Source organism: Columba livia, chromosome 8 (assembly GCF_036013475.1).
Source record: "Columba livia isolate bColLiv1 breed racing homer chromosome 8, bColLiv1.pat.W.v2, whole genome shotgun sequence".
Classification (NCBI taxonomy): Eukaryota; Metazoa; Chordata; class Aves; order Columbiformes; family Columbidae; genus Columba; species Columba livia.
Genome location: NC_088609.1, coordinates 25,531,881 through 25,602,250, shown reverse-complemented (window position 1 = coordinate 25,602,250; position 70,370 = coordinate 25,531,881). Strand labels below are relative to the sequence as shown.

The 70,370-nt window shown below is 46.7% G+C and overlaps 1 protein-coding gene and 3 long non-coding RNA genes across 7 annotated transcripts; 3 read left to right on the top strand and 1 right to left on the bottom strand.

The window, feature by feature from the left end:
- Positions 1-4,213: 4,213 nt before the first annotated feature.
- Positions 4,214-8,212, bottom strand: LOC135580044 (uncharacterized). Its single transcript, XR_010474106.1, has 2 exons — positions 6,980-8,212; positions 4,214-6,102 (listed from the first exon to the last, which is right to left on the bottom strand). It is a non-coding gene; the product is annotated as an uncharacterized LOC135580044 (long non-coding RNA).
- Positions 8,213-8,245: 33 nt separating this feature from the next.
- On the top strand, positions 8,246-31,466 carry LRRC8C (leucine rich repeat containing 8 VRAC subunit C). Of its 4 annotated transcripts, XM_065071179.1 has the most exons (5): positions 8,246-8,380; positions 11,606-11,956; positions 21,766-21,997; positions 22,985-23,126; positions 25,307-31,466. In XM_065071179.1, the coding sequence occupies exons 4-5, from the start codon at positions 22,989-22,991 to the stop codon at positions 27,575-27,577; spliced, it is 2,409 nt and encodes an 802-aa protein (XP_064927251.1). In that variant the 5' UTR covers positions 8,246-8,380; positions 11,606-11,956; positions 21,766-21,997; positions 22,985-22,988; the 3' UTR covers positions 27,578-31,466. The 4 variants fall into 4 exon arrangements, with proteins under 4 accessions (XP_064927251.1, XP_064927250.1, XP_064927252.1 ...); XM_065071178.1 differs by having other exon boundaries at positions 11,606-21,997; XM_065071181.1 differs by lacking the exon at positions 11,606-11,956 and having other exon boundaries at positions 8,271-8,380.
- A 3,851-nt stretch (positions 31,467-35,317) lies between these two features.
- Positions 35,318-41,837, top strand: LOC110361229 (uncharacterized). Its single transcript, XR_002417690.2, has 3 exons — positions 35,318-35,778; positions 39,639-39,723; positions 41,522-41,837. It is a non-coding gene; the product is annotated as an uncharacterized LOC110361229 (long non-coding RNA).
- A 2,790-nt stretch (positions 41,838-44,627) lies between these two features.
- On the top strand, positions 44,628-64,575 carry LOC110361241 (uncharacterized). The gene is made up of 7 exons (XR_010474101.1): positions 44,628-45,664; positions 50,615-50,732; positions 52,625-52,695; positions 52,985-56,073; positions 60,951-61,010; positions 62,554-62,743; positions 63,481-64,575. It is a non-coding gene; the product is annotated as an uncharacterized LOC110361241 (long non-coding RNA).
- Positions 64,576-70,370: the final 5,795 nt, after the last annotated feature.

Here is a 70,370-nt window from a genome sequence, read left to right as displayed (position 1 = left end):
GGAGAGGAAGGGAAGATGTACCTATCCAAAGGCACAGAATAAGATTGCCTGAGTGATCCTGGGTGTAATTATCAAGGCTTTAACTAGTCAGGATTTTAATTGTTGCTTCTGGTTTTTTTTCATTAAAACATACTGTTCATGCCAAATTTGTAGACTTGAGACAGTAACATGTTTTTATTTGTTAGACTGAAAGAAAAAAGAAAGAAATAACACACACAGTAATGGTACTTTACAACTTCCCCCCCTCCTGTAGTTGTTGTCTTCTCACTTGCTGTCCAGAGACTTGCCAGGAGAGGGGTTGCAAGCTGCCCTCTGTTCTGGCTGGGCTGCTGTGCATTGCTGTCTCCTTTCTAGCTAATGCAGCTCTCCCAGCTCACCTGGACTAGCTCAGGATCTCTGCACAGTGGTGCCTTGTGTGGGGAGTCATACCAGGAGACAAAAGGTCACCTCTCTCAGATGCTGCAGAGGTAATGGCAAAATACGGAATCATTTTGGTTGGAAAAGACCTTTAAGACTGAGTCCAACCATTATAGGTGCAGGGTGAAAAAGTTCTGTTCCCATTTTTTGTGCAGAGCTGGTTTATCACCTTTGGTGGGCTGACACCACTGTGTGTTTGCCCAGCATAAGTCTGGAGGAGGGCTGTCTATCTGGCATACAGCTGAAATTCCATGAACAGTGTGAGCTGGCACAAACCAATGGTACTGCTGAGGGAGATGGCTCTGCTGCCCTCTCCTCCCTCCTTCCCTCCCTCTGTGTGCAAGTATCTCTGCAGACGATGTCGGCATGGGTAAGCTGAGCAGCCCTGGGGCAGAGACCCAAGCACGAGCATGCTCCCTATTCATACTGCAAATGGTGGTACAGGCTGCGGGCCAGCCAGCACCCTTCCCAGCAGTGCTCTGGGTGGCACAGGCCAGCCGCTGTTCCCAGCTGGCAGTTTGAATGTAGCCCTTTTGGTTGCTATAAGGGACTTTAGCTTTATGGACACAGGCTGTTCTTTGCAATAAGTAGATGTGAAAAGTAACTACAGTATCCTGTTGTTGCTTTTTAAACATTGATAAGCTGACTGTGTCTAGTGTCATATCCTTGGACTCATGTAAGAGGAGTTTTAATATTCCTGCCTCTCTCTGTGCTGGACCAAGGAGTAAATGAGTAACAGAAATCTGAAAACCAGTTTCGTGTAATGCTGTACCTAATGTTTGTGTTCCATCCAAGCATCTTTGCATATGGTGGGAGGACAACCTGAAGTTGGAAGTATGCAAATGCTGAACAGTAACCACGATGTCACCTGGGTTTGACAGCTGATGTCTTACTAGAAGTTGCAGTCTTTACTCACCAATAGCCAGTGTCAGGACCTGAGCTGTGCTTGATAAAGCTGAGAAGCAAACACCTCCAGAGTTGAAACCATACGAGATGTTGCACCTCTAAGAGTCAATTTATTTAAAAGTGAGATTTCCTCCAGTGTGTTGGAGCAGAGGTTCCATGAAGGAAAAAAGCAGGAGGCTCTACTGGGAGGATTGCTTTCATTATATCTAGAGGCCAAGCTTTTGCACGTGTTGTGTGGTACTTTGAAAGCAGTGTGCTTAACCACTGCTTCAGAGCAAGTTCTAGTCAGCAGAACTTATTTCTTAATGAACCTGAATGGACAGGCTTCCTATTGCTTTTGAACTTTTGTGGTTTTTGCACTGCTCTCCTTTCACCTCAGAGCTGCAGAGTTCACCTGTTTCTATAATTATTGCCTTTTACCTAGTCATGCCTTTATTATTGCTAGATGGAAGCATGGTCATAGAGATCTTAAGATCTCCATTAGCATTGCATCCAAGCTAAAAGTGGATTTGGTTTAATAAGATAAAATCATGGAGAGATTACATTTTTGCTGAGATAATTTTGTACTGCTTTGTTTCAGGGTTTGCCCTTGACATACAGGCTTCCTGTTAGCTTAGCAAAGGTCTTCTAACATGGCTGTTTTCTTCATTCTTCTTTTCACAAACTAAAATAGCCTGGTGGTGCAGAGACTGTCAGCGTTACCTTTGTTCTCTCTTTTTATGCTTGTATTTTACACAATCTCCGGGAAGCAGTCCTATTCCTGGAAATTCATCGCATTCCATGCAATTGTGTGGCCTCACTGATGGTGTTCTTCAGCGGCTTCAAGTGATTCAGTGGAACTTCCATTTGGTTTTGGGATTCCTGAAAGGTTTGTCATATACAATGCTCTAAAAATGCAATACAACAGATGAAGTCAGGCATAGAAAAATACACAGTTCAGACTCCGAAATCATTATTAGCTAGTCTAAATGGGAAGTTGTCTGCTGCATGATCTGAGTTTTAAAGGTCTCAAGTGTAAATATATTTTCCCTCTTGCTGAACAAAAAGTTGTTGTACCATACAACCACCAGCTAGACCAAAACAGTTTCCATGTGTGTTACATCCCCTTATGTTTGTGCTATAGTAAACAATCTTACCTCTCAGTTGCATGCAGGCTTGTTTTAATATGTAAGCGTATGTGTATGCATATGTAAAAACATATAGCCTTAATTCTAAATACTTTAGTGTGACAGCTGTTCATATAGACAGAAACTTCTGGCAGTGCAGCCTGGACTGCTTGGACAGCTCTGTAAATCACATCCACCGGAAACACCTACAGCTGTGGGAAGGGATGAAGGAAGCCCTCAAACTATGATCTTTCAACTATGCGAATGTCTCACAGCCACAGCTTGGAGGATACAAAAGCACTTCTAGAAGGAACAACAAAGAGGCTTTTAAATGTGGAGTCACTGCTGTAGCTGAATTGGTTGTAGTCCCAATGGAAAGCCAACCTTTGACAACCTAGGAAGGGGGAAAGTAAAAACGAAGCAGGTGCGTACTGTGTGTGTGTGATGCCTGGATAGTTGGACTGACAACTAGTATAGGCCACAGATCGCTGTTATTTATGCCTTCTTACCACAACAGACTGTTCCAGTCTTCCTGACCACAGCTCCTGTGAGGTTACCTGCTTCCAAGCCTGTGTCCACCATGGCCTTTGTACCAAAGGAGTCCTGGAGCACTGAAGCACGTTGTCTTTTGGGTTGTTCCCCTACTGAAGTAGTGTGAAATAGCCAGAGTTGAAACTGTAAACTTGTAAGCTATCCCTAAGTTTTTTTGGTGGGGGGTTTTTTTTTTTGGTGATTGGTGGTGTGGCTTTAGTGTGTGTTGGGTTGTTGCTGTTGGTTAGCTGTTTTTTGTGTGTGTTTTTTTTCCAGTAGTTGTATTCAAGTTGATTTCTGGTGAAGTGCAAGGTTCAAATATATGACTGAAAAACAACAGAGGAAAAAAAAAACCTTTTAACTACATGTGTTGAAATGAGGGCAAGTCTGAACATATCAGGCTTAATTGCGACGAGGTCAGATGCATTCCACGTAGGCAACTGTCAGCTGACGAATAAGTGTGAAGCACAGCGCGGGGTGTGTGCCCACTTCTGTGGTGAGGAGTGGTGCTGGCACGGACCCGTGTCATGTAAGAGCAGCAAAACGTGTCTCCATTCACCCTCTGCGTGGGCCTAGTCTAATGCCGCAGGAAAACGTTGAGAGCCGCCTTCTGCCATTATGCTAGTGATTTAGAGAATCATACTGGTGCCAGACTAAATGATGATGGGGAGTTGCTCATTCTGTCGTACCTGCATGGACGGCAGCAGTACATAAGGCCCATGAGCTGTGCTTCCACACTTGGCATGAAAGCTTACAGCAGAACATACTACTTCTGCCTATGGCTCAGTGATGCTTAGCACTATAAATCCAAAACAATGATTACTTTCAGCTGACCGCACTCTTCTGTGTTAGGAATCCCATGACTTAAAGCTACTGAGCTCACACAGAAGCCACTAAACCACACTTCACATTTTGTTCCTCATCAGTTATGTCTGTATCAGATAATCCCTTTTTCAGGTAAATTATTGGCCAGCTCATGCCCAGTCCCCTGAGACGTCCTCTCTCCTGACATGCACTGTATTTCAGAAAATCATTTAGACGTGTAGGGTTTTTCAGTGTTGATCTGTTCCAGCAATTAACAGAAAACATTGTTTATTTCAAGTTTAGGCAGCCAAGACTGCTGCTTTATCTTAGTGCTTTCTAACTTTCAGAATCTATTCTAATCCTGACCCTTTCCCAGCTAACAAGCATACCACATGTCTGGTTACTCAGGTTCCCATGCAAAATAGGAAATTTGAAATTCCAGATGATTAACAAACATTTCTTCTTGTTTATTTTGAGATTACTGTTTTAAAATACCTTAAAAATTTAGGGACCTGTTTTTTCAAACGTTTACTTTACCATTTAGATATGTAAAAGGATATTTTCATGAAGAATGTGCTATTCGTGTTTATAAATTATGATTTATTGACACAGATTTGCTAGCAGCAGAAGTTCTACAAGTAAGCGTTTAAAGACAGTGGACAAAAAGGTGGGTAATTTAACGGCAGAATTTCATGGCTGCTGGGCTCCATCCCTCCAGCCTCATGTGAGCTACCCCCACTCACTGCATCACGTCACATCTAAAATTAGCTAAGATGCTGCTCCCATGAAGCGCACGGCTCAGTGGCTCGGAGCTGCAATAGCTGTAGCCAGCATAGCGCTGGAGGTCCCCAGATAGAAAGATGTTTTCAGATGGATCACTGAAGAAAACCTAATGATGATCAGAAGCGTAACAAAGGTGAAGCATCATTCAGATCCAGGAGCTCTGGTTCAGCCAAAGGTCAGAAAACTGGAGTTATCCCTGTTTCTTTTGGCATGTCTTTAGCTCTCTGTTTTCTCAACAGTAGGAGGTACATGGGGACCACTGTCGATAGCTTCTCTACAAATAACTAGTCGGGCCAAATTCTTCCCTGATGTAATTGCACTGCTTTAATTGTAATCATACCAGTGATGAATGGTATGATTACAATTAAATGGCTCCTCTTTACTTAGGAACAACAAAAGAGCTCATGAGATTAAACATCCTTTCAGGGTTTTCCTTCTGATGCTGTAAAGGTATAGTATGTAGAAAATGCTGCAGGCTTAAGAAATTACAGCATATTCTTCACCTTGCTCTGAAGCTGTGCTTCTCCTCCCCAGACTCAGCCCATAACATCCATGCAATTTATTTTAAAGCCTATTTCCAGTATGTTGCTACTATTTAAACATCTGGTGCATTTAAATTCAAATTTCAAAAACGTGAATCTGGAGGGAGAAGAGTTAAAATGTAAAACTAGATAAATGCAAACTAGGGGAAAAGAAACTTTGACAGAAACTTCAAGCAGCTAAGAAGCACTACAGCTGTCAAATTTTGGATTCGAGTTGAATCACAGAAGCAGTTTTTCACTACTTTGTCTGAAAGCAATTTAGCTTTTCTGTGTTAGCAGATTATGCTGTTTTCAACAGTTGTTGGAGAGATGACTGATGAAAAGCATTTGCATTGTGGGTAGAGACAAAGCTCTTGCACTCAAACTGTGTTCTAGCCCCAGCCTCTCCCGAAGCTGGCAGGGGATGTGGTCTGTCAAGCTCTGCACAGCACCATCCCCTCAGCCCCAGCTTCAGGGCTGCTCTTGGGACCCCGGACCTTTGGGTATGGGATGGCTTTCAGTTTTTTCAGGGTTTATCCTCAAATTAACAAGGGATCAGAGAGAGAAAAAAACAAAACCAAACAAACCAACAAAACAAAAACAAACCAACCAACTGAGCAGGAATCAGCAGAAGGTGGGAGCTGTATGCTGGCAGATGCTATGTTGGTGCTGAGCCAAGACTTCACAACTGGGCATCCTGAGCCTGGATTGCACTCAGGAATCAGCTCAAGGGTCCATGACCGGGGATAACTGCCATGTAAGCACTGCCGGTGCAATCTGTCCCTGTGTCCAGCTGATTCTGGAGGCTGGTCTGTGATGGTTTCAACTCAGGTGCAAACCAGCACTGCATTTGGTTCTTAAATACTGCGAGGTAGCACTTAGTAGCAGCAGTAACGCTGCTGGAGTTTGTAAATTCTGAATGACAGAATAGAACAATCAACAGCGAAGGCAAATGCACCAGGTTTGCAGCAATGGCACTTCCTTTACAAACTGTCCCACAGTCCTCTGGTGTCAACGAAAACCAAAGAGGCAACCTGAAATCAAAGGATGTCAAAAACCTGCAGTCAAACAGATGGCTGAATCTTGTTTCTGTTACCTATCATTTTGGTGGAAACAATACCTTCAGTAAAATAAATACCCCAAAATTACTTCAGGCTTCAACTGCCTAGATGGTCTTAAAAAAAATAATGCAGGAACTCACAAAAAAAATTACACAGTTTTCTGCAGGCAGCAAAATCTTTCCAGTGGAGCAAAGGCACCTAGAGCCCCAATTGCGTGTGTTTAATATCAGACATTAATTTTGGGCCTTCTTCCACTGGAAGTTCACATACCAGACCTGTACTAAGCCCCCATCCCCAACCCATCAGCTATAATTATCCATGAACCCTGTTTTCTATTGCGGTATTGATGACTTTGCCTGTAATTATTCTTTGCAGGGGAAGCTTAGCTCAGTCCTCTAAGTCCTGCAGCAACTCTGAACAAAAATAGCCCAAAAGTCCACAACAGGAAACATTAACAATGGCAGGATTACTGGCCACCATGTCACCGTAAAATAAATGAGCAACTGAGAAGGAGTTCAGGGAAAAGCAGCACCATGATTAGGTAATGGGAGGGACTGACTTATGAGAAAAGATTAAATGAGCTAAGTGATGACGAAAGGGTGAGTGGAACAACTGTCTGCAAACATCTGAAAGAAGAAACCATCCAGGACAGGGAGGGATTCTGTAAGCTGCTGCCAGGAGTAAAGAGTAATGGAAAGAAACCAATAAAAAGAAAATGAACACAGTGGTTGCCATAACCATTCCTTTAGCTCAAAAAAGAAACCCGGCGCTTTTGTCCATATGGAAACCTTGCTCATTCATCCCGTTTTATTCCTCAGCCATACCCCCAAAGCATGGGGCTAATGCTTACAATTACGTAATGGTGCAGTATTGCTGACATCTTTTAGGCTGGCGGCTCTGAAGGACGGGGAAGGAGCTATGCCAAAAACCTCTTCCAGCTCCTGCCAGATTAAGACCCTTGTTTCTTGAGGTGTCTCAGAAAGCCTCAAGGCTTTAGCTGAGGAAAGCAGCTCTGCACGGCAAAGCACTTAAGCAAACACTTCAGTCAAACGATGAGCTGGACTCCCACAGCTATAAATCACATCAGCAACTCCCAAACGAAAGACCTGTGTCTGCCCTCGGCAGTTCCTGAAGCAGATGGGTCAGGGAGTACGTGAAGTCAGAATTACCCACAGCTATCCACAGCAGACCTTTGGTCCACATCCCAACACAGTTAATTTTTTTTGCGGCAAAACAGCTGTGGTGCCTCATGTTGTATTTGTTTCCATTAACTCCCCCCTAGTGAGCTTATATATTTGTATTTCTTTATGTTTACATATTTGTAAGGCCCCTAAGGGGGTATACAAGCTACCCTAAGGTTAGGGGCAAGTCATTAGAGGGCAAGTACCTCCCTCTGATGCAGAATTTATCCTGTCTCTTCGTTCTGCCAGAGATGTAAATCTTTCTTGGAAATGCTGAACAAAAGTCCCTTCAAATATGTGGTTTCTTCAGCAGCAGTTTTCAGTCTGCGCTTTTTGAAGCGCTGGGCCAGAAGTTTGTGTTTCCAATTGTCACTCTTTGGGACACTTTTCTATTGTTAATGGAATCCCAGGCGCTTTATAGCCTGGTCTCTTTGTAGTCTTTCCACAGCTCTGTGCGTTGAGGTCAAGGTCTTTCCGTAACAATTTCTGCTGCCATCCTCCAGACACAGACCGAAGCCGCCCGCGGCGTGGGGACGGCCCCCCGTGGTCCCCTCCACCCGGCATCGCTGCCCGCGGCACGGACTGCACGTTGTGGAGACACAAGCCCCAAACCAGCCTGTTTATGCGGCGTTTGTTCTGCCAGCCCCCGACTCGCAGCTCCGTCCGCCGCGGCCGACGGCCGCTCCAGCCGCGGATGCCGCGGGCCCTCCCGGAGGCCTCGGCTGCCGGTTACCGTTAGCGGCCCCCTGCTGCCCGGCCTCCGGGCAAGCGGGAGCGGGCGGAGCGCGGCTGTCCCGCCTGTCGCGGCTGGGCCAGCGGGGGCGGCCCGGCCCGGCCCGACCGGCGCCCCCCGGCCGCCGCCGCGTGCGTCAGACCGGAGACGTGGCCCCGCGGCGGCGGGGGGCGGGGCGGCGGCGGGCGGAGCGCAGCTGTCGGGCGGGCGGCCTCCCCGCCCCGCCCCGCCCGGCCCGGCCCGGCCCTGCCCGCTGCGCTCAGCCCCGCACCGCGGCATGATCGCGCTGCCGCCCGGCCGCCCGTGACCCCGCGCCCCCCGCCCGACCCCGCACCAGGTAGGCACTGCCGCGCCCCGCCCGCCGCTCCCCGGGGCGGCCGCTGCCCGCGCCGGGGCATCGCTGCGGAGAGGGGACTCGGGTGGCTGCGCGGACTGAGCCGCCGCGAGGAGAAGCGGCCCGGTGCGGGCAGCGCTCTGCTTACCGGCGGCATCTGCCGTGCTGCCCCCCGCCCTGGGCAGCGCCGGGGGAGCCAAACTTTATCCGGGATCGCCGCCGTTTCCTCCCCCGCGGACGGGCGCCGGGAAGCGGCCGCGGCAGCCCCCCCGCCCCCTCCCTCCCATCCCCGGCCAGGCGGCGCACCCCGCTGCCGGGCCGCGGCGCTCGGGCGGCCCCGGGGGTGCCCGGCGGGGGAGCGGCCCGGAGGCAAGCGGGGCTTCCCGGGAGCGGGGTCTGCGCGGGGGGGGGGGAGGCGAAACAGTCGCCGTGGAGACGGGCGGCTCGGGGGAAGCCCTTGAAGGTATTTTCCCGAAGAAGAACCCCAAGACGACCCGCATTACGGGGAGGCTGCGAGCAGGACGGGGATGTGGCGGTCCGGCCGCGCTCCCGCTGCGCCCGCCGGCGGGCAGAAGGACCGCGGTGCCTCCGCGGGGGCTCCGTGCCCCGGGGGGTCCCTGCCGCCGGGTCGGGGGGGAGCGCAGCCCCTGGCGGCACTGCCAGACCCCGGCGTCAGTGGCTTTGTTTCGAGGAGATTTAGAAAAGAAATATGCAATCTTGATTTGAAGTCGGTTTAAAACCAACTCTGCCTTGTCGCAGTGTGATGGGTGGTTTTGTTCATTATTCGCGAAATGCAGTTTGTCCAGTTCACTGGAAAGAGTTGACCAAGCAAAATGAGAGGCTTATGAAAGACTGCCGAATGCCTCCTACTATAATTTCATTAGGATGAAAACGTTTAAAAGTGAATAAATTTTTTTGCACAGATGAGTATGTGAGTTTTGGCTTACCTTTTTTTTTTTTCTTGAATAAGTACTTTCTGTGAGAAAAGACTTGGTATTATGGGCAGCACTGTTTGTAGACACACATACACATGTTTGCTGCCAAAGAACACTGTAGGCTTGAATGATGCTCTCAAAAAACTGGACAGGCAGAAAGGGGCTTTGCAAGATAGTGGAGAAAAAGATGGCAATATTGGAAATAATTTTTCCAATAAAAATCTCCTTTCCCAATTCAACCAAATATGCATGTTTCCCCTCCCCCCAGTATATCCGACCTGCTTTTGCTTTTCTTTTTGGCAAGATTACAGCAGTCAGGAGGGCAGCACTCACTCCCCTGGGCTCACTCTTCTCTGGGAAATGCCTGTTTGTGACTGTGGTGTAGATCAGCATCCAGCGCTGGGCTGAGCCCCGTTCTGAGTTGATCCCTAATTTCGACCTGGCCTTGGATTCCTGCTGTCTCACAAGTGCTGGTGCCCAGGGGCTGCCAGCAAGGCACAGCAGCCTGGTGCTGAGCACCTGTGGTTTCTGAATCATTTCCTTTTCCAGTCGTATTCTGAGTTTGCTAAATGTGTGGCAGCCGTGATGCTGTTTTCTTCCAGTCTGAATAATAACGGACACTGCTGAAGGTTTTACTGTAATATGACTTTCCGTGGGGTTTTTGTTACTATTTACTCTTGTAAGCAGTTTTAGAAAGAAAGTTAATGATGGAAAGCCTACTTATCTAGTTACTTTGTGTGCCCAGTATTGGAAAAGGCCAGTGCTGGTTGTCAGTGAAGCACAAAATCAGAGACAGCTGAATTCTTCACAGAAGCTCCTTGCCCTGGTGCTATCTTGCACTCAGCTTCTGTACTGGTTTAAGGTGATTTTCTGAGGCAGCCGCATCCCACTTTGGTATCTGGTTTTTGAAGCCCATGATAAGGGTCTCTGACCGGGACGGGGGCGGCATCTGGATTGGGCGATAGAGAGGGTTAAACAATATTCAGGTGATCTTAGTGCCAGAGTAACAACACAGTAAACCCAAAATAAGGCATTGGGTCAGAGAGTGCAGGGAGGAGCAGTTCCCCTGATTGTCTGTTGACCTCAGTTGCAACTGGTTGAAGTGGCCCCTATTCAGCACCAGAAGGCACTTCCCAGCACAAGCCTTTTTGAATGCTGCAGGAAGGAAAAAAAAAACCCTAAATATCAATTACCATCCAAACAATTCACAATAATAGGAGCTAGAGTTGAATTTTACAGGATTTTTTTTCCTCTTTGAGGAAAACTTAGTGAAAAGATATTGTCCTTATTATTATAGAGTTGTGAAGGGCAGGGCCTTTGTATTAAAGAAAACCCTGAAAAAGAAACAACTTATCTCGGGGGGGGGTGGAAAACAAACCCCAAAATACTTCCCTTGAAACCTTACTTAGTAAAGCAAAGAAACCATTCTCCTTCCAGAATGATTTGTCAGAAGAATGTTAACAAGTGTTGGATTTCACACACTCAACATAATGGAAACTTTACTCGCTTCTTCATCCTTTAGCTGTCTGCCAAGGGATTCTGTGTGATAAAGCTCTGCAAATTCAAGCTATAGTGCAATAGCTTTTGTTTGGGTTCATGTTTCTAAGATCTCTTTCCCACTAAGAAGACACTATATGAGGTTTGATTCACCTTCTTGGGCATGTGTGAATATGCCATTTGCTCCACTGCTTTCACTCATAACACAGGACAGGCATCGCTGTCTTCCCATCCCAGGCAGTGCCTTAGAGCTCTCTTCAAGCCTGGCAGACCCTGGATCAGCTTTCCTGCACTGTATTCATTCTACATTTTAGTGCCTGAGAGAAGCAGCTAATCAGACACAGCATAAACTTTACAACTGTATCATCTAGAAAGTCGTAAGCTTGGAACAGGATGATTTTCTTGGCATTTTTTTCCAGTTCGGATGTTATGTCCACTCTTTTTCCATCTCATGGAGGACTGATTTACAATCTAGTGTTTGATCAGATCAGGTTTTTAAAAGGTAGGATAGTGCTGTGTATGTGCTTTGCACATTTTCCGTTTGTTTGAGAGAATCCTGCGTTAAGATAGAGTGCATGTGTTTTCTTGGTTTTTGAAGTAAAACAAGGGCCTCCCCTGAGGCACAGAATGGCACTGTTCTCCATGGGAAGCTGCTAATGCTGCTGTCACAGTGAGTGTACAAAGTGCCACTGAATTTCAACCAGCATATGTGAAAATATTTGGTCCTGTATAATAGCATTAAAAATTCATTTTTCTCTCTGCCAAAGTAAAATTTAACTTTTCCATTGACTTTCAGGTGACCAGCATCCAGCCTTTTATACCAATTTCAAATCCTGGGCTAAACGATGATCTGCTGAAAACGGAGATGCTGGCTCATGTCTCCCTTCAGCGGCAATAGCACATAGAGATTTTTGTACTGATGAGGATCCAAAATTCAAGAAGCCAGCAATAAGGCTGCTGAAGCACTGAGAACATTTCCAGTTTTATTTATTCATCACAGAAAGAGAGGTGGCAGCTTGGATGAATTGCTTGCTCTGGAGAATGTGGTGAAGCAGAGCACGGGTCAAGCCCTGCCCTGGGCATGCAGCGGTGTGACATCCTGATACACGTGTGATTTACCACAGAATGCAACAGCTCAGAATTGCAGGTTGCTGTCAGAAAGCAGGTTTGGTGTTGTGGGCAAGCACCCTTAGAGATATCATTTTCCAGTTGATGTGAATGCTTGATGAGCTGTTGCAGGGGTAGATAGTTTTCATGCAAGCTTATAGAGCAAGATGGGTGTTCACAGACAATATTGTTGGAAAGGCCCTTTGGTAACTGCAATGAGATTAAAAAGAGTATTTGCTCTTTGCTATCATTTACCTATGACAAAATAATTTCAAAGACCTGCACACCTGTTACAGTACGGTCAGAATGGCCCTCCCCACCCTCCATCAACTGCTTGGATCTCACAAAGTTTAGGCTTGATGGGCACAGCCTTTCTTTCTGTTTTTTGATGCAGCAACAGACTTTTTGGTGGAACAAGTTTAGAGCTGATCCCTTTTCGGTGAGCCGTGGCTGGACACCATACCGAAGGATTCCAATAGAGAGGTTAGGCAGATAGCTCTGGTTTTCCACATCTCTGAACTTTATGATCTTTGAAAGTCATCTTATGAAAATAGAGATTCGGGTTCTGTAGCTGTTAATGTTTATCTTCAAGTATGTGTAAATCGCTTCCATTTTATGTACTTGAATTTACTTATGTTAGTCTTTATTATTCTTTGAGGAGTATGGATGGGACCATGAACTTTATCGTTCTCATTAGGGGGTTTTGTCACAAAGGATGTTTTGCGGGGAGGAAAATACGTGAGCTGCATTTCAGTCTGGGAATACCTGTGTGTTTATCCAGGCACTTGGGGATCCATGTTTTATGAGACTATCACAAAGTTTAGAAAGCTCTCTTGTGCAGCCCGCAAGCACAAGCAGAAAAGATCCTTTATATGAAAAAGTCTCACAACTCATGAAAACAGGCATTTCTTTAACGTTTTTTGGCTCAATCACTGCATAAAAAGTTTTTAACTAACTTTTCAGATGGCTGAGCTGCTTAAGGCTCAGAATGGACCCTTTGTGCTTCCTGTCCCAATTAGGAATTAATTTTTAATTATAGCAGCTGAACATTTTTTGTCATGAGCGCTTGTATTAGCCCAAGGCCCCTGCCTGTTCCTTTCACAATGAATGGCACTGGTTTGTGTTATATTGTCTGTCCTCTGACATTCTGGGGCATTGTCTCTGTCTCCATTATCTATGGGTATGTTGAGTAAGTGTTTGTGGAAAACCTTCTGAAACTTTCATTAAAACTTGATGTGAGTTTACTTTTCTCAATCATTTAGACATACTTCAGGAGTACTGAAATACCACTTACTGCATAGTTGCTTGCTCAGTGCTTTAGTGTGCTGTTAAAGGTTTTCAGTCGCATTAGGAACATTTTGCAGCTCTGGAAAGAAGACCGGCAGCTTGAGTGATAGCCCTGATAAAGTAAGAATGTTACTCCCAGAGCTGAAAAATGGTGAGTCTTGCCTTTGAAGTCGTCTTTGACATGGAAATGTGTAGAGTGTACTTTTCTTTAGATTTGGACAAATAGCTCAGGAAAGCCAAATCTCCACACAGGCTTATGTGCTTGGTACAGAGAGAACTCCTATTGATTTCACTGAGACTTTATCTGGAAGAATCTGGCCCTGAACATTTTTTTCCCTGCAGTCCAACCAAGTTGAAGTCAAAGAACTGCTGACAATAGGAAGTCTTTTTTGGTGTGTAATACATGAAAAAGTACTATGACTCAATTAAAACAAACAACAAGGTTATTGTCTAGGATCTGTCGCCAAAGCGGCACTCATTGTATGCGTAGGTGGAAATTGCAACGTATGTTTTGAATTGCAGTTTATTAAAGTTGCTTCCTCTTTATGTCTCCTCTTAGTTCTGGATTCAGGTGTTGAGCTTCCACTGCTGCAGCAGGTGGTACCGGCAGCAGAGCAGGGGATTCACCGCTGAATCTGACACGCTCGCTCCTGGGTGCTGGGCAGAGAGACACTGGGAGCCTAAGTGTATGCTGGGTGCGTGCAGCGTGGGCTTCGGTAACTCAGAGGGAAAAGAATGGAAAAGGTCTCAGTGTTCAGCAAGTTTCTGGAAGCTATGCCCTTCTCAGTTTTCTCAAGCAATTAAATCTGCAATGGTTTCTTGGAGTCTTGCCCACAGCTGTGGACTTGCAGAGCTGGGGCACTGGGGAAGCTCGGTTGTGGCAGCTGGCATAACGGAGGGCGGCTTTCCCTCCTGTGCCCATGCTGGAGCTCAGGTGGCACAGCCTGGCCTTCCCCAGTCAGTCCATCTGGAAGCGAAACCCTATTTCTACGCTGCAGGGCTGTGACGCAGGGGACAGCCCGGTCATAGGTAGCCTGCTTTCATCTGCATCAGTGAAACTGATGAAAACTGCATGGGTTGCGCAGGTTTTGTAGGGCTACCAAACTAGGCTTGCTGGAATAATGTCTTCTGTAGGCTGATTGTATTTTATCTGCTCCCTAGATTGCAAACTAGTGCCATGACACGTAATTTTGGTAATGGTGATATGAAATCAAAATAACTCCAGTGGCTTTGCAGGGAGGTTTTGGCATGTTATGAGTTTAGACTCAACCGTTGCAGAAAACGGGACAAATTAGTATGTTATGATTTTGTAGTGCTTTTTGTTCATATTTCACACTACAGGTAGTGAAGAAAGTAGATAGGTTTCTGTTTTGCAGCTGTAGAAGCAGCAGTGTGGCGGGGCCAAGTGTCTGCCCAGAGCAGGAGCACAGGGAGCCCACGGCCGGGACCCCACGGGCACTCCTGACTCACGCTCTGCTCTTCCTTTGGGCCACGTTTCCTCACCAGCCTCAGCCCCAAGAAGATGAATTTCAAGCAGTTTGTTTGAAAATACAGTAAACACAGGGACTTCTAAAAATATTTGTTTGGATGCAAATGGTTTGTTTTTAATAGCTTTCCAGTTTCTAAAAGCGGGATGTTTAAGCAACAATATCATTTGTTTGTATTTCTTATTTCAGAATGGTGGTATTTCTTCCTATAAAATCTGTGCTAAGAGCAAGAGAACAAAGTAACCAGTCATGTTTGGAAAAGTGGCCACACATGATACTTTTTTGCCATACTCCCAAATAACCAGCATTCAAAGTAGTTTTTGCAACCAAAAACTTGTGGCATTTTTGTTTTGTTTTTAACCTTATGTTACAGGAGACATCAGTGACTGTAAAGCCTAGCAGGGAAACTGGTCTCCTGAAATGCCTCAAATACAGGGAGAAGGTAGTAGCAGAGTTATTATTGTGTGTTACATGGGAACTGACCGAGCATCTGCACTGACCAAAGTGCTCAACATTTTGGTCAATGCAAACATACAGCAAGATAATTACCGAAACAGAATGTCAGGATAGTTCAGACATGATTCATGGCATGTACAATGTGTGTGAGAATACACAGATAAGGTTGGAACATCAACCTCTTGGGAATTAGAAGTTACTAATTCCAGCTCTTATCATTTTATTTCCCCCTTAGTCTAATCTCATTTTTCCAGACTTGGTGCCTTGTGCCTGTGTCCGCTTTTAGTCCTCTCCTGGTGAGGTGATGAAGTGAAGCAGGTTCATTATCTGTGCTCTGTAGTGCCAGCCCGGGCAGTGCCAGAAGCTGTGGGGGGATCCTGGACACATGCTGAAGATGAAGTGTTTGACTGCTGAGATCAAAGGACACATGCAAAACCACAGTTCCCAGAGGTTTATAAATCAGACAGCTCTGGGCAGCTGCTCACGCTGCAGTAAGAAGTGTGTCCCTGGTACACAGGCCAAATTTTGGGGCACGGGGTTCCGGAAAGTTTAAAATAAAAAGGCCGCAATTTTGTAGTGCTCACAGTCCAATGTTGTTCCCTGAAGCTTGTTTCTAGAAATGATTTGAACAGTTGCTGGCTATATCCTCATTTAAATTTTGTTTTAGAACAGGCAGGTTTTTCCTTATGGTCATGCCAGGGCCCCCAACCTCAAATGCAAATTTGGCAAAGCTATAATCAACAGAAACCATTACAGATTATGTTAGTACCGAGCCATTTTAGTGCCAGGCTGTGCCTGCTGTCCCTGGCTAGCCGAGACTGCGGCCTCAAGCCTTGGGGCTCTGCATAGGCCAGTATTTAAGAGTATTTAAGAATACATCCCTGTGAACCTGGCTGAGAAACTCCCTTAAACTGTCTCAGTGTGTAGGTTCCATTCAGGCAAAGTAAAGATGCAAAATTCTGGATTTCAGTGCAGCCTCAGACCCTGTGCTGAGAAGCACTTTAGCTTAACTTCAGCTCCTGGCCCAAGGTGGCCAAGGCCAGACAGCAGAGAATCACTTGGAAAGCAACTTTATGGTATTTGTGCAGAGTAGCAAATGTTTACAGCCCAGGGCAGCAGGTTGATGAGTTCAGGGTGTGCAGTGCCATGTCCTGCATGACACAAAACCCACCGGAGTGCAGCCCCCGCACCCAGAGCCTGCAGCACTTGGGCTCTGCAGGGTCCCCGCTCCCAGCTCACAAGCTCCTTGTGTGTTAAATATGTGCTGTGCTCTGTGCCTTTAATGAAGATGAATATGCAATAAATCATGTATGGGAACCAACCCAGAGACCTACTTGCAGCACTATTCCCAAAAGGCATTTCATAATTTATCCTAACACATACCGTATGCTTAAAACAGCCAGTAGGGCAGGCTTTGCCTAACCCAGCACTTTCTCCTTTCAGTACATCTCTGATGTGAAAGACCAAGCAGTCCCAGTCTGAGTTGTCTCTTGAGGACAGCCTTGACCCTTCCCAGTGTACTCAGCTGGGCTGCAGTCTTGGCCCCGTGGCCACCAGGCCCCTCACGCCACGGGGAAAGCTCCTTCCCTGTGGAGGGGTGAGGGCCATCTCCATAGCATCTGGGACCTGCCTGGGGTTGGTGCCACGCTCAGGAGGTGGTGGTGCTGATCCTGCATCTGAGGAAAGTTGATGCGATGTCAAGGAAATGTGGTTAAATATCAGCTGGCTAATCATTTAAACATCTTTTCTAGTCATCTTAAGAAATTGCACCAACTTTTTATCCTTCCCAGTTGTAAACATGTTGTCTTTCTCCTCCTGCCAAGTTCCTCTTCTCTCTGATGCATTATTCATACCTTGCCCCTACTGAACCAATAAATTCTGGATGGTAGTTGCCTATCCAGCACCCAGGCGCTCAAGTTCTGGTCTGTGGTTGTGGTCGTTCCCCTAAAACTACTGGATGACAGTGATTGCTTCAACGCATGGCAACATGATTGAATAACTGCTGCTGGAAGAACAAAATAGCAAAGGGCTTGACTTCTGGTGAATAACACCTGTAGCTTGGCAAATGTAGCTCTTGCAAGTCCTGGTCTCCCGCATACAGCACACAAAGCAGTTGTGACAGTGCTTGTCTGTCACGTGAGGGTCAGCAAGTGTGGGGTCGGGCCTTTGGGCTTTGCTGGGCAAAGAGGCAGCAGCTGGGACAGAAGCTGGCTGCTGTTGAGGGCTGATATCGAGCATTGCCTGGGGAAGGGCACAGACCAGTCGGCAGCTTTCCTGGCAGCATGGGACAGGCAGACTGGCCCATCTCACCATGGCGGGGAGCGGTGGCAGGAGCTGCTGGCATCTGCCTGGGTGAGGAATGGGTGCTAGCGGACCTGCCGCAGGTTAGGTAAAGCAGGGCTGCCCCATTATTTCTTTCAGTTTCACTCACTGTGCTTCTCTTAATCGCAGTGTCTCCACAAGCTGTACCTTGACAGCTGAAGTGGGGCAGAGTGGGAGCGGTGCTCTTCAGCGCTGTATGGACCCTCTGCTTCTGCTGTGGGCTGGTGTCAACCCACGCAATTACACTCCGTGAAATGAATGAAGTAACTCCGTGAGAATCTGCTTAAAAATACCAGCCGTCACCTAGCAATAGCTGGAGTGTGGGGCTGGGAAGCTGCTAGAAGCCAAAACTGATTTTGTTCCGGATTGCACCAGAGGGGCACTTCTCTGAGTATTAATATGGGGGTTTTTTTGTACAGTGTCTTGCAAGATGCAAGATGAATACAGCTTGATGAGAGGGTGTGTCACACACATTTTGGACAGGTCAAGTGCGTAAACTTTTATGTGGCCAAGCATTTGCCCATCTGCCTGGGATCCTTCGAGTGCTGCTGCAAGGCAGGTCACAGAAGCTTAGTGGACATGAAGCTATGGGGAGCAGCTCACAGCACCTACTTGCAAAGTGTTAAGCTGGGGCTTGTCCCCAGGGCTTTGCTGGCTGTATGGTGACAGCTGGCATGGCCGTGCAGTCCCGGCAGCAAGCGGTGCCAGCCTGGGTATGCGATGCCGGGGCTGGGGAGGGCTGGTACGTTGGGCTGCTGTCGCTGGTGGAGGTGGGGAGGCTACAGCTACCGCTGGAAACTGCTCGTCAGCAGCTCTGTGTCCATTCACACAGAGGCCTTGCTGACGCAGCGCTGGGGGCAGAGGTTCGGCCGCTGCCCAGAGCCCCAGCTGTGCCCCGCGGGCACCAGCACTGCAAAGGTGTTCTCTGCCCAGAACCCCCTGGCTGATCTCCGAGCATCCTCCGAGCTGCCAGTGGGCAGGAAGTTAATGAAATAATTTCCTTTATATTCGGCAGTGCACGTCACATGAACTGCCCGATTTCTAAAACCTACTTGTTCTTCTCTTTAGCTGCACTGGCAAGAGCCGTCATCACTTCCAGACTGTCCCCACCACTTTCCTTTATTCCCTCTGATGAAGGCAAATTGCTAAGAAGCTCATTTGCTCCACAGTGCGGCCATTTCACCATCATCCTTTGATTCAGTCTCTTGATTTATTAAGTCTAATTTGTTTCCAGTTCTCTCTGACTTGGATCTATTTATTCTCCTTAGCTCTTTTAGGTCACATTAAATCATCATATCTCTCTCCTAGTTGCCCATGTATTAGCTGATCCCTGCAGTTAGTTTTTCTGCTGGACACACCTTCCTTGTACCTGGATTTCTCCTTATTATCATATCTTTGTTTTCCCTTATCAAGTTTTCTCTATTTCCTGTTTTTTGTGGGCTTGGTTTCTTAGTTTTTGTTTGTTTGTTTTATTTAATTGGCCAACCTTCAGCTCTTTTCAGCAGCAGTGCTTAACAGCCAGTACAACTCTTTTTAATCCAAGTCCTTTTTAGCTGAATACCAGATGATTTATCTCATGTACAGTTTTCTTTTCTCTGGAGACTGAGGATTATTAGAAATACAAGAGAGAAGAAAGAGAATGAGTTCTGATTTTAGTTGGAAAAAATATCCAATATCTAGAATTCACTATTTCTTAAATTAAGTTAGAATAGTGTTTAACATAAGTTAGATTCAACATTTCAGTTACAATGTATTGTTCCATTAAATAGCATTTTGAATGTGCAATTAGTAATGCTGTCTTAGTTTTCAACAGCTGGAATGTTGAACTCCTTTTTTTCCATCTCCATGTTATAAGAAGATACAAGAATCTAGAGTGGATGGTGTGCTGTCCCAGGGGCTGCTGTGATTTTGGCTGCAGTGTGACTTTTTAACATCCCTGTTTTGATTTGTTTAAATTAATGATTGGCTGAATCACTTCATTTTGGTTTGTGTGTGGTCATAAATGTGTCTGGCAGTGCTGTGGCTTTGGGTGCAGCAGCGGGGAAGAGTTGGGCTCCAGCCATGGCCAGGAGGGACTTTTCAGGATTGCTCTGAGCCACACGGGCCTGCTGTGTCTTTTCTGAGGTCTCAAAGCCACTGCTAAGAAATATACTTTCACTCACTGGACAGGCCAGAACGGAAAAGAAGGAAGAGGCAAGAGGGAGAGAAATACAAAGCAATTTAATGTCATTCTTTTCTGCGTGCAGATACCAGCAGCACTGGTCCGCCTGGGCTTCTCTACGTTTCTTTCTGGCATTTTCTCTTTCTTGCTGGTGCAGCAAAGGGAGAAGCAATGGGGTTTCTCAAGAGGATTCTGGAAAATCATTATCCCACTTCATGTCCAATCTCCATTTAAAGCTCCTGGTGAATGTCTTTTTTCCTGAAGTTAAAACATGTTGTCTGTCATTGGACATTGTTGGTTTGTTTACCATTACTATGCACAGTACCATTGCCATCATTTGGTAACATTTGTTTTCTTTTTTTTAGCAATAAAGATAAACATAAGTGGCAGATAGATTTTGATGTCTGATGTTGGACTGCAAGTCTTCTGCCCTCATGGATGGGTTTCCTAGCATGGGTCGGAGAGGCTCTCTGTATGTAGGTCTCCCCCTGCTTGGCCAATTGACCAGGGTGGCAGGATGCGCACTCTGCTAATGAGGAGTCAGACTACACGAACAGCAGCCTCTGAAGGGAACAGGGGATCAGAGCAGCCTGTATTTGTGGTGCCAGAAACTGCCTGCCATCATCTAAATTCCCCACATGTCACTTAGAAGAAATAAAGCAAATATATAACACAAAAAAGACTCCTAAAAATACAGAGTTAAACCTGTCAAATGCAACAACCAAATTAATTTTTGGTCTTGAAAGCTGCCCCTGCACAGTAATTTGCAAGATAGTTTCCAGTCCCGTCTGCTGTTGGGCGCTGCCTCTGTTTCTGTACTGCGAACTTCCATAGTGCCGTGGCTCAGATCCACAGAGCTGCTCAGACATCTAACCAGGGAGGACCTGGGGCACTGTGTGTTTTGGTGTGTGTGAGCCCTCGTGTTTTCTCAAGAGTTTCCACTGCAGGAAACACGGTTCTGTCTTGCCCGACACTCAATTTGTCTATACTTTTGGAAAAACCTTACAAATAGGACCTCTAGAGGCTGTGACATCAGAATATGAAAAAGCACTTATAAGCCCTTATTTAAGGGTGGGGCAGAGGAAAGGAAATGTTGTGATTTTAAAGCAATCTGTTGATATGTATTCTTGGGTGTACTGATGTCATTCCAGTCAGGTAACTGGCCTCAAAACCTGAACTGGCAGTGGTATATGTGTTACAAGGCTTTGAGCAGGACTGTTGCATGGCAACTGATTAGCTAACATTTGTGTTAGTGTATTTCTTTAAGCATTTTCTATATTTTTCAATGCTTCACAGAAAAATTATTTTTTAAAGCTTACCATCAGCTATTGCCAGTCAACTATATTTCATGTGGAAATGAAAAAGAGGAGGCAATGCCTTACTGATGGCAGTGGAACACATGCAGGTGTAGGAGAGAGACCAGCGCGTGATGTTCTTCAGCTCAGGCGCCGCTGGTTGCTGCCAGCGCAGGGTCTCCTCTCCCCAGGTTCAACTGAAGGAATGCTGGGCATGAGCTTAAAGCTGCATGGGGCACCTCTAATTTATGAGATACGTTTTTTTCACCAGTATTTCTAAAATAAAAGGGAAAAGCAACAAAGGTTTGTTCCAGCAGCTACCTGAGCTGTTCTCTGCTGTACAGGTCTATCTTCCCTGATATGTCTGCTGAGTGTTTGCAAGACAGGCACACAAAAGTCAGAATTGCAGCTCCTGGTTGTGTGCATTTTGATAATGAATGCTGCATTCCTTCACCACCACTGCAGCAATTCAGGCCTGTTGGCATGGACACTGTCGAGCTCTGAGCTGGCTGTGTGAAGTCAGGCTTGCATTGCCATCATTTTCACTGATGGTCTATTAATTTGCCAGTGCTGCAGAGGACAGCCTGCCGTCCTCTTGGGGATCACCAACTATGTGAGAGGTTTGTGCCATTTCATCTGGCATTGCAGCGTGCATCCTGGGGACAGCTTTTAGAAGGACAAGAGGCTGAGAGAAGCTTCTGCTGCCTGGCCAAGTAGTGCTTAAAGCAACACCAGGGGCTTGCAAGAAGAAAGGGAGCGGGAGACAGGGGTTAAGAAGTTTTAATGCTACCCACTCAGCTGCAAAGCTCCAGCCTAACAACTCACGCAGATTCATTTACAGGCGTCACCTTGTGCCTTTGGGGACTGTGTTTCCTCCTGAGGATCAGCTGGGCAAGCAGAGGCACAGCTGTCCCTGAGAAGGTGTCAAACTGAGCATCTTTCCATGCGAGTATGGCCAGTGCAGTGGGAGTCAGCGATAAATTCTCAGGATGGCTGTATGCTTGCGATGAATTGCAGCTGCTGGAGTCTGAATCCTCCCTGCCGAATCCCTGGCTCTGCATGAACTGAATCCCGTAAGTCCCAGGGCAGCGTATCAGCATGGGTGTGCTTATCCCTAAGCCTGTGCACAGCTGGATGGCACCAAACCCACACTAATGGGTCCCAGTGCGCAGCTGGATCAGGATTATGGACTCTTCCAATATTACTGTCATATGAAGTGATTGTGGTGAGCATTTACAATGTTAAGGACAAATTGTGTAAATTGCCTTTGGGAGTATTTTTGTTATGTTTCAATGCAAGTTGATCTTTACATTGTAACTTACTGGGGAGTTTCAGTACTGGTTTGATCTCAGGGATTCAGTTACACAATATGCTGTAAGCTTTGAAATGAGTTGCTTTGCCTGTACATGCTCATGTGTTAGCTGATTTTTCAGAGGAGGTGGTGATGTAAGCCTCGACATCTGGGGTGAAGATAAAGCCCTTGATCTGCTTGTAGTTTTGGTTAGCGAAAGCACTTTAGCAACTTGCACTCAAAACACAGTAGATTTAAAACTGCAGTGAGTGTGCACACAAATATTCTAAAGCATCCCTGAAGCCTTTATGAATAAAATGGAAGTGAATGAAACACGATAGCTAAACAGGCCTGTGAAATTTGAGTGCAGGACAAGCATTTCAGGCAGACCTTTGAGATCAAGGCTAATGTGTATAAAGCTGAATGTCTCTGTCTACAGAACAGGCTGGTTTCAGGGGTTCAGAAGGCCACATTGACCCATCAGATGTGGCTGGAGTCAATGCAGAGGGGGATTTGCCTGCCTGCATGTTCAGGACCCTGGCTCTGCTCTCCCACCCTCACAGGAGCTGCAGGGGGGCAGCAGGAGCATCCCTCCTCTGCGGCAGGGTGTCCGACATATCGCGTGGGTGGCAACCAGGAGCTTTCATGCCACATCCTGGGAGTTTCATTTCCAGAGCAGGTTTTTTTCAAGCCTCACAGAAGTACTTGCTCGCCCAGACTGAGGGGTGTGGGCTGCAGGAGGCTGAGCGCTGGCCTTGCTCTTTTGCAGGACAATGATTCCCGTGACCGAGTTTCGCCAGTTCTCGGAGCAGCAGCCGGCGTTCAGGGTGCTGAAGCCCTGGTGGGATGTGTTCACAGACTATCTCTCCGTCGCCATGCTGATGATCGGTGTGTTTGGGTGCACGTTACAGGTAAATCAAATGGGAGGGAAGCGAGCGGGTGCTCTCGGACATGCTGAAAGAAAACCACAAACGAGGAAGGTCCTTAGGAGGATGGTGTCACGTCTTGTTTTATCTCTTGGTTTCATCATGAACAAAGCAAAAATTTGCTGGTCCCAGGATTATATCTGTTTAGGTAGCAACATCAAATAACACAGACCAGCCTTAGCAGCTGTAAATTAGCAGAGTTGCGCTAGAGTCAGTGGAGCGGTGCCAGCTAAGATAAGACCTGTTGGTTTGACTTGTGCCTGGATGCCTGTTTTCACCACAATTTGGCATAACAAAACAGATGATCCCTGTAAGTTCTTATTTGTTGCCATTTTTCTGTTTAAAAGTTTGAAAAATGTGATTTTGTAAATTCTGTTTTTCTTGATTTGGCAAATGTTAATATTCTTTCTGTTGTTATGCTTCAAAGATATTTGAAATGAATGTTTATTTTATTAACACCACTCACAACTAATATTATGCCTCTTCCATTCCAAAGCATGTCTGAGGATGCTTCCATGTAAACAATTGACATTACTGTCAATCACTGTTAGTTACATTTTGCTAAAGAGCCAAGACCTGAAAAGAAATGGAAAGTACTGTTTGGGAAGGACTTCACAAAAATAGAAAGTCATAGTACTAGTTCAAACATGGATCTCACATTTCTTGGCATGACTTAGAAGTGGAGCTAAAGGGACACATTGGTAGAGCTCTTATTTCAGGGCAATTTGCTCACTTACATGGCCCAAGATTTTCACATACTATGTCCCAAATTTCACATTAAATCAACTGTAGTTTTGCCTGTATTCTCCAAGTGTTTTCAGTTGAAAAGATATTATGTCCATGTTTTAAAAAATCTCTTTATATATGGCTGAATTTTGCATTAGTAGCTAAGTGTTTGCTTAAGCCAACAAAGTAGAACATGGGTTATTTTTGAGTTTACATGCTTGATTGGATAAAGCACTCTTGAAAATAGTGTTTGGAAACACGGCAAATAGCAGGCAATTTTTTAAATTCCCGCTTATTACCAGAGGCACAAATCCAGGGTGTAAGTGAGCGTGTATATTGGAACAGCATTTACAGACAAAGATTAACTGCAGGAGTTTTTGATGTGTCAACAGTTATGACACATGTTGTCTCATCTCAGCATCTCCTTACACCAAGGTGGATCGTTGAGGAAGATCTGATTTTGGTAGTTCTCATTGCATACCCTATATTTAGTGCTTTGAACAACCATGATGTCAAAGAATACATCTATACTACACACATATTCTTAGTTTGGGCTAATCCCAGTTAGTCATTCAGGACAAATAACAGATCTCCTCAGTTTATCACAATGGATTAGCATTTTAAATTCAGACCTGTAGGGAGCCTTGCACTGAACACAAACTGTTATCCCAAGTTAAACCAAAGGTGGTTGGTCCCTAAAGGCTCTCTGACCTCAGTTTGTCAACATGGCTGGCCAGCCCAAATTAAGAAAGTTGCTTTGTTTTGCATTGTAGACAGACACAAGGACAGAAGGACAGAGCTACATTTTTTCTCCCAAGTGCATGGTGTGAGGACTCTATGTATTAGAAAGAGAAACTGAATAAAAATTATATCCATGCACACACGCACACAAATGCCATCAATTATCTATTATCTCTGTCTGTCTTTATTAAGACTGAGGATTAATAATGTCCCAGCATAGATATGCCAATGTTAGCCCTTTGTCAGCCATTTTTGGTGTGATAAGACATCACAGTGTGAGTGTAAAGCCACATGAATGCAGTTACGCTGATTTCAAGCCTATGCTATCTCCAAACATCACGTAGCCAGGGTGAATACACCTGGCAAGAACAGTCTGACTCTGGGGAGAGCAATGCAGGAGGTCCCTGGCCTTTTCTGGAGACATTACCCACACTTTTCCTTTTTGTGGATTATCTCAGTGCCCCCTTATTCAAATTCTGGAAAGCTAGCCATAGATGAAGAGAGGTGACCTAGTTCTTGGCATGGAGAACAAGCGTCTTGTTAGGAATAATAATAATAATAATGATAGCCTGTGGGGCCAAGAACCAGGCTGTGGGGAGGAATCCCTGGCAGCTGGAGGAACTCCAAGGACAGCTACCATTGGTACTGCCACCATTGTTTGTACCTCAGTTTAAAAGATATCTTTTTGTGTATTTCAGGTCATGCAAGACAAGATAATATGCCTTCCAAAGCGCGTACAGCCTTGCCAGAACCAATCTAATAGTTCCAATGTGTTTAACACAATCCCAGATACAACCCCCCTTCCTCCACTCAAGCCATCCACCCCTCCAGCTACAGTTGAGATGAAAGGGCTGAAGACTGATTTGGACCTTCAGCAATACAGCTTTATAAATCAGGTGTGCTACGAACGTGCCCTGCACTGGTATGCCAAGTACTTCCCTTACCTTGTCCTTATACACACACTGGTCTTCATGCTGTGTAGTAACTTCTGGTTCAAATTCCCTGGATCAAGCTCCAAAATTGAACACTTCATTTCAATACTCGGGAAATGTTTCGATTCTCCCTGGACAACAAGAGCCTTATCTGAAGTGTCAGGGGAAGACTCTGAAGAGAAAGACAACAGGAAGAACAACATAAACAAGTCTAATACTATCCAGCCAAACGCTGAGGGCACTTTGGTCAAGACACAGTCTTTAAAATCAATCCCTGAGAAGTTAGTTGTGGATAAGGGAACACCTGGGGCACTAGATAAGAAAGAAGGTGAGCAGGCCAAAGCACTTTTTGAAAAGGTGAAGAAATTCAGACTGCATGTTGAAGAGGGCGATATACTCTATGTCATGTACGTTCGCCAGACTGTACTTAAGGTAATTAAATTCCTCATTATTATTGCTTACAACACAGCACTTGTGTCAGAAGTCAATTTTACAGTAGTCTGTAATGTTGATATTGAAGACATGACAGGATATAAGAATTTCTGCTGCAATCACACGATGGCACATCTGTTCTCTAAACTTTCTTACTGCTACCTGTGCTTTGTAAGCATCTACGGCCTCACATGCCTTTACACGCTGTACTGGTTGTTTTACCGCTCACTGAAAGAATATTCTTTTGAATATGTTCGGCAAGAGACAGGAATTGATGATATCCCAGATGTCAAGAATGACTTTGCTTTTATGCTTCATATGATCGATCAGTATGATCCTCTCTATTCCAAGAGGTTTGCTGTCTTCCTGTCTGAGGTCAGTGAAAACAAGCTGAAACAGCTGAACCTAAACAACGAGTGGACTGCAGATAAACTGCGACAGAGGCTACAGACAAACTCCCACAGCCATTTGGAGCTACAGCTTTTCATGCTCTCTGGACTACCAGACACAGTTTTTGAAATTACTGAGCTGCAGTCGTTAAAACTTGAAATAATTAATAACGTAATGATACCAGCAACCATTGCACAGTTGGACAATCTCCAAGAGCTCTCGTTGCACCAGTGCTCTGTGAAGATCCACAGTGCTGCCTTGGCGTTTCTGAAGGAGAATCTCAAGATCTTGAGCGTGAAGTTTGATGACATGAGAGAACTTCCACACTGGATGTATGGCCTCAGAAATTTGGAAGAGCTCTATTTAATTGGCTCCCTAAGTCACGATATTTCCAAAAACATTACACTGGAGTCCTTTCGGGAACTTAAAAGCCTTAAAGTTCTTTACATAAAAAGTAATTTGTCAAAAATCCCACAATCTGCCGTTGATGTTTCAAGTCACCTGCAAAAATTGTGCATCTATAATGATGGCACTAAATTAGTGATGCTCAACAACCTGAAGAAGATGGTCAACCTGACACAGTTGGAATTAGTTCATTGTGATTTAGAGCGCATACCTCATGCAGTCTTCAGCCTTCTCAGCCTTCAGGAATTGGATCTAAAGGAAAACAACCTCAAATCCATTGAAGAAATAGTAAGCTTTCAACATCTGCGAAAACTGACAATCCTAAAGCTGTGGTACAACAGCATAACGTACATCCCAGAGCATATAAAGAAGCTCACTAGTCTCGAGCGGCTTTCCTTCAGCCATAACAAAATAGAGGTTCTTCCATCCCACCTATTCCTATGCAACAAAATCAGATATTTGGATTTGTCTTACAATGACATTCGCTTTATCCCACCTGAAATAGGAGTTCTGCAGAGTTTACAGTACTTTTCCATTACTTGCAACAAAGTGGAGAGCGTGCCAGATGAACTCTACTTTTGCAAAAAACTTAAGACTCTGAAAATCGGGAAAAATAACTTGTCAGTCCTTTCACCTAAAATTGGTAATTTGGTATTCCTCTCCCACTTGGATATTAAAGGCAATCACTTTGAAATCCTCCCACCTGAGCTCGGTGAATGCCGAGCTCTGAAGCGGACTGGTTTCACTGTAGAGGACACCTTGTTTGAAACTTTGCCTTCTGATGTCAGGGAACAGATGAAAGCTGAATAACTAACGTCTTCTCACTCAGTTTTACAGAAATAACGCTTCTACCAAATATACTGTAGGAAGTGCGTACTCCAAATATGCATTTAGTTTGTTGTCATTATTTTTTTTCTTTTTCAAACAAATCCTTTCTGTACAAACAAATTTGGAGTAAGGAGTTCATATATTTTTAAATAAAAATTTCTTGTATTTTTTCACTGTTTTAAGGTATTTTTTAAGTTTGTTTTGCCCTGAGAACAAGGGTGTCTGTAACTTAATTTTTACTGGTAAAAGTAAATGGTTTTATCTGCTGATTTTTTTTTCCTTTGACTAATCCCAACAGGGGAACTATGTTTAAGCTGTATGCTTTGGGTTACATAATTTGTAATAGATTATTATATCGTCTTCCTGGTTATTGTTAATTCCTTGGGACGTGGTCTTCAACGGGTGGTGCTGCATGTGTTGAATGCCTTGTTTCCTCTTTTCTTCAGTGGCAGAAGGTGTTCAACATCTAACAAGATCAAATCTGGGTTGACCATCCTTTTTTATTTATGACGTGGTATTCTCAGCTGGTCAGAGCAAGTAGAAAAGGTTTATTGTGTATTTTAATGGGTCTGAGGGAGCATGCAGAACTCCTTCAGAAACTTTTGGCAAGTTTAGTCCAGCTCTCTGTTCACACATGGCAGGAGGCACTGGCTGCGAGTCCCTCTCTGGTGCAGGAAGGTCCCGGTTCACAGGTGAGTTGCGACCAAAGTGACTCACGTTGAAGATTTTCCAAGCAGTGCAAAGGGATTGGGCTGCCCATTTCCTGCAAACTTGAATGGAAAGGGTGCAATGAACTCACTGTGGTGGGAACAACGACTCAGCGAGGTGAAACACTACCTGGAAACATCCCCCACACGTCCTCCACTAACCCCCAGTCCTGCCAGGGAACAGGTGCCCTCTGCCCCCTCAGGTCAGTCCCCAGCGGGATGCTCAGCACCTCGCAGGAGTGGGATCAGAAAAAGTGCAATCATGTCTAGTTTGTAAAGCTTCTGACAAGGAAATAGCAGCTGAAATGCTCCTTAATTGAGCTTGGCTATCCTATAACAGAGCCCACCACAGGAACATTTGCAGATTTGCAAAAATAAAATTAAATGAATACATTAACTTCTCAAAAGTCTCAGCCTACCAGAGGATGGGGATGAAGGCTATGTTTTCATCCCCCAGCTAGTAATTAAATCGGAAATCATACAGTTGGAAGTCTGCTTTGTAAAACAATGTAATAATCTGTAATGATTATGCATCAGGTTGGGAACTTTATTCTCTGAAGCCATGTTCAGTTTATTTAATCCAGCCATTTGCTTTCTTTTAGGCAAGTTTGGCAGGTCTATGATAACTCATGTGCTGCTCACAAGCTTATTTAAGCTAATAAAAAATAACTATATGATAGTAGAATATTTTGCTGGGAGATATCTTCATCCTATCCAACAACATGTTTGAATCAGATGCAGGCACTGGATAAATGCTTTGCAAGGATATCTAGGAATAAGAACTTTCTTTAGGAGGCAATGCTGTTTATAAATTGCAGAGGTTGAGCTGCTGATTGTTCAAAGCTATGTAAAATAATTGTCTGATGATTGTCAAGCTGGTTGCTCTTAAATGTTTTCTAACTGCTGTTGTGTGTGTTGAGCTACAGTCAATCTGAATTCTTGAGCTTGGTACAAAAGCCCACTGGTGTTTTAAAAGTCTGAGTTACAAAGGTGGGGAGGCAAACTGAAATGAGAATTTCCTCCTGAATCCAGAGTGTGCTATGCAGTCTGGTGTGTGCTATGCAGTCTGGTATGTGGGCTTGCCATAGTACCAAGGCAGAGTTATTTTTTGTGCTTGGCTATGTTCTGGAGAAGATCCGTGTGATTAATCAAAAATGGGTCAGGGATGAAGGAATCAAAGCAAGCTTTTTAGAAGGGGTTTGATTTAGTTCAGTTAAAGACCTCTAACTGTTGTAGCTTTTGCAAGAGCTACTCCTACTCGTGTATGGAATGCAGTTATTGGACAGCTTGGCAGTATATATATTCTAAATGTATTTCACTTTGATGTAATGTGAGGGAGACAAATGTTTCATTGCTCATATTAACCTAATTATGTAAACCAAAGTGCTGTTGTCCCTGATGAATGTAAACTGTTTAAAATGTCCATGTAATCAGTGGAGCTGTATAGTTATTTTACTTAGATTTGAAATACAGGATTACATTTAAAGTTTTTTAAAAAAATCTTTATATTCCTAGATGTAGCATTTTAAATCCCTAATTTATTTTGTGTCTAATGTTTTTTTCATGTGTAGTTTGTGGTCTGTTTTCTGAGCAGAAGTTGTGCACACCTCATACCTGAAGGTTGAAGGCTTGTTCTATGCCATTTTTGTAAATACATCACTTAGGGGATGTGGTTTTTTTATTTGTTATTGATTATACTTATACCAGTGCAACCCCTCATGTGGACACAGTTACATGAGTATAAAGTGCCTTGTGCTGGTATATCTTTATTCACCTTCTAGATAGGAATAAACTATACTGGTCTAAGCACTTTCACACTAATAACTGTATCTTCTCCAAGGGTTTGGTCTGCCGAGACAGCTTAGTCAATCTAACAGCTCACTGCCACCAAAAAGGGGCAGTTCCCTACCCCTCCTCTGCGCACATTCCTGCAACGGGTTCTGGCTGCTTCTCTTGTACCTTTACTGGTCTGGTGCTGGTCTGATCCCTCCATAGGACAAATCAACTTTCCCATCCAGCAGAAAAGTAAGCTGGTTTAAAAAAAAAAAAAAACAAAAAAACAAATAAAAGGCTGATTTTCTGCTGGACCAGCTCTCCAAAGGATCGGATGGACACCAGGGTGGGACAGGACTCCGCAGCCAGGGTCTGGGCAAGGAGAAGGTGGGACAGGTCACTCTGGAGGTGCTGAGCTGCTGTGTCAGATCATCATCTTGCTGAGCCGCGTGCTTGGAGAGCTGTGCTGGTTTATCTGCAGCAGGGTTAGGCGGCATGGCTTTGTGAGCAGAAAACCCTCAGGCTCGCAGTGAATGATAAAATATCACTTTACTGTTAATTGCTGAAACTTACTGAAACTCAGGTAGCTGCACTGTTGACTTTTCTAAACTTACTGTCTAGTCTGTGGCGTGTATTTTCCAAAACCATATTTTAGAAATGCGTCAGCTAAGAGAAGATTGTTTCCTAATTCTGTACGACACCCAGGAAAATATGTAAAAGTGCCATATTTACTCAGTGATTCATGTACTGCTCATATGTATATTCACATGCAATGCATACTAGACTTTTCTGTGACCTATAGTATTTGACTTGGAATGGATGGATGTTTTGTGGATAATACTTTAGGCATGGTTTCTATGAGTTTGTATAACTACTTACATTAATCAGGTGCCTAACAAGTAAGATAATTCCAGAATATAAGCAAGGCATTTTACATTATATAATACAAATCTTCCTTGGTAACAGAAGCAGAGATGACAAAGAGTATATGAGAAATAAGCAGACAACCCTAACAGTATGTTAAGTCTGAAAAGCAAATCTACTTTGTGATCAAAATCTGGAGATCTGCATCTCCTCCTGTGTCAAAATTAGGATGGATATTTGTGTTGACCTCCTGCATCAAGCCAGCCCTACAACTCTTGCAAATTCTGATTGGAAAGCACCCGGTCCAAGTCTTACATCACATTTCTGGCACTACCAGTAATTTGTCTGCTTAAGTGGTGATCACTCCTGTAAGAATGCCAAGGAAAAACTTTGAAATTTGACCAAATGGACAAACTTCTTAATTCTGTAGCAAGAATCTTAATATGATAATAGACCTGCATAGTGTTACGTTGCAATATAGTACACCCAGAAAAAACAGAAATAAAATGCTGTTTTGTAATAATGAACATTGTCAGACTGCAATGTGATTATTTGTTTGGGAAACATTTTGTTTCTGGGTTACCTAAAGATCACACATAACCATCTTTTGGGTGTGATCCCTTGGGAGGGAAGTCAGGAAAGTATTCTTGGACAAAACATTGCTAGACTTGACAGGATTTATAGCCAGAAGGTCTCTCTTCCTGTGCGCTCCTTCCATCCCCTCGCTCCAGCAGCCAGCTCAGTGGCTGGTGAAGATGCCGTCCCTGTGGGAGCAGCTCCCGCACCCCGGTCCTGGTGCTCTGCTGGGGTGCGGGATGGCAGGAGGCCCCCCTGCCACCTGCCTGTGCCGCTGAGGGACATTATGCTGCCAGCCCTGCCGTCTGATGTAACCCCCTGTAAATCTCCTGACCAAAGGCGATGGGCTCATGCTGCCTGCGCTTGGCATGGTACATTATCCTTGTTTCTCTGAATCTTTAAGTTGGAAGGAATAATGTGTTTCAGTTTGGTTTTTCTATATCGAGGCAAGGCTGTGCAGCTGAAATGGAGCATGAAATGCTCTCCTCTGGTCCTTGTGGTCACAGGGGATGAGGTGAGCGACAAGCACAGCACCTCAAGTCAGCTTTACCTCTGGATGAGCCCCAGCAGGGAGCTGGCACGGAGGATGTGCTGTCCCTGGGGCACAGTAGGTCTCATGCAAGAGCAGGAGGAGGCCTTTCTGACAGCACCTGCTCTTCATCTCCGGGCTGCTCCCTGTGAAGGTGCAGAAGGCTGGGAAAGCTGCTCTGCTCCTTGCAGCCCTGCTCTTCCCACTGGCCCCACAGGAGATACCATCTCGGGGCCGCACCCGGTGCGATGGGGATGATGGCACAGGTGAAACTGCCGCAGGGATCCCTAGGGTGGTGACATCACGTTGCTGGAGCAGATGTTGCCTTGTTTATTAAGTGTTCTGGTGGCAGGAGAAGTTCACAGTCTGAGTTAGCTGAGCCCCAACAAACCTCTTCTTTCGATTTCCTGAATACAGGTGCTGTGGAGCAGGAGTTAACCAGAAAAGGTATTGTGCCCTGAGAAACCCCTACCATGCAGCCTGAGGGGCTCACAGGGTCACAGCCCCACCAGCAGCTACATCATCTCCTCACCAGCAAGCAGCAACACTAGGGCCTGCTTGTCCTTCACTTCATGCCAAGTGACTACTGGGAACTCCCAAAACCTGTGGCCATTTGCTTATATGCCCTTATATATTGTATGCGGTAGCATGGGCCATGGCAAAAAATATGCATGTCTGTCCTCTTTTCTTTGCAGCATGCATGAAGCCCTGAAGATTCAGATGAAGAAGAGGAGGTTTCCATTTCTCCTTTTTATTTCAATTTTGATTGCCTCAGAGATACCCTCGTGCCAAGGGTGCAGATCTTCCCCACTGCCACCTCTGTCCCCGTGAGCAGCATGAGTGGGAGTAACAGCCCACAGGCGAAGCCCAGGACTGCCATGGGAGCATGGAGGCCAGAGCGTGTCTGCCAGGAGGGCAAGGCCTCCTCCCCCCTGGGGCAGCGCCATGGCAGGGCCAGGCAGGCAATGTCCTGCTGGTGGGACGGCTTGGCACAGCAGGTCTCTGCGGGTCCACCTCCACTCTTGAGCACCCCAGGCTCAGCTCATGGTTTCCCATCGCATGTCCTGCCCTTAGTCATGCTCTTGTCTGTAGCTGTGGGTGCAGACGACAAATCCGGGCTGGACCTGTTCTGTCCCCACTGGGATCAGAGAGGGCTGGTGCAGTGCAGGGGCTGTGACATTTGGCAGAGGTGCAATGCATGGCAATGGCCCCAGAGCTTGCACATAAGGAAGCCCAAACCAGCATGAGGACCTTGCTCCAGCTCTCTGGCTCCAGGTGCATGTTTGATGGAGCTTGTGCTGGCAGAGGGGTTATGTTTTTGATCGCTGTCTCAGTACTAAGTAGGTTGTGTTGTGATTGGGCTGTGTTTGACAGCTTTGGCTCTGCCAAGTAAACTGTGAGGCTGCTTACGGTGGTTGGCAGGACCATGCTGGGTCCTCACACATGGGCTGTCTGCAAGTGGACAGGCCTGAAATAGAGTTGGTTTCCAGACTGGGTCTTCTTCCACCTCTTCTGGACCAGGGAGGACCTAAATGTCCCTAGAGGTTGTGCTTCCAATGAGAAAACAAATGCAATAACCTCAAGGAGTGCAACCGTCATGGCCAGACAGGTTTGGTGGCTCTTGGCAAGGGCCAGATTCCCAGGAACTACCTTGGGCAGCACCAGCAAGATGTGCAATCCCAAGGTGTGGAGTAAAACACCTACATTGCAGACAAGCTTGAACCATTCTTCTCTCACGTATGATTTTATCAGCCCATCCTCTCCTCCGCTGCCAAGGCTTTTGAAGCTGCAGCTAAACTGGGAGTCTGAGTAGCATATCCAGCAGCATCCTTGATGTGGCAAGGTGGCAGTGACATGGGCATTGGGAAGGGTAATGGCAAGATGGTGCTTCCTTCAAAACCATTCAGATACCAACAGGCCGAATGGGTTGTGAGTGTCTGTGTCCCTTTACAGTGTCACACTGGGTAGATGGGATGGAATGGAATGGAATGGAATGGATACCACAAAGGCTGACCCTTAGCCACTCTGGACAACTGGAAGATCCCTCAGGAGCAAGACAGAAGTGGCAAGGGAATTTAGGACTGCCAGACACACTGAGAGACCCCAAGCACAAAGAGATTGCAGCAAGTGCATATGTTGCTGCCAGCCTTGTGTGATACTGCAGAACATGTGCTGACTTGATTTGTTGTGCTTTTACATTGCTGGAGTAAGAAGGCTGCTAATCCATCTGTTGGAGGTATTTTGTCACATGAATTTTATGGACTGTGGTAAATAAGTGTTGATGTTTTGCTGAATTAAAACTGAATTTAAGTGTAACCCTTGTCTCTTGCCAGTTGAGGTCATGTGGCACTCTGAGACTGGTTTGTGGAGACTGCCTGCAGTTCTGTTTATTTAGTAAAATATTTTGGCAAAGCTATGACATCCTGTTTCCCTGCTCTGAGCAGATAGAAGTAGTTAAAGAAGCACAGAACTTTAGTACAGTGACAATTTAGCCTTAGGAACAAGTTGCTGGTGGCAGCTAGAAGCTACATGAGATTTTTACGAGTCCAAAACAAGTTCCAAACAGAACCACAGAACAAAGTAATCCCTTTGGCAAAGAGTAACTCTAGGAAGCCGAAGTGCCAGGCACGACTGCAGGCAGGACCAGTGCTGGTGGGATCTGCAACCCCATCTACCCCAGTTGATCCCTCTCCCAGTGCACACAGTGCTGCGGTGCAGAGGTGGAGGGTGAGCGGGACAGGCTCACCGGGGTGGGTGCAGGACAGCTGGAAGGAGCAGAGCTGCACCTCTCTCCTGCTTTTTGAAGGGGACGCCACCCATGAGGCAGTTTCTTTGCATACTTGGCTGCAGCGTCTCAGTGCTGGGTGGGCTGAGCAGGAGACTACCAGGCTCAAAGGGGCAGAATTTATTATTTTATTTAAATATAAGGAATCCATGGCTGCATCCTCTCTACAAGGTCTCAGTGTGCAACCTGTGACATTTTGGGAACAATGGCCCTTCTCATTGTCACCACCAGTCTCAATCCCCATACATGGGCTCTGAATGGGGTAAGACATGGTAAATAAATACTACTCCAGCTGCGCTCTCAGCTGGTGGCTACAAAGCTCCTTGAAACCCACAGCCTAACCTCTGGGGGATTTCCCCCAAGCCCTGTTGTTTCAATGAGCTGAAAAGCTTCTATGAAGCCAAGGACCCAGGTATTTGTTTAAAACCAGGCAGCTTATCAAGGGCATGAATTAGTTGAATTGAAAAGTAACTTTCTGATCTGGTGGAAATAGCTTTGCAAGGCTTGGCACTTGCCCAGTGGAAGACCAACCAAATGATCCTGCCAGTTCAGGACTGGATCAGTAGAGAGGGTGGTGCCAGCTCCTCCTGTCCAAGCAGCCCTTCCCAGGAGCTCAGCGTGGACACCCTGATAAGCTGCTGGAGGAACCGCTGAGCACACGCTTTGCCTTTGCAGTTATTTCTGCAGAAGTTGTGAAAGCAGAGAGGAACTGCTTCCAAACTGCTGAGTGTACCTGATGTCATAAACCAACCACACAAGTGGCTCGTCCTGGCTGGTACCAGCATCCGGGCACCTTGAGCATCAATGGTCCAGCTCTGCCACAGGAGCCATGTCATTCACAACTTCTCCAGAGCTGTGGGACCCCTTTCTTAGCACCATAACCCACACTCTCCCATGAGCACCCAAACACTTGTGGGTGTTTTCTTCAGGAAAGCAAGGCTGGCACTTGGTGAGTGGGCATCAACAGGAGCTCGAGCTTGCACCTACTCATCATCTCCCAAAGCAAAAGATCTTTCATGAGAAATCTGTGAAAATGTCCTGAAAGGAAAATTCAGGGCTCACCAAGTCTCTTGAGAGGTGCAAATACAAGCTTGCAGGCCTGGATAAAAGTGAGATTATGAGGCAGGGGCTTTCTGCATCCCAGGGGGTGTGATGATCAATGTCCATGGCAGCAAGGGTGCTGCTGGCCCCCATGCTGCAAGGACACCTGAGCCCTCGGGGGTTGTGTGGCTTGTTTGTGAACAGCAGCAGCGCAAACTTCTTGTGGGAGTAAAGGTTTTTGCAGTTATTGAAGAGAGGGCTGTGGCCTGGGGAGTGATGGACCAGTGAAAAGGTGTTTTGTTGGGAGTTGGATTTCTCCTGGGATTGTGCTGACGCCAGCAGGGCTAGAGCTCTCCCTTGGCAGGGAGCGGGGAAATGGAGGAAGCAGATGTGTTGCCATGGCAATGCAGGGAGCAGCCACCATCGGCACAGGCCTCCTTTCCTTCCGCTTTTCAGCCCGCACTGAGAGCCCACGGCATGGACTGGCTGTCTTGGGTGCCCCACGGCCACCCACAGCCTGGTGGCATCGCTCACCCCAAGCGAGGCAGTGGGACAGGGGAACTGCAGCTCCCACAGCTAGACTGTGGCACAGGGCTCCTGCTGCCACCCCCCAGCACCAGGTTTGCCACTAGGACACTTGGGGCTTTCATTTAAAAAAAAAAAAAAAGAAGCCTGTGTTTACTTAAGCTGCTTTTTTTTCCAAGCTCCACAGCTCTGATTCCGATTAGGTAGGCTTCAAGAGTCCTCATTCATAAGGGTGCAGGAGGCCAAGTCATGCTCTCTGAGAGAAGTTACACCTAAATATGAAAAACATGGCTGCCCAAAACTTGCAGATTTCAGACCTAATGATTTCTGTGTCCCAGGTCTTGCAAAATATTTATGGTTTATTTTTCAGGAAACAAAACAAAAATAAAACAATCAGATAAACAAAACAAACATAAACTAAAACAAACAAACAAAAAATTCCCCATGAAGCCAAAAAAAACAGGTTCCTTTATTGGGCCAGCAGATGACCAAAGTGGCAGATTTCCCAAAGCAGGTCTTCCCTTGTGCCCCCAGCCCCCCAAGGCAGGAGCACAGGGCACTGAGAGTCTCCATGCATCATCCCACCAGAAAGGGCAACAAACCCCAAAACATGAGGCACAAGGGCTGTGTGGCAGAGGGCAGGTAAGGCCAGCTGAGGTGCTCCAAGTGTCACTGGTGGCTCTCTGCTCTACTGCTGCAGGTGTGCTCACTCCTGCCAGGAACTGGTCCTGTCTGTCTTGGTCTTCAGCACAGGATATTTTAAACAGGGATTAGAGGATGAGGAATAATTGCTGACTGAACTTATCAGCAGGCTCCAGAGGTAGGATGTTCAGTGGTACAACTGGTCATGGATGGCTATGTCCTTCTCAGGAAAGACAGGTCAGCCAGGCGAGGTGGTGGAGTTGCTCTTTAAGTGAGAGAGCAACTACAATGTATTGAGTACTGTCCAGGGGCAGATGAGGAGCGAGTTGAGAGTCTGTGGGTGAGAATTAAGGGGCAGGCTGGCAGGGGTGATACTGTTGTGGGTGTCTGTTACAGGCCACCAGATCAGGATGGGGGAGCTGGGTCTCTTTAGCTTGGAGGAGACTGAGGGGTGACCTCATTAATGTTTACAAATATATAAAGGGTGAGTGTCACGAGGATGGAGCCAGGCTCTTCTCAGTGACAGCCAATGATAGGACAAGGGGTAATGGGTATAAACCAGAACACAGGAGGTTCCACTTAAATTTGAGAAGGAACTTCTTCTCAGTGAGGGTGACAGACACTGGAACAGGCTGCCCAGGGAGGTTGTGGAGTCTCCTACTCTGGAGACATTCAAACCCACCTGGACACCTTCCTGTGTAACCTCATCTGGATGTTCCTGCTCTGGCGGGGGGATTGCACTGGATGAGCTTTCGAGGTCCCTTCCAGTCCCTGACATTCTGTGATTCTGTGAATTAGGTCCTGCTGCCTCGGACCCCTCGGGTGGCACAGGCTGCTTCCTCCTCCTTCAGCTCCTTTCTCGATCCTTTGGCTGGAGGTGGAAGGTGAACAGTAACTACAACGTGATGCTTTATCTCAGGCAGGCAAAAGGAGAAGAGCCCTGCCCAATGATTTACAGTAGGATACAGCTGCTCCTGGGTGTTTAAGGGTGCTTGATCCCAGCAGCTGGGTGGTATGCTCTGTATAGCACAGGCCAGCTGAAAAACTTTAGCCAGGATTTCGGTAGGGGCTGAGACACTGTCCAAACAAAAGTGAGCAATGTCCCCCTGAAGTCAATCATTAATAATATGTGTGTGGATGTTTTCCCTTGACAACAGCATAATTGAGTCTCAGCCTTATCTAAATCTCACTTAACCAATTTTCCAAGACAGTTTTAAAAACTGACTGGAAACTGCATTGAAATCCATCCATTTAAGCTGGAATTTCATCCAGTACTTGTTTAGAAGAAGTTATGCCCAACAGATCTGCTTAATGTATGAGTGTATTTTCCTTACAGATTGCCTGCCTTGACATTATTCTATCAGAGATTGCTCAGCTGTTGGGGATCCGTGATAATGATGATTTAGAGACAAGGCCAGCAAGGAATTCAGACAGAGTACAAACAAATGGCCCAAAGCTGCCTCCACCTCAAGCATATTTCCATTTTTCACATCCTTCTTCTCTACAGCGTAGAAGGCTCAGAGCACTCCATAAGTACATGTTTACAGCTGCTTCAGGCCTCCAAGGGTATCTCACATTAAACCATCTCTCATTATATAAGAAACATTTCCAGTTTTAGGAGCCCTTAAATTGAATTCCATTAATGTTGTGCTTCTACTAGTCCTGAAGCTCTTTCATCGGGTTTTGATCCCATCTTTATGTGTGCCTTGGATGTTTTGGTTGCTTTCCAAGATAGCGAGACTGATTCCTTGTTTTTTAATAACACGGTGTCCCCGAGCACTTTGTTTTCAGGTCTTTAATGTCTTATTTGCCATGGGTGCACAGATAATGCAATAGATGCCAGATTTATTACGCCTTATGGAGCATTCTGTGGATTTTTTTCCCTATTGCAGTCCACATGAATAAGTTTGTTTATTCTGCAAAACTTCAAAGCATTTGAATTTAAACATTTTGCTTTGCCTTTTATGGCTGTAGAAAAGAGAGGTGAGACCTCAGGGTGTGGGACTCTTCCACTGTGTCACTGACGGGCAGCAGATATTACAGATGCTGGGGGAAACCAAGGACACACCAGGCAACATCTGATACAGGTAAAGGGCTGAGATGAGGAGCAGGCTGAGTAGTGCTGCTGTCAGAGACAGGAGGAGCTGAGACACCTCAGCCCTTGCACAGCCCTGGCTTGTGTGGCAGGGAATGAGTGATGGTCCCTCTCTGGATTATGACCCTTTCTCAGGTGAAAAAGACAGAATTCAGTAAATATGCTGCTGGGGGTGGGCTTAGAGAAGCCTTTCTCCTTCCCTTGCTAATTAGCTCCCTGGGCACACACTAGGCATGATGCTGGCCATTGCCCCAGAAATGGGGTTGTGTCTGGTCACCCGTGCCAGGAGGGTTCCCTGGAACAGCCCCAGCTACACGTGCAAGTTAGAGCCTGGTACCCAGCATCTCACTCGCTGCCCTGCAAACAGCTGCCCTGTGATTCTGCCATGTCTATCCCCACAATTGACATGGAGGAGCATTTAAAGGAGTTTGTCAGGCTGACAAGAGGTGGTGTAAAATACTCCTAGGTTGTCAGGTGAAATTCACTGATGAAATAACCTTTTACAGCTCTACATCTCAGCAGACTTCCCTGAAAATCTCTTTCATAACTCCATGTGCAGTAATGGAGGGGTGTATGCAGCCAGCAGTATTGGTAAGGAGATCTTTCCACTTTCCTTGTGTAACAGATCCAGAGGACAGTTGCATATACACCAGATAGTAATTAAGCAGATATGCCATGGTAGGAAATGTAGTTCCAGCCCTGGGCAGGGTCTGGGTTCACCTGCCAAGTCCCTCCAGGAGGGTCTCCAGCTGAGCAAAGTTCCTGAGCAGCTGGGCTGCAAAAGGGGCTGGCAGAGGCTGAGTAAAGCCAATGACAGGTGACACAGCACCACAGGAGCCCTTGGCAGTGTAGCTGCTCCCTGCATCAGCAACACACACTTCAGTTTGCCCACTCTCAGGATCACCTCCTCTTCCCTCAGCTTCTGTTGAAACCCTGGCTGTGCCCATGCCACAGGCTCGCTGTACCCTGCCCCACTGAGCTGTCAGATTGTGCTTGGGTCCATGGGGTGGGAGGGCAGCAGCTGAGAGGGTCACAGGAACCAGAGCATTGAATGGGGTCCATGGTGGCACGGCTGGGTGGTTTCCTGGGGGCAGAGAGCCCAGGGTCCCACCCCTTGGGGTGTCCCTGTTTGCTGTAGGGAGCATAGTGACCCCGGCCCTGGGTATGTGCCGGGGCTACAGGGACCCAGCTCCAAATGGCAGTGCTGGAAGCCTGGGGGGAAGAGGAAGGACGTCTTCCTGCTATTCACAGTTTCTGTTCTTTCTTCATAATTAAATTCCGGTAGGTATCTAGGGGAAGCTCTCATCCTTGATATCATTCCTCTTAAATCCTTCTCTTTTTCCCCTCCATTTGCTGTGAAAGTTGTTTTTTTTTTTTTATTCTCTTGCCTGTTTCCTAAAGCTTCCTTTGCTTATTCCCCTATCATTGAGGAGGAAAAAAAATTTTTAAAAATTCCCTAAACCAAAAACAACAACAGCAAATTAAATAAATAACCCAGGCTTACAGGAAAAGCTTGGTTATTTTTGAACTTCCTCTCCTAACTGTATTTCTGGCTCCTGCAATGCCCAGTGTCTTCTGCCACCCACCTCTGGGCTTGGGCACATTCACAGGCAAAGCTGGAGGGGTGCAGAGTGGGGACATTCCTGGGGCTCTCCCAGGACACACTGGTCTTGTTACCTCCCCAACTGGCCAAGGTTCTTCCCCCAGGGAGTGGGGAAAGGGAGATTTTTGCTGCTGTTAAAAAGCAATGGAAGTACCTTAACTAGCCAGGAATTTCTCCTACGAGCAAGGTACATAAGCAGTATCTCAAATGCTCACCAGATCAGAGTACCCAAAAAGCTATGCCATAAAAGCCGCCCTGTATCACATCAACGTAACAGGTGTGTATAAAAATAAGCAACTATCAAGTCAGATGAGGAAATACTGTATTTCTCTGAGTGTTTCTCAGTGCTGCCTACATAGTTCTTTTTCTTGTTTCTGGCTTCTTTTTCTTGCAAAACCAGTTTTTTAGGCAGGGTTTCATGGCTCATTCAGTGAACGCTTTGCTCCGATTTGTTTTCTGTAGTTCTTTCATATTTGGATCCTCTGTTAATAAACAGTCACTTCCTTTTACCTCCCTGTGGGACTATGAAAGAGCCTGTGGGCAAAGGGGATTGAAAGCATCATCTTTCCTCTGCCGCTGAGCTGGAAAGAAAAGCCTCCTGCAAAACCCGTGGGACACAGTGCTTATAGGAAACTTGGCTCAGAGGGGGCTGGGGATAGCACAGGAATGAAATGATGCACAGAGGGGCCAGGGACACAGGTGTCTGCCAGAGGAGGGGCTGGCCAGGGGAACAGCTTCTCCTCCAAAAGATGCTGGATACATGTAACTCTCCCACTTTGTGCACAGAGAGGAAGAAATCTCTATCAGCTGCCAGAAGTGACTCACGTAGAAGGAAAAAGGTGGACCTAAAAAGCAAACTACACATCAGGACTAAAGTGTTGTACCTTCCTCCTCCTTTACTAAGCAGAAAGAGCATCAGAATTGAAAGCCAGCTTATTTTTTGGGAAACAAATGTCAAATAACTGGAGAGCTTCAAGTGCCTGATCTTTTTATAATAAAACCAATGGGATGTTTAATTTGCCTATTTTCCTAACACATAATAAAATATCTGGCAAACATAAGTGAGAAAACCACTTATGTTAAAAAATTCTGTTTTCACTTCCTCAACAGGCCTTTAACTGTAAGCTTTGCTCACCTGGGGGAACCATCAATACAGACTGGAAATCTGGAGAGCTGAAAAATAAACACACAAACAAAAACTCCATGAACAAATCTTCTGTATCTTATTTCTTGTCATTAAAAAGCAACACCCCCAGTTATTCCAAGATAATGTCACATCACTTTAATAAAGACTCAGAGAAAGAAAAGGAGAGGTCTTTAAAAGCTGCAAATCCTGTTCTTCTTCAGTCAGCTGAGCTGGTGCCAGCAGAACCATTCACTGGGGGGGTTTCTACGAGGAAGCCCTGAAATTAGCTGAAACTCTGCTTGGGGAAGGAGACATTTTCAGTTAACACTGACATTCACAGAAGCCTATGAACTATTTCCCAGTGTTTTTGAACAAGGCTGGGAAGAGGAAGATGCAGAGAATGGTGCGGGGAGGGGGACGGGATGGGGGGCGGTGTACACTCCTGTTGACGTTTAATCTCCAAGGCCTTCTGTTATATTTTTAAAATGCAGCTGAGGTTTCTGAAAAGTCCAGCCGGGCTGGTGGCCTGGCAGTGCAAGACCCAAAGGACAGGGTCCCCCTTTGCAGGCAGTAGGTGAGCGGTGGGACAGTTGCCACCGCTCACGTGTCCCCCAGGGTCCCCCCAGGCAGAATGAGGGCAGCACGGGGGGAGCTGTGCCCACCCGAGTGCTTGCTGCAGAGCACGGCTCAGGGAAAATGGGACCTGGGAGAACAAGACATGCATTTATTTATTTGCATATATACATCTTTGAAATGCATACATGGCTTTGAGCCTTAGAATCAAGAAGGAGGATGAGAAGGATTTGAAGAGCTGTTTTTCTACCAGGTATGTGTGTTGTGTACACCTTTTCCTTCCTACATACTATAAAAAAAGGCTTATAAAGAATGAGGAACTTTGCACCAAAGGTGCTTGAGGCCATGGTGTTGCTTACTGTGCACTGGAGCAAGCCGTAGGACCAGCTGTGTTGGTGTGGGTTAATCAGATAGCCACAGTGGCAGGTGTAGGGCATTGGCCCAGGGTGACTACTGGCCTCAAATGGCTTCACTGCAGCTGGGTTCCATTTGCATGGATCACACTGTGCTGTGCAGGGAAGAGAGCTTGGGACTCTTTGTGCCTGGTGAGTGTCCTTGTGGAAGAGGTAGCTGCGCTCTCAGGATGAGTTCTGGGTCTCCATCCTGCTCTGGAGCAGGGCGCCCCTGCTGCTAGCCACTCTCTTCCCCATGCACGGAGCCCCCCTCTCATTCACAGGCTCCTTCCCATTGCCCTGCATTGCTCCCCGCAGCTCCTGGGTCCCTGGGTCCCAGAACGTAAGGGCTTTGGCTTTCATTTGCTTTTCTGTAGGAAGACAGAGCAGAAAATGGAGGATACAATTATAAGCTTGTGGTGCTATTGATGGGGAGAGTTAATGCCTCCCGGCCACTGAATGCTTTGTGTGTGTGTGCACTGCAGTGCTGATAGGCGCTAATTAATGGAGGTGCCTATAACTGAGAATGAGCTGTCTCAAACACAGGCAGAGTCTCCTACTAGGGAGGTGAGGGGAGAGACTGATGTGTGTAGGGGGAGTTGGTTGGGTTTTTTGTTGTTGTTTTTTAATGTGCTGTGCTCCCTTAGGATGGTCTTTTCTGCTGGTCTTCCTTCAACCCTTGGTTCCCACACTATTCAAAATTTTTCTAATGCGAATGAGCTCCTTCTCAATGTCTTCCTTGAATTGCACAATGCTGGGGAAGCTCAGAAAAATGTTGATGCCCTGAGGGCAGGGAATTTTCAAAACCCCTATGTAAGTAGCTGGCAAGGGGTTTGTCTATGTCCTGGTTTCTCTCATTTACCTGACATTTACCCACACTCTCTATTGGTGTTGCAGCAGCTGAAAGAGGCATCTGGTCTCTGTCAGCTTTTATCTGCCTTTTTTCCTTCCTACTGTGCCTCATTAGGTATGCTCGCTAATTCAATTCAGATTTGAAAGGAAATATATGGGAAATTAACTGGCAAGACATCAGCAGCTGCAGGAACTCTATGGGAGAAGAAATCCATGAACTAGTGGACTTAGTGGCAATGTAAAACCTAGACGTGACTGCAAATTACTTCAGCACATGTGAGTCTGAAAACAGAGAAAGGGTCCAAGAAACTGGAAAAAAGTCGAGAGAAAAATATATGACTGTCAAGTGTCATTTTGCTTGCTCCTCTCAAGGCTGCAGGCAGGCTCAGAGCAGAGTGAGGCATCTTGCAGAGCAGACACCAGCAGGAAGACATAGCGGTTGCAATACTTAGTAATGTGATGGCAAAGCATGTCAGACTCACGCTGGCATAGGAGCTGCCACCAGGACTCTGGACATGGTGCCAGCAATGTCCTCAATCCCTGGGAGTGCCCAGGGCTGTGTCCTGGGTGCCTGCACTCCCCAGGACCACCTGCCTGTGCCATGAAGCAGAGATACAGCCACGAGGAGCTCACCATGGACATCCTCCACTTAGCTCCTGTGGGACTGTTGAGTCCAAGTAATTACACACTGTAGGCAGCCTTACTACAGATATAGACAGCCCCAAAAGAGCACTCTGCCTAATTGCAGATTTGGGTGGTTGATGTCAGGGTTAAAACCACAACCACTTCCCCTGGAAGATCTGTGAGGTGGCTGTGATGCCTCCCACACTCTGTGGGAGTCCAGCCCAGCCCTGGGGTACATGTATTGTAGCTGAGTGTTCCCCCTGCCTTTCTTCTTTTGTCATTTTGTGGGGGTTTTTTGGTTGTTTTGGTTTGGTGTTTGGTTTTGTTTTGTGACAAGTGACATAAATATTTCATAGCACTATGGAGCTACATCTTTTTTTTAAGACCAGACATCTCCTACCTAGCTGCTGAGAACAGTTTCCTAAGAGAGCTATGCTTGCACAGACCTCTTGCTGGTAGCTGGGACTCCCAGGCTGCCCTCGAACCAGGGGACAAAGTGGGGACATCCCATGGAGGGGTGCCAGGGAGGGGGATGCCAGGCACAGCACAAGTGACAACAGCCAGCATGTGGAAAGCTTGTGGCTTTATATCAAGCTGTTTGAGGTCACAGCTTCTGTGCTGCAGCTCTGCACAAAATGGGGAGGGTGCTTCAGGCAGGAGAGATGCTGCTGTCTTCCACTGAGGTCTGTGTTTGGCCAAAATGGAAAAACCAGGTACCTGCAGGCTGCTGGGATATGGCTACACTGCCCAGAAACACCATACAAAGTACTGTCAGTGTGAGGTAAAGAGAGTCTTTAAATAATCTGTCTGAAAGGTAGCCCTAGATGAGCAATTCTTACAGTAGCTCTGCACTGTAATACCATTGCAGATTGTTCTTTTTTTCATGCTGCTTATAAAAGCAACAGCAAAATTTTTCTTGGTGTGTTGTGTTTGTCTTTTTTAACTACAAGAAAAAAAAATATATGGACTACTGCTCTGCAGGCACTGTGGAGACAAGTGGATGACTTTGGCCACAAAGTGAAATCTCTCCTGTTTTCTTTCTGGTCCCTTTTCCCGAGGCACTTGCCCGGTTCAGCCAGCGAGGCTCAGCGTGATGGGCTCCAGTACCATGTGTCAGATGTGCCAGGAGGTGAGGCTGTGAGGGCTCAGCATGGGAAAACTTCTTTCCTGAGTAACTCTTCTGGACTGATGAACTGAAACAGGAGTCCTGTCACAGAAACTGCCATGGCGTGAAGATTACATCTTCTGGAAACCAGCTGGCCTCCAGAGCCGGGTGTAAAGCCACCAGCCCCCGTGTTACCTGTGTGGTGGACGTGTGGTCAAGGACAGCCCTGCAGTTCCCGCCTCTCCCTGTGATTCCTGGTGAGTGCCTTGGGACCACGGCAAGCATGGAGGCAGCCAGGGCTCAGCCAGGGGATGTTTTATTGACACGAGTGTCCAGGGCAATCCCAAACTACACCAGCTGCTCTCATTCTGGGAACCATAATCTAGGGAACTGCAGAGATTTTTAGACTTCTGTTGCCATTCTCACCCTTCCCCTTACCACATGTGCTGGATTTGCTCATGGGACAGTGAAGGCTGCCCAGGAAACCCCTGGCCACAGCCCTGCAGTGGCTTGGTGCCACAGCACCACGGTGGCTTAGGGCTGCGTAGGGACAATGTGCAACTCCAGAGCAATAGGTTGCCCCTGGGCTCTGGGAAGGAGCTTAAGGGACTTGGGCACCCATTGGGGAAGCAAAGATCACCAGGAGTGGCCTGTCTCAAAGGCATGGACTCCTGCAGGCAGGAGTGAAATAGGTTTTGTGACAGGAGCCAGATCAAGTTACTTCAGTGAGTCGCTCCATTTACAGGTTTGTTTTGCTTTGTGAATGTCAAATGTGGGTTTGTGTTGGTTTTTGGTTTGTTTGTTTTTTTTTTCCTTTGCTTTGTTGCTGTTGGACATTGCCTCTGAGAATTACTTTGTTCAAACCTGTTGAGATGCCCAGCTGTAAGGAGAGCAAGCACAGAAAATTCTTTGTAATGAAATTTTCTAGGATACTAAAAGATAAATCTACTTTTGCTTGCAGAATATGAGCAAGCAGAAACATACTTGTATGTAAAAGCAAAGGAGAGGCTAATAGGAATTGTCCATAAATGCCAGGGAATAAGGTCTAGTGGGGAGTGTTGTGTTTTGTTGGGTTTTTTGTTTGTTTTTTCAGGTGTGCTGCTGCAAATCCTTAGTAGACAAAGCATAGGAAAAAGGGGTTGCTAGGACTTGCCAGCGCTGTGCAGTTATCTACATCTGTAAAAAAAAAAAAAAAAAAGCCAAATGCCTTTAATGTGATTAAAGAACACAGGTTAGACCTGTTTTATAGTGACTTTGGACTATCAAGAGAGACAGACAGGCTGAGTTGGATTCTAGGCATCAGTAAGGGGATACAGATAACACAGCAGGAGCAGAGCAGAGATGCCTAGGAGTTTTTAAAGAAAAGGGAAAAAAAAAAAAGAATTTAAAACAGACTCCTTGGAATGTAGCTTGAAAAGCAGGAAAGTAGAAAAAATGAAACAGAAATGCTAATGTTTTCAGGTTTCCAGTTCTTTAAAAATGATGATGGTTCAGATGTGGGATGAGCAGTTACTTCCTCTGAAAAGCAGGTAAAACATTAAATCAAAGAAAAAGGAGAATGTATGTACATATGTATGCACTTTGAAAGCCTCCTGCTGAATTATAAATACCTTTGAATCACAAAATATAGAGCCTGTCAGTGGTTTCTATCGAAGATTGAACATGCAATTTTGCTTGTTCACAGCACAGCCTGTGTGTGCTATCACATTAAAACCAGAAAGACGCAAGAAAGACACAGAAATATCCTGTAGGTAAAAAAACCCCACAAACCTGACTGACAGACTGAGTAATTATTAATGGGAATCTTAGCACAGATAGGCATGTGGAGCAGATTCCTGTAGGTCCTTCCTTCCCCTGGAAATGTGTGGAGATTAAAAATGTGAAGGCTCCTGTATAATGGCCATCAGCTGCCAGGTGCAGCACAGCTGCTGTGATGGGACACTGCTGTGGCATTGGCAGAAGCAGCAGCTCACAAGGCTCTCCTATGGGCACCACCAAGAGGAGGACCACTGGAAATACTTGAAGCTGTCGTGGGGTGGGGGCAGCTTGACCCTGAGGAATGACATGTTGTGGATCAGCAAAGGATCCAAAAGCTGTGGGCTTGGGAGCAGGCAGCCCTTCCAGTGCTTCTTCCATGCCATATGCTGGGATGGGCTGTCACGGCTGTGAGGGGTCCTGTGTGGAACCAGAGAGGTCTGTGGGGCTGGAAGATGTGGGCTTGGCGAGCAGGCATGGAGCCCCAGGCACGAGGGCAAGCAGAGCTGAGGGTGCCATGGTGCTGGCAGCACGGGTGGCAGGAGCAGGCTCTGTCCTTCCTGGACAGCTGGTCCTCACTGCAGGTCAATGAACCTGGACTAGGAGGGGACAAACTTGGACACAGACCCACTTGCAGCAGGAGCAGGCCAGGCCTGGGCCACCCCCCAAAATGGAGCTGCTGGGCCATGGGTGGAGGTGCAGGTCCTGGGGAAGGTGACAGGGCAGTGAGGCCTCTGGGTGCACCCACAAGCATCAGAAGGGAGGCTGTAAAGTCTCAGTTCATCGTATGCAATGTGTGCAGACTAATATATTGAATAGCTTTTCCTACCTGTGCACAGAGCTTGTTGGTGGCTGTTGTTACCTGAGGGACCCAGGAAAGGTGTTGAGGCTGCTGAAGACCTCCTGACATGGTGGAGGATGCAGGATGGGGGGTGGTCCCACCAGTCTCCAAAGCATACCCTCATGGTTACAATGATAGCCCACCTGCAGGCTGATGTCCTGGCCCAGCCCCATCCCAAAAAGGTGTCTGTGCTCAGTGCCTTCTGGTCTGCCCTTCTGCCTGGCTGGGGTGGTGGGATGGGTCCTGCTTGCTGGATCCTGCCTTGTCACCCCAGAGAGCCCCCATGGCTCCCAGTTAGCCCCTGGCCCCTGTTGACCTGGAGGGCCTTGGAACCATGGGAAAGAGCATCTCATGAACTGCAGTCAGCAAAGAAAAATTTTTGACACATATTGTACAACCGAACCTCACATCATGACTGTTGTCTGTAATTCGGGGAGGAAAACTGTGATGGGAGCTGGAGTCAGGGTGTACAGAACAGTAGAGAGGTACCACATCTGCAGGCACAGCCCAAGGAGCACAGAGGTCTGCCCAGGAAGGAAGAAGAGCCACAGCAGCTCAGTGAAGGTGGAGTAGGAAGCAGCTGTGACAGAAAACATGACCTGGATTCTCAGATCAGTGAATTGCAGGAAGACTTGGAGTCTGAGTGAATGTCCAGGGGAGGGGAAAAAAAAGTAAAACCACAAATTGGAGCCTGATGAGAAACTGGAAGCCCTCCACCCAGCAGCAAAGCTTTCTGGAATCAAGAAAGGATGGCACTGTCTGAGGAAACAGCTTTGAAGTCAAGCTGGACAACAGCAGAGGCTTTCCAAAGTTAAATCAGCAGGAAGTTTCTCAGCTGAACAATATACAGGAACAGATCCAGGAGGCAAACCTTGACACATGGTCAAGGCAGGTGGAGACAGTTGCACTGCCCTGGCAATGCAAGGGACAAAATGATTGTCCACCAACTCTGTGGACACTCCTCCTACATTACGAAGGCTGTGCAGCCTCAGCAAGTACGAACTGGGTCATTCAGTAATTATATATCATTATTACATGTAATCATATCATATGGGAATCTCATTGATTTTCATCGCTGCTGAAAAGGAAGCAGTGTGAGATGAAGCCATTAATACTGGGAGATACGTGGATTTCTAGCAGAAACATGCAAATCTGAATAGAGCTCTACAAAGGAAAACCTTCCTGTTCTGGAGGATGTGTATGTTCATGATGCCTGGAAAGCTGTTGAGACAAGATGTCTGAATGTTCATGATGTCTGCAAAGGTGTTGAAACAAGATGTCTGAATGACTAGAAGGTCCACAGGAGATGCTCATGCTGTAGCACACCTTCAGAGCTCTACAGTTTACTGGTGCAAACCCACTCATGGATGCACTTGTGTCAGCTAGAGACATTTCTATCTATTTAGCTGGTTTTCATGGATGTAAAGAGCAAGCTAAACCCAGTTAATACTGTCTGGATTCAAGATGTATCAGGTACAGTCAGCTGGTTTACAGGAGTACCTTGAGGCCAGACTTGTTGCAACTCCTGCTAGCAGGATGCACTGCTCAGAGCAAAGGCCTTTGATGTAGCTGTGCTGCCACCAGCCCTTGGCAGGGTAACCTGCAAGCTGCCTCTCTTGGCACTGCCTGTGTTTTCTGCATGGAGGTAACTCCTGTTACCTCACCCTGTGCCCAGGCCATGCTGTGGTTTTGCAAATGCTGCCCAGCACCTGCTGTGTGTGGTGGGCACCTTCTTGCTCCATCCCCACTCAGCATGGTCCCTTGCACACTTGTTTAGGCAGAGTTAACAAGCTGGCAGGAATTTGGGGGGATGTGGGGTTAGTTTCCCCAGGCTGGGTGCCTGAGCAGCAGGCAGCAGTGCTGCGGGAAGGTGGAAGTGGGGGTATTGGTCCAGTGGAGGCTGTTTGTGCTGTTCCCTTTCCAGAAATCACCTGGAGAGACTGAAGCGGGAGCCTAGTGCAACCCCAAAGAAGATGTCCAGCAGTACTGAGCAATATACCAGCTGGTATCAAGAAACAAATCATAGAATCATTTCAGTTGGAAGAGACCCTTGGGAACATTGAGTCCAACCATAACCTAACTGTAGTAATAAACCATGACCCTAAGACCCTCATATATGTACCTTTCAAACACCTCCAGAGATAGTGACTCCACCACTGCCCTGTTTCAATGCCTTGATAATTGGAACACTTGGACATAGCTGAGCTGGGTGACAGGCACAGAGTAACGCACTTGGGGAAACCTGGCCAGCAGGGGAGAGTGCCGTTAATAAACCACCACAGTCAAAAGACACAGGGTGGGAGCACTTCATCATGTAATGTTCTTGCTGAGCAGGTGAGTGCTGTCTCAGATCCCTCCCGCAGCACCAGAGGGGTTGATTCTGCTCTGTTCAGTCACAGCAAACCTGCCTTTGATAGCATGGAGTAGCACCCAGTTTTCACTTGTCACTTTGGAAGGCATCAGTATGGAGAGATCCTAAAGAGAGAAAACAGAGGAGCTCTGAGCTGTAGCTCTCTCAAAGTGAATCCCAGCACTTGCTTGTGCTTTTTTTTCCCTCTCCTCCCTGCTGACCCTCTGAATTAACTGCCTCATTCTCTACTCCCATATCTAGGACTGCAGATCTCCAGTACATCCTTAGATGGTTTCTCTGCTCTCCAGCTGTTGCTTCTGCACAGACTGGCCTCCTGACAGCCCTTTGTAGTCTCAGAAACCTTGGCGTGTCTGAAGTGGTGAGTAGGCAAATTGTGCCCTGCTGATCTACAGCCATCCTGCCAGCCCCTCCTCCATTTCCTCTGGGCCCTTCCTGTCATCTTCTTTGGCTTCCACCCAGGCCTCGGTGGCACACCAACAAGTTGCGAATGCTCTCCAAACTCTCAACTGTTTTTCTAGAGCTGTGGCTGCTGGCAGCATCCACGTTAAAGCCACGGCTACCTCAGCAGTGAAGCAGGTGGAGATGGGGGGTGATGCTGGGTCTGTGCACTGCACAGCTTGCTGTGACACTGAGAGAGCATCTCCTCCCTCTCCTCAAAAGCAAAGAGCTGGAAGGAGAATGATCAACTAGAAAAGTGTGTTCCCAGACAGAAGAATTTTGTTTGGTTGTGGATTCAGCTGCCCAGCACAAGCAATATTCATTAGCACTGGCAAGTAAGGGCATGACACAGTGTCTCTTTGCTTCCACTGGTTACCCAGCCCCCCCAGCTGAGTGAGGGCAGGGGTCTAAATTGGATGGGTCCAGGGAAGGATCTCCTGTAAGGGAAGGTTTTGCATGAGCTGAGAGATTCTTTTAACTTCATTCCTAATTTTAGGATAAATCCATTAACTGTATGCAGGCTTGCTTATTTTTCTGTACCTTCTCCTTTTTCTCCCAGCTAGTCTCTTTAAATATTTAGGTGTGTAATGCTTTCCTGACCACAAAAGTAAATCAGAAAGAAAACAGAAGTTAGAAACCTAATGTCACTCTGAAGTTTGTTCATGGTGCGAGTATAAACCAGACAAAGCTTTAACAACAAAGCACATTTGCTCCCGAGGCTGCCTCTCTTATCGGTAATGGAAACAAGAAAATGTTGCCTTTTTCCAGAGCATTATGGTGAATCCTTGGAGTATCTATGATGGTCCTGGAGTACAGTGCTGGGGTGACCTTGAAATATCCAAAGCCTTGCCAGCCGCTGATGGAAGGGGCTTGCTACCCCACTCTGCCTGGGACTGAGCTCCGGGCCCCCTTCAGTGGCCGTTTCCGTGGGGTCCATGCCCACGCGTGCCCCGGCCAGCACCGGCCGCTGGGCGCCGAGCCCCGTCCGCCTGCCGGGCCAGCCCCGGCCCCAGCCCCGGCCCCGCTCAGGCCGGGGCTGCAGCCGCGGGGGCGACACCGCCCTCCGGCCGCGGTCCGCAGTGGCACCTGCTGTCGGGGCCGGGCAGCGCCGCCGCTCGCTGCACCCGGCGTTGGTTGGTTGTTTTTTGAGCTCTGTTTGCCAGCTGCCAGGGACAGTTTATTTCACTCGACCCAGCAAATGTTGGTAGGATTTAGGCTGGATTGCGAACCAAAATCCTTCGTTTCAGTGCGAGTTTTTGCTGCCTGAGAACCTGACCTATTAATTGAAAGGTCAAATGACTGCAGAAATACCTTCCCACACACGCTCAGTGGATGGCTACACAACAACTCATCGGGATGATTTGCGTGGAGCCCTGACCCAGATCAGAGAACAGTTGTAGCTTGAAAAGAGTTTACTTCCAAAGCCTAATCATCTTTAAAATATATTTACAGTAATAGATAAAGAAAACATTCCTCCTCTTCAATTTGTAGTTATTCCAGTTGTGCTACAAGAATGGCCTCATGAAAAGAGAATGCTGGGATAAAGCAGTCATTTTATAACAATTATTGGAAGATACCAGTCAAAGGCTGCAGTCATCTCTGATTCATTTCAGAATGCTACAGAAAGGCTGTTATCTGGAAGAACAAAGGGAACCAGTAAGTTACAAATAACTGAGATTCCCACCATGCACAGCAGGTCCTGAGCCTGTTTAGGGTCCCAGCTCCCTCTGACAGTGCCCAGCCCCAGCTGTTGTACAGCCATGTGGCCATGGCTGAGTTGTTTGATAGTTTTCCTTTTGTGTTCCTTCACAGGGCTGTTAAAACCAGCAGACGGTGTCAAGACCAGAACAAGGCTGCAAATGCTAAGCATGGCGCACTCAGAGGTAAATGAGCAAAGCAGTAAGATGCTTCTTCTCCCACCCTGTGAACAGCCCAGTAGCAGGGGTGATGGGTGAGAGGAGGGGGCGTGCAGGGCCAGGAGCTCGCTGGGGAGCCTGGGAAGGACCCTTGGCTGGGTGAGCTCACTGCTGCTGGGTGGTGCAGGGTGGCCTCCCTCCTTCCTAAACTGGGATGCTGGATAGGGATATAAGAGACGGGAAAGAACATGTTAATGGGCACCTTCCAAAGACAGATTTCATTTGCTTTGAAGATGTGTTCTCTCTTTTCTGTTAGAGCATATGGAAATTGCCTGCATTGTGTCCTGAAGCCATGTGGATGTTGGTTTTTCTGATGTAACTAAGGATTCAATAGCGTGTAGCTCCCTGCCATGTGGACTGATAGGACATCTTCAGTTTGTCACTGTAAACAAGTTTCTTTGATTGCTTTGTGACTAGTGTAATTAGAAACACATTCTAAACACAATGATGGGAAGAAAGGGAGGCCTACACTTCCCTTCAAAGCTCCCCATGTGATATATATGGATCATGTACCCAACCGTTCTGTGGTTCTTTTGCATACAGCTACCCACTGAGTACTAGTCTCCCTGTTTTCTCGACAGAAAAGGAGCTCTTCTTTCAAAACATAAGGTTTCCAGGTTAGTAATAAAAGTCTTGTTGTGTTTCTTAAAGGCAGATCTTCTGCAAGTTCAGTTCATAAACAACAGTGTCATGGAATGTTTTCAGAGCAACTCAAGGTCTGCTCTGCTTCCACGGAGATTGTGAAATTCTAGCTGTTGACTTATATCTTACTGTTGACAATATCCTGCCTCACTTCCAGTTGTTATTCCAGCAGAAGAGAGGTCTCTTGTGGTCCTGTGTCACATCTACAGGCCCTTCTGGCTGTTGTCCCATGTCCTTTGTGAAGTGGTGCAGGGCACTGATTTATCAGAGGCACAGTAAAATGCTGCATCTTACCTTTAAATTCCTAAAGACAGAAAACAGATTCATAAGCTTTGGTCTGCCCCTGTCAACACACAAACCTGCGTGTCCTGTTGGGAGAGCTCAGTTCTCTCCCTCAGCTGCGTTCAGGGTTTTCAAAGTCCTGCAGCAGCATTTTTCAAGCCTCTACACACTTGAATCAGAACAGGAAGAAACCATCTATAGAACTGAAATGAATGGACTAGGGAAAAATATCTTGACAGAGCAAAGTGGAGATCCAGCAAATGCGTGCACCTGATCCATTCTGTCTTTTCCATGCACTACTGACACTGTGTTGGAGTAGTTGTAAAAAAATGTTTGCACCACATTGAGCAAGGACACAGCTGTGGCATTCAGACCATGTGAGATGAGGCATCCCAGAGGTCCATGAAACAAGCTGAAAACAATAATCCAGCCATGGACTTGCTCCTGAGAACACAAGGAACTTGTCTGTGGGTGTGGTGACTTGTAGCTCTTTTCCGAATGAAATGATGCAGCTCTGGGAAAGGAAAAAGTAAGGGTCTCACACAGATGTGAGCTTGGTGATTTGGGGATTTTGCTGTACTTTATGGCTCCACTAATTGAGTTGCGTGGAAAGACGATCTCCCCTCTGCTGCTGCTCCTCCAAGCCCAAAAGGAGGAGGTGAGGGCACAGCCCGCCTCCTGTGTGAAGGCAAGTGAAAAGGGGAGAAGAGCATTCTCTCCTGCTTGTGTTTCCCAGGGCCCTGGCACCAGCAGTGTGAAACTCACCTTGTCCTCCCTTCTCCTCAAACCCATCAAACCAGCCAATGTTTCTGAGACACATTCTGCTCACTGAGATTTAGGAACTCCGCATGGGAACAGAAACCACAAAAAGAGTGCAATGGGGCTGAATTTAACAGATCTTCAGCTCCTTCCCCCCAAGTTTCTCAAGTTGGAACTTCACCCCAGATGATTACATGCTTAGGCAGGCATGGCAGAGATCAGCTCTTCCTTCCTGTTCATGCAGTCCTAGGCAAACTGGTTGTACTTAGTTCAGAAGAATAAACAGCGACTAGCATCATGGTCAGCTTGTTTCTACCATCATCACTGATCTTGAACTGTCAACTGCTTTTGCTGCATCTGATTTGTTAGCAGAGACGCTCAAGCCAAAGGTCCTTTGGGAGATATAAAGACAATAGAAGAAAACATTTGCCTCATGTCTGATGTTACCGCAAAGGGCTGGCCAGTGCACATAAAAATATTTGACTTATTGTATAAGATTTCATGGGAAAATTGCAGGAATAAAACCTGCAATTCTAAGGATCTATCAGCCCCATGATGCATGTTCCAATTTTGGCTAGAACATGCCTTTCTCAGCAAACTCCCACCCATAAAGCTGAAAGGCTCTTGGGCTCGGGTATGGCAGGGTACCAGTCACAGCAGCTCCCCGAGTCAGTCCCTGTTTTCTATTCCTCGTCCTATCGTGTCATCCAGATTTCTGAAACGGGACAGCTGTTCCCATCCAGCTGGTCCTGATGAGGAGCACAATTTAAACCCTAGACACTGACTATCCATCTCAGCCCTTTCAGGAATTCATCCTTCGGTGCATTTTGGCTCTCACCTCTTGCACCAGAAACACCCTCATTTACACACAAGCCGTGACTGTTCTGTGCAGCTGCTGCCGGTTAACATGTCAGATCCTTTTGTACCAGAAGAGATCCTGTCTATGTATGAAATGAAACCTAATTATAAAAGAAGAGAAAAACGTGGATTCCCTGGGGTGAGGAGGAGGCTGTGGGACTATCTTAAACCCTGGGAGGTTAATTTACGATTCTGCAAACAAGGTCTGAGTGGGAAATGTTGCCTGCTGGAGCCAGCTCCTCCCAGTGCAACTAGCACTCTGACACTCTGTGTATGTGAAGGTTGCGTCTCTGGGACATATTGTGATGTACCAGTGTCAGGGCAGGAAACCTACAAAACATTGTGTGGCCAGTAGGCATAAATTGGAAAAGTCAGACTGTCTTCAGTGGATTTACTGTAGAGTTTGTAACATTACATTGGTATTATATATATATATTTGGATTTACTGATTAGTCATCCAAGCAAAAGTGTTTGCAATGGAAGCAACTGCAGGTCATCAGGAGGACAATGTATGTGAGCACCCACAGAGCTCACGTCACCGCAGCACGAAGCATAGGGTTACGCAATTTGGAAGTGTGGGCACCTGTCTCTCACCCCATGTTGCACTAACTTGAATTTGTTTTGCAGAGGAACACATACAGTAAGGTTCTGCATGGCTGTTTTTGAAGAGAAAAGACAGAAGCATTTGTTGATAGCGCAAGAACAGAGGCACAAACATGCTAGAAAGGGTGTGCAAGGAGAGCTGAAAGATGAGTTCAACAACACATATTGACGTGTAAAGAAGAAATTCTGCAGTAAGCTCAGGTAAGACAAGCTGTTCTATATAAGGAAAATCTAAATAAAAATGGGAGTTGAGAATAACAACACAGAAAGAGACAGGGTTTTTTTCCAGAGATTTGGAACTAATGGAGAGAAATTTTATATAGGATAAACCAGGAATATAGAGCTGTCCGTCTCATCCAGGCCAGATTCACCATAAAACAACATTTAAAGACTAGACAGCTACCAGAAGGTTTCTCTTATACTATGAATCAGGAAAGTGATGGTTAGAAAGCTAATTTCAAATATATTCAAAACGGTGTTCAAATGGTCAGTGAGGATAAAGAGCTGGAAGTCCGGAGTCCAAATACATGGATATCTGCAAAAAGCACCTAAAAGAACACTGCAAAAAGCCTTGAAAAAGGCTTGGTAATGTACTGATCTTGGGGTCCTGAGGTGTCACTATGAAATAATGAAGTGTTGTCACACTTTCGCTGACTTGAGAACACACACACAGATTACTCCACGCTGCATCAACAAGCACGTGTGAACCTGAGACTACAGCAATGCATTACACGTGCTAAACTAGCAGCCAAATGTGGGCACAAGAGCTGCAGGAGGCGGGGAAAGACTCTGGGGCATATTAAGCTATGAGACCTTCTTGCTGTAAAAAGATGAGAAAAATTGTAAAGCACAAGACAACTGTTAGCGTTTTGCTGAGTTCTCAGATCTGAGCCTGCTAAATTAATGTTTTAAGTAAAATAACAGGATTTTATAATATGTTTCCAACTAGTCATTTGACAGCTTTCCACAGATGGTCTGAAGTATGTATGAAAATATAATAAAAGTGGAAAATTCGTTGTCTAACTTTACAGCGTCCTTATGTGCTCTCTCACATGCACATGTGCAGACCTTCTGCGTGTCTTGCAGCAACAGCCTAGATGTAATGATTTCAGGACCACTGGCAGGATGGGCATGGTGAGACTGGAGAAGTGCTAGCTGGAGCCCTCTGGGCAGATGAGACGGTCTCCAGAAGATGCCCTGGGAGACATATGTGTCCTTCACATGGGAGGAAGGATGGGCAGGGGTGCCAGAGACTCCCAGGTGAAGAGGGCGGGGCACAGGTGGTAGCAAGAAATGATGAACAGTGTGCCTGAGGTGGGGGTGGAGGGAGGATACTGGGGATCTAGTCCAATGGGCTATGTGGAAGGGGAGAAGGTGGCAGAGAGGAAAAAACACTCAAAAAGTCAGAAGGGAATATGGCTTCAGAGGGAATTTGCAGCAAGGGGCACCAAAAGCAGCAAGATAGCCTGGGGGGTGGGGGTGGAGGGGCTGTGAAAGATTATGGAATGAAAGTGTGGACCAGGGCTGTTAGGCTGAGGGTGGAGTTGGCTGTAGCACTGGCTGGAATTTCCCATTCAGAGGACAAGGAAGAAGAAAGGTTAGGGTGGGATTTGGGGACGGTGAGAGATTATAATGTGCTTACCTTGGAGGGCTTGATGAAGAAGCGTGGAGGAAAGTGAAGATTTGGCAAGGTGAAGGATGGAATAAGGCTAGAGGTACAAACTATTAGGATGTGAGAAGAGATGCAGTTTTCTGGGATGTTTGAATAGACAAGAGTAGGGAATGAGAAATGCTGTTGACTGTATAAGAGCCACGGAGAGCGCAGGAGAGGGGCAAGCCTGATTCCATCCCAGGAGAAGCTGGTAATGCCCTGCATGGGAGTGGAAGGAAGAGAAGGACTGTGTGGAGGAGCAGCCTGAGGTGGTGGGCAGGGGATCTAAGGGGAGAGAAACAGGAGAAGGACTGGGAGAGAGGGTGGAGTGAGAGGCGCTAGGGAAAAGCACAGAAGATGTGAGCAGTAGGGAGGCAAAGAGGAAGAGGAAGGAAAGGGTACAGCAGTGCAACAAGGCTTTGCGTGGCTGAAGAATGCAACAGAAAAGAGGGTGGGAGTCAGAGAGCGGAGCTAGTGTAAAGGTGGAAAGGATGGAGAGATGGGAATGTCCCCAGGTGAGAGGGAGGGGGAGAGACAAATGAATAGGCAAATTATAACTAATGCAATAATTAGTTGCTATAGCAGTAATCTGATTATCACCCAAAAAAAGAGGCTGAGGCAGGGAGTTGGTGAGTAGGGGAGAGGCATGATGGGGCTGGCAGAGCAGGCAGGCGGAGGAGCAGAGGTGGCTGAGCCTGCCTGGGTGCAGAGGCAGCAGTGGGAGCCGCAGGCAGCAGATGCTGGGGCTGCAGTTCCTATGGCAACATATGCAGGAGCATGCCACAAGTGTGCAAACGTGGTGGCGTTAGCAGGGGACAGCTTGGTGTGTTTCCATGCCACGCTTCTCAGTGTGTGAGCAGAGCCGTGCACTGTCCCTGGGTACCAGGGCTGCAGGGTACTGTTCCTGTGGAAACTGGCACAGGTTACCAGCACTTTGTGAGGCTGAGCCTACCCACTGCTGAGATAAGTATTTCTTGTGCTCTTTCTCCTCAATCCAAGGCATTCCAAAGCCTGGTAGAATGAGAGCTGCTGAACACCCTGTCACCAGCGAGATGCATGTGTGCTGCATGGCAAGGAGGCAGCTCTGCAGCGTATGGCCTCTGGAGGGGGTGATGGGAGGATGAGCACCCTTCTCTCTGGTCCCTCATGCCTGTGCTCCACAGGGCTGGGGGTTTAAATCTGCAGAGCTCTGGCTCAGCATGGCCTGCTGCAGCTGGCATGTTCCTCCAAGCAACTACAGTGTCTTCCACTGAGGCTGCCATAGTGTGAGTCCAGTCTGCTTACAGCAGACCGAAACAGCACGTGTTTTTCACAGTCTGGGGCCTTATTCTTCACTCAGTAATTTTCAGCAGAATTTCCCTTTCCTTTCCTATTGTATGTCCTGTAATTAACCAGCGCCTTGTGTGTGTGCAGCTACTCTGCAGTGTTATGCTAATGTCCTGCGCTAAACAGCTGGAGACAGAGCACAAAGGCAAATTTTTCTGTCCAAAACAGGCGTTTCTCAACGCACTGACTCCCACAGAAAGGGCCTCCCTGCTGGGTGCTGAGCAAGGATGCTGCTCCATTCGCCTTTGAGAGGAGCCCTGGCAGAGAAGAGCTGGCAGGAGGAGGCCAACCCAGCCAGGCTATGGTGTCCAGGCTGCTCCCCAGCACCCCGGAGCAGCCTTGCTCCTGCCTGGGCTGCATCAGCCCTTCCCAAAGACACGTTTGGGGTTCCCAGCCGTATTGTACAGCTGCATCCAACAGCAGAGGGAGCTCTGGGAGAGGAAGAGGAGCTGAGGAAGCCTGGCTGGAGCAGCCCTGCGGAAGGAGGGAGGCAGGCACGGGGTTGGAAAAGGTAGCTGCAGGCAGCTCTGCTGCATCAGGTAGGGAGCTTCTAAATAGCATAAAGGGATCAGGGAAAAAGGGGCCTGAGAGGGGGAGAAGTGGTTGAAAAGCAACCACCATGGAAACGAAATGCCAGAAAAACTTTAGGTATAAAAAGGCATGAAAGAGGCAAGCAAACGTAGTGTCTGAGTGCTCTTTCTCTTGTAAGATTTAAGACTTAGGCTAACGTCAGGATGTCTGGTGCTAAATAGCTCTAAGGGGGAAGAGTGTATCTTAGTTACTTGGGGAGTGTTTTCTGTGTATTTAAATGTTAAAAAGGTCTAGCTGCATTTTTTTTTTTCCTGAGGAGAATGCTCTGTGTTGAGCACTGTTCTCAAGTCAAATTCATTCCAGAAAGTTTCAGTGACATTATGAGAAATTCTAGTGCCATGAATTCATACCAGGATCAGAGCAAAGCAGTAAATATGCTTTTCTGGATGTGTAAATGCATCCATTGAAAGATGATGACCATTTCTGCCACACAAGGGATGACAGCAATACCAACCAGCCACATCAGAGCAACCTACAAAGCCAAGAGCATGGATATGACTCTCTAGCCACAGAGATCTGAGGAGGAAAATCAATATCCTTGTCTTTCCACCCCACATTCCATGTGGTCCTGGGTGCAGCACAAGAGTAGGCAAGATTTATTCTATGATCTCTGGGCAACCCAATGGAAAACTACCTGCTAATTTAAGTTTCTGGTGACAGAGTATATAACTAACCCACAAAGCAAAAGGTTATTTTGGGTTAAGGTGTGATCAGACCTTCCCTCTCCTGCTACCTTTTTCTGTATGGTGATAAAATATGAGTTGACGTTTGGGGCTGGGGGAGGTATATGTTCAGTTGTTTTGTGGTGACAGTGAACTCACTTCCATGTAATACATAAAAATATTGCCAGTGCTTTCTCCAATTAGTTTGCATTTACATTACACAGAGAAGAGATAAAGATTTGGAGATTACAATAACCTGCTTCCCTGTCAGTGCACATATGTGCAATACTCCTCCCTCATATACGTCTTTGCAGTAGGAAATGAAGCAGGTTTTAAATGAATACACTGACTGCCACGGCAGCTGTGGGTAAGATTCACGGGAATACTTGTAATCCTTCTGGTGTGTCATGTTAAAATGGAGTGGATAGTGTGATGCTAAACTGACAGTGGGTATCTAATTGTAGAAGCTTTAGGAACTGAAATACTTTGGTTTATTGTCATTGTGTTTGAAAAAGTATTGGCAGGAGGATTTCATAGGTGGAGTTACATCATGTTGTCGCTGTGTTTTCCCTTGGGTAGAGTCTCTAGAACGGAGCAATTGATTTTGTTTGATCTGTAATATGTACATGTAACTAGCAGAAGCTGCTGCAGTCAAAGTGGAAAGATTAATCTAGCCATTTCAAGCAAAATCAACTTTTTCTTAGGGCTGTGTTGGCAAGCTTGGGTTCCCCAGGCTCCCAGGCACAAACACAGCAGCACCTGTTGAGGTGGGAAAAGAGCTCCAAGTACCTCTAGGTCTCTGATTAAGGATCTGCCTTTTTAAATAATCCTTCTCTACTCTCCTACAGAGTGACTGGTGTTTTCTTTGCTCCATGGGAAAATAGGAAGACAGAGAGAAGATGCAGCATGTAAGAAATAAATTATATAATTTTTCTGCTGTTTTTTCCCAGTCTTCTTCCATTTTTTAATGGTCCAGCTGGACGAGTCCTTAATCTTCAGCCATTTGAATGACTGGAGATCAGTCATTTGCAGGCTCCGAGCATTTTGGTCTTGCATATGTTCTTTCTTTTTCTCCTGCTGCTCAGAAAGCTCTGCCCAGCTGTGCACCTCATTATGCCCTTGTGGCTAGGCTATTTTAAGAAAACTTCTTCTGAAGGAATAACAAAATCAGTAAGCTCTAACTGTTGTAACTGTGGGGCTGGGGAAGTGAAGGTTAAGTGCTAGCACAGGTACAGCTAAGCACTCTGAAGATATCTGGCTTCCATTTCTTCAAAGACCACAATTTTCCTAGGTGCAGGTAGGACACTTGAGGTTTTGTGTCATGCCATTTGCACACAGAGCCACGGTCATTTCACTGGGAAAGCCAATCAAGATCTGAAGAGAGAAGAAGAGTTTTCAGACATGATTTGAAGAAAGAAATAACAGACTGAAATGTAAGGGATGGGAAATAATTCCAGTGAGCTGGGCTGGACAAGCCATAGCAGCTGAAAGCTGCTTTTGCTGTTACCCGGCTAATTCTGGTTATGACAGGTTTTTGATTTTTATTTCCCATTCAGCCTCCATGCTTAGCATTTAGTCTTTGTGGAAACAAGGGTGAGCAGAACAGGTAGAGATCATAGAAGTAGTAAAGTGCAAAATTAAGAAAGTAGGAAGAGCCAAGTAGATGAAATGGACTAATTCAGTCACAGACTAATCGCCCCCCAGCCCTCTGGCTCTAAAGCTCTGAAGGCACTCGACACCTCAGTGGTGGCACCTGGCGAGCTGCTGAGTTGGGATCTGAGTATGAAGACACCATGTTACCGGGCACCACATTTGACCAACGCAGGCTCTATCTTGGGTTGACCAAGCAACACACCACCTTATTCCTACCCTTGCCAAATGAAAGCCCTGCTCAGGCGAGCAGCTGGGGTGAAGGGCAGGTGATGGTGTTTGTGAGCAGCACACCTTCGTGCCTTTTGCCATGTCTCCTGCCCATCTCAGATGATGCTCTGTCTTTTGTGAATTTACAGTCCTTTCTTGATAAGAACAGAATGAAACAGATTGGCCACCTGTCGGTGTAGCCACTAGTTGAAAAGTGAACACTCATGAAAACTAGATTGTCTGTGTATATTTGGAATAGCCATCAGAAGTTTCGTTGTTCCTGCCATCACTTGGAAAACTTTGCTGAGCTGCAAGGTGACAACATGCGCTGCTTACCATGCACAGCATCATGGCTGCTCCTCTTGTTTCAAAATACAGAGGTACTTGCTAAGAATGAGGTCTTATCCCTCAAACCTCCATTCTACTTGGCCATATTGCACGTTGAGTGACTGACTATGTGTTATTGCAAACAAAATAGAAGAACTGGTAAGCACATTGTGGAGTTGTGGATGTAATTAGAAGGGGAAGAAACTGCTTTTTTATCTAAAACAGTAATTCTCATATTGTAAGACAGAGTATCTTTTTTTTCAGCAGAAGAACAGCGTAAGGAGAGGGTGATGTTTTCTAACCAGGAAATTCAGAAGCTGTGAAAGAGTTGTGGCTCTGAAGCAGAACAGGCTGGCTTGCAAGGCCTCCAAAGGTCACCGGGCTTTTAACATAGAGACTGCTGTGCCAGCTGTTTGAAGACAAGTGTAATAGTGAAGTGACTTCAGAAAAAGTGGTAAGATGGCTCTGGATAATTTTTAAGATGGAGTTATAAAGTAGCAAAGAAAGTTGGTTGGCAGGAATTAACAGGAAAAAAAAAAAAAAAAGATGTAATTATAAATGAACCTAGCATGGCAGGGACAATGTTTTGCAATGCTTTTTATAATGGAAAAACATGCTGCTTTGGTTTTCCATGGTATCTTTGGGATTGTTGGTAAAACTGGAGCTAAAGGAGAATTGTCTGACATAATTTAGTTAGACTTTCCAAAAGCCTTGCCACTGTGTCCTGGTCAGGGACACACTTTGCTGCAGCAGCCATGTGGGGCAGAGCACAGGGGTTTGCTCTCCCCTCTGGAAAAGCGGAGCCCCTGCGCCCCTCGCCTGGGCTGACGGTCCCTGCAGCAGCATCTCTGCAGCCAGCTGGGGAGCCAGCACAGCAGGGCCTCGCCAGCATCCTCTGACTGCAGGGCAACAAAACAGCCGCCAAGACATGGCCTGGCTTTGCTTGGAAAGTCGGCCTCAGCGCCGCTGCGGGAGATGCGGGGCACAGACGCGGCTCTGATGGCTGGGTGGGTAGCAAGTGCCAGATCCGGGCTGATGAGTGTGGCTGCATCCCAACCCCATCTTCCTGCCCATGTGTCCTGGATGAGCACCACGGGCCAAGCTCTTCAACACTTAGAAATCCTTTTTCTCAGGAATGGGTGGCCAGTGTCCAAGTGAAGTGACTCATATGCGTTCTCCTCTTTATTTAAGCTGGAGTCTTCCTCTTCAAGCTTTGCCTGTTCCATGATGCCAAACTGGTGTGTTTCTGGAGAAAGGAAAGCTGGTTCCCTGCCCATATCACTCTTCTATGTTGCCATCTGCACTTCTTCCCAAGTAACTACCTCGTCTACCTCTTAATATTCCCCTTCATCTTAAATTTCCTTGAGAGAAGAATTTGTCAGCCCACTCAAAGTCAGGACTGAAATATTTCGCAGTATAGATTTTCCTCACTGTTTTCTGAGGAACCACTTGCACTCGCTATTTTTGGCAACTTCTCTTCCTTATGTTCACCTTCTGCTGGTGTCCCTCCTGCACCTGGCTCCCTTGGACTGCGCTTGGACACCCACTGGACAATGGCAAGCAGAATATCTGACATACACAGGATGGCCATTTGAGTGAAACAGGGAAAGAACTGGAAAACATCTTGGAATAAATAGTCAGCTTTCAGCCTGGCCAAAACTGTAACTCTATTGGACAACTGAGATTTTCTTAACATTTTTAATGATGGGAGTATGGGGATAACACTAAGGTAGAAAAATCAAACATCTTTTGGCTAGTCAAGTATAGGGAATTTAAAAAAAATAAATTAAAATGCAGTTATAAAATCAAACAGGATTGATTTATCCTGTGAGGCATATGGCTGCATATCTATTGCTTGTTAGTGTAATCACTAATTCAGTCCTCTGAGCCACAGATCAAAACAGCAATATCATTTTAATTGTAAAGAGTCAATGTCAAAACTGTGCACTGTCTCTGTTTTTCTGGCATCTCTTTTATCACATGGAGTAACCTGGATCTGGCTGACTTGTACTTCTGCTGAAACAACCCTGTGGACTGTAGCAGGATAACAGGACAGCTGGGATGTTTATTTCCCAAACCAAGCTTTCTCAGGTTTTTAACTCCCCATCTTTCTCTTCTGTGCCACCACAGCATGTCCCAGGTGGGAAGAGCCAGAAAGAGCTGCCCAAATGCACTGAGACTTGAGCCTGGAGAAGACCAAACCTGGGACAGTGGGAGAGGTCTCTGCTAGAAAAGCTTGAAAGGAAGGAACATAGAGAGTTTACAATTAAAGACAATTTGAGTTACCTTTAAACACATACCACAATGCGGGGCAGGGGGGTGTATGGGGGGGATGAAACCAAGCAATGCAGCGTATGTTCCGTAGGAGGTAAGTCTTTCACACTCGCGTTTGCCCCGTCAGAAAGGGATCTGACTGGATCTGGAAATACCCATTTCCAGGTGTCTTCTGCCTCTGGTCCCCAGAGCTATTTGGTGTTTTTTTGTGCCTTAGCTTGGCAGGGTGTCTTGATTGCCAAGTGAATGTGGATTCAGCTAGATCTGACCAGCTCTGGCATTTGAAAAAAATCCTTTTTCTTCTGCTCGAATTTCTCTGCCAGCTGCCTGCGAGTCACGATTTCCCAGCCAGCAGCTCTTGTTATTATCTGTTTTCACTCGCCTTGATGTTTACCAGATTGGACTGCTTTTATCTATATTAACCCTCAACTGCTGTGGAGCCCCAGTATTACACAGCCTGTGTTGCTTGGGCACTGGGTCAGAGCAAAAATAAGGAAATAGATAATAAATTCACCTTATTGAGGAAACAGTGAGGTATAAAATGCTGGCCAAAAATAACACAAGTGTTGATGATCTCAGGGAAGAAAATAACTAAAAGGCCAAATGAAGGTATTCAAAATCAAAGCTTAAAATAAATGACAGCTCATTGACTATATCTGAACTCCGCTAAAATTCTCCACCAGATGAAAACGCTGGTATGAAAATAGTGCTGAACAGCTGAGAGCAGGACAAGCTGGCCTGATTTTTTCTGATCTCAGAAGCTGTGTTGCTGCTAAGAACTGCTTTCATTTGTAACCTGAGATACATCTTACAGTCATTTAGATGAGAAGGTCTGATTAAAAATGCATCTAAAAATATAAAGGGGAGATTCTCAATCTTTAAAGGGCCATAAAGCTATTTGGAACAAGCACCTAAGGATCATTTCCCATTTCCTTCAGTTCCTAGAAATCATAAGGATGAAGAAAAATCTGGAAGATGAGCCAGTATTTTTTTTTAAATTCCATTCTTGATCAAGTTCAATGGAGTTTCAAAAGTAACAGGTCACACCCAGTTATAGTTAGAAAAATACAAGTCTAGTCGCTTGTCAGGTCAGTGTCAAACAAAGTCTTCAGGATATTGATGCCCTTTCAGTTTAAGGAGGAAAAGAACGTTCTAACGGAGGACCAGGTTCAGTTCAGCTCGTTTCTCACCGCGCTGTGTTCAGCCCAGGGTTGCTGGGAGCGGAGCTGCCCCCGCCCGGCTGGCTGCTGCTGCCTTGGGCTTTCTGGTTCCCTCCAGGGCTCAAGATGGATGCAAGGCAACTGATTTTTTTCCCCAGATATTTTAATGATTAAAACACGTAATTTGATCTCGTCGCTATTTTATTTACCTCACGTACCACATTTCATTTATCTGCACAATGGGAACAAGCCATGGGCTTTGCTACCGGACGCTTCACTTCTACTCCTGCCGCCCAAACGAGCGCCCTGCGGGCACCGCTGGGCGCCCCGGCACGGCCCCGCACGGGCAGCGCTTCTGTCTTTGTTCGCCTTACGCTTAACAGCCTCGCCGCCCGGCCCGCCGCCGCTCCCCACAGCCGATCTCGGGGGCACCGGCGGCCGCGGGCACCTGAGAGCGGCGGCTGCGCGGGGGGCGAGCGGGCGGGGCCGACCCGGCCCTCACATGCGCGGCGCCGCGGGTGCCATTGGCCGCTGCGGGGCCGCGGGCGGTGCTCTGGCCGCGGGGCCGGCCCTCGCCGCCGGTGCTGTCCGTGTGCCGAGCCATGCGGGTGCGCGCCGCATGCGGAGTGCGCGCTGCAGGGCGCTGCTAGGAGCCGAGCCCGCCCGGCCCGGCCTCCCCCTCCCCGCCCGCCGCCGCCCGCATGGCAGCGTCGCGGGAGTGACCGCCCCGCAGAAGGTCTGCGTCCCCGCGGCACGCACGGAGCGGCCGGGCGGCTCTCGGGGTCCCCCAGCCCGCGGGGCCGTCCCTGAGGTGAGGCGAGCGCGGGGCTGGCGGGCGGGCGGTGGAGGGGCCGCGGAGGAAGGGGCGGCATCGGCACCGGCACCCCCGCCTCTCCTTCCCTGCGCTTTCCGTCGCGCTTATCTCCTTTTTTTTTTCTTTTTTTTTTTTTTTCCTTCAAACCGGCCCGGATCGGTTTGCTTTATTGCTGCCAGCGCCGGTGTGCAGCGGGGGCGCCCCAGACCCTTGGCACAGCCGCTGGTGGGACCCCGAGGAGCAGCCGGGCCCCGCCGCGGTGTTTTGGCCGGGGGTGCGCACCCACGCGGGACGCGCCCGCCGGTGTGGGGGGCGAGCGGCGCCCCGTGCGCTGCAGCGGCGACGATAGCGGGGCCGGCACCGGCGGCGGGGCTGGGAGCGGGGCTGGGAAAGGCGAGCCCCTTCCGAGAATGGTGGTTGGTGTTAAATCCGTGCGGGGACCGCCAGCCGCGTCTCTTTTGTATGGGGTCAACTGTTGTCGGTGTTGCACCACATGCAGGTTAAAGGGGCCTAAACCGGTGTATAAAACGCATCTTCAGGACAAAAATAACCCTTGTCAGAGAATAATCTGTGGGTTTTCTAGGTCTGTCTCCTCCCTTTCCCCTGTTCCCCAGTACGTCGTAATACCGATTCGTGCTCCTTGAGGATCCCTGAGCCTGGCACAGCAGCTCCTCTGTCTTGCAACCTCCATTTCCCCCCCGTCCCCGTTACAAGTGCTGCCACTGCTGTTAAAAAAACCACGAATCTAGGCACAGAAAGCTTGTGACTTGCCCAGCATCCTTTAGGGCAGCTGGTCTGCGGTCAGCGGGGGATGCAGGCTGTGCATTTACAGCACACCAGCAGCCTGTGGCGGTTTCTCCTCTGGATGCTCCCAGTGTGGAAGAGCCATGAGGTAGGTTACTCAGACTTGAAAATGGAGGACGGTAGTGGTAACCAGCCTGTTGTTTGGTGGAATAAGTGTCAGCAGTACTTCCTGTAATGGTGGTGCTGAAAGTGGTGTTTTACTTGACTTAGCTGCTGGTGCAGAGTGTGAAACATCTTCAGTACTGGCTTTGGGGTACCTGCTACTCATAAGCATTGTCAGTTGAAGCTTTTTGTTTTTTTAAGTGTAGAGAAGTATTTTGGATTTGTCTTCAGTATTATGTCTGTCAGCTGTGATAGGAAAGGATTATCTTTTTTGCCTCTAAAACAGAAGGTGAGGAATAGTTATCCCCCTTGTTTGGGAGAGAGTGCTTTAGGATGTGAGAAATTTGCAGGGACAGCACTGAGATTTTGATCCCGAAGCTCTGAGCTATCAAAAAAGCACACTCATCCCAGATGGGTTACCTGAGTCTCTTTCTCTGTGTTTCCCCCCCCCCCCCCCCTTATTTTCCACCTCCCTCTTCCTGGTGACAGAGGAAACCCTCTTTCTTCAAACTTAGAGTAAGGAATGGTAGTATAGAAGGTTAGTGTTAGGTTATTTGCTCTTGATTGCATCTTAAATCACTTCACCAAACCTTGCTGGGAGGCCAGGATCCTATTCGTTCCTTGTGATTTACAAATCCCCTATAAACCTTTTATTGTTAGCTGAAACTGATTTATGAGGTGCTGACCTAGGAATATGCTACTGTGGCTTTATTTTCTGTGCCTTACACAATTTTCTCCTATGTTGCTGAGCGAGTGTTGGCTTTATAGTAAACTCATTTGGTGCTTTGCATGTATCTTGGTTAGTGTGAAAAACACTTCTCTGTTATGTCTGCTATATCTGTTTTCATGAACGTAATGAGCAAGGGATATTTAAATATATACTGTTATTTGCAATTGAGATTGCTGTAATAAAGATCCAAAGTTTACAAAGGCTACATGAGGTAACGTGGGGAAGGGAGCAGCATTAAGCACTAATTTATCTGGAGGATCCAGATATGCACAATAGATATCCGTATCAGTCCTGGCATCCTTGGGAGAACAGTAATCTCTCCAGCGTGCTCAGACCTGGAGGAGGGATTCTAAAACAGCAGCTCCAGCAATGGAGAAAATCTGCATGCTGCCCTCATAGCAATGTAATTATTAATAGGAACAAACCTGTACAAGAACAATGCAAAGAGAGTGAAAGCACTTAGGTGCTTGCTGTGGAAAGATTAACTAGTGTACTTTGCACTAACACATAGCTGCATGTATGAAATATAGTTCTTGTGTTCCAGTTCTTTCTTACCCCTGTGTTCCTGTCACCTCAGACAAGCCTTTTTCTCTTCTGTGGCAATAGGCAGGTGGTGGTATGGGGATGCAGCATCTGTGCATCCTATGCATGGACTGCTTTCTTCACTGCATGCCTGGAGAGTGAGAAAAAAGCTAATGCTGTTGGTGATATGCTTCTGGTAGGTCCTGCCAGGGACAGGAGGATAAGAAAATAAAGGCTAGTGGAGAAAAGGGTGCCTGTATCCATGTGGTCAAAATGCTTGCGACCGTGTGTGTTGTGGCTTGGTGCAGTTTTAGAAGAAGTGACTGTACTAAAATTTCCTGCCTTTAAGTCAGTTCTTTTAATTTCTCTGTGTCTTCCCGTTTATTTCTGTGTATTGAGGTCCCATTCAAACTCTGTTGAAGCCAGTGGGAGTAGGTGGATTTTGAAGTGGGTCTTGCACCGCTGGCTGAGTTTCTTTCCCCCCTGGTGTTCTCTGATGACACCGGCTGCTGTGCTGTTTTCTTCTTTTGCTGGATTCGGGTGTGCTGGCGTGGGCTGGCTTGCTGGCAGAGTGCTGACTCAGCGCCTCGGCGCAGGGTCTCCCTTTGCCATCTCCTGCACCTTTGAGAGCCAGAGGGGAGTTTTGATACAGCTACAGAGACACTGTCGTGTCCTGAATTAAATGTCCTGAGGCTTAAAGCATTTTTAGTCAGTGTGGGGCTGGTGGTGGCTGTTTGAGTCACAAAGGATGTCATGAGGGAACCCAATAAATTGGTTTCTCAACTCGTTGAAAACAAAAGAGAGTTCCAGAGTTAGTGTAAAACCCTTCAGAGTTTATTATTTGGTAAAAATTTCCTTTTGAAAGAACGATCTGTATAATCCAGTTAATTTATAAAGTTGCTGTAGAACCCTAAATACTCGTAAAACACAATTAGTAGTATTTACCTTATACTCAAATGTTACTGTATAAAGTGGAAAGAACAAAATGTTATTTCAGTTTCTCCTGTTTAAAGTTCTCCATTTTTTGCTAGCATTGAAACTAGACTACAGAGTTTTCCTTTCTTCTTTCTTTCCTTTCTTATTTATTTATTTGTTGTCTCTTGGCAGTGGGAAGATTATATCCTAGCAAAAAACAAGCTATTGATGTATTAAGAGAAGCTGAGATAATTTTCTCCAGAAACCTTATATTTAGGTAAAGATGTGTCTGTGCTTTTGCATAACTGGCATTTTAAACGTTTTTTTATAGAAGCAGTGAAAAGTCTGTGGACTTCACCATGCAAAGGCTTGTGCACATGACTGATTTTGCACACATGTATAGTCTCGTGAGCATGCACGCGTGCGTAAGTCCCTCTGGGGTCGTGGGGTTTATTCTGGGCTGTGAAGCTGAGGTGCTATGGGCCTACACTTGTAAGTATGTGCCAGACAAGGGCTGAAATATGCAGAAAGATGTTTGTGAAATACAGTTTTCTAGCAGCTACCAGCATAATATTTGTAAAAGCAATTGTAATTAGCGTTTCAAAGCTGTTCTGTCCCTCTTTCCTTGAGAACACTTTCAGCTATGTTTTTTCAAAGTTTGTCTTACTTGCGTTGGGGATGGGTTTGGCTCAAGATCTTTTGTTCTACGCAAACTGAGAGCGATTTTCTTTTAACCACATAACGAAGAATAGGTAGTGAT

Coding starts and splice junctions, on each gene's coding strand:
- LRRC8C (XM_065071179.1), top strand. CDS start 22,989: ATGATTCCCGTGACCGAGTTTCGCCAGTTCTCGGAGCAGCAGCCGGCG. Junction 23,127..25,306: donor TGTTTGGGTGCACGTTACAG/GTAAATCAAATG, acceptor TGTGTATTTCAG/GTCATGCAAGACAAGATAAT.